At 44.6% G+C, this 72,089-nt stretch overlaps 1 non-coding gene across 1 annotated transcript; it reads right to left on the bottom strand.

Annotated features, from left to right (window-relative positions):
- Nucleotides 1-40,074: 40,074 nt before the first annotated feature.
- Nucleotides 40,075-40,149, bottom strand: Trnas-cga. Its single transcript has one exon. It is a non-coding gene; the product is annotated as a tRNA-Ser (tRNA).
- Between the last annotated feature and the right edge of the window lie 31,940 nt (nt 40,150-72,089).

The raw sequence follows: 72,089 nt of genomic DNA, 5'->3' as shown, positions 1-72,089 counted from the left end.
CCGGATCTGTCCCCCATTGAGCATGTTTGGGACTGGATGAAGCGTCGTCTCACGCGGTCTGCACGTCCAGCACGAACGCTTGTCCAACTGAGGCGCCAGGTGGAAATGGCATGGCAAGCCGTTCCACAGGACTACATCCAGCTTCTCTATGATCGTCTCCATGGGAGAATAGCAGCCTGCATTGCTGCGAAAGGTGGATATACACTGTACTAGTGCCGACATTGTGCATGCTCTGTTGCCTGTGTCTATGTGCCTGTGGTTCTGTCAGTGTGATCATGTGATGTATCTGACCCCAGGAATGTGTCAATAAAGTTTCCCCTTCCTGGGACAATGAATTCACGGTGTTCTTATTTCAATTTCCAGGAGTGTATTTGTATTGTATTGAGTGTAGCCATATATGGAAGTGAAACATGGATGATAAATGCTTTAGACAAGAAGAGAATAGAAGCTTTCGAAATGTGGTGCTTCAGGAGAATGCTGAAGGTTAGATGGGTAGATCCAATAAGTAATGAGGAGATACTGAATTGAATTGGGGAGAAGAGAAATTTGTGGAACAACTTGGCTAGAAGAAGGGATCGGTTGTTAGGACATGTTCTGAGGCATCGAGGGATCATCAAGTTAGTATTGGATGGCAGATGGAGAGTAAAAACCGTAGAGGCAGACCAAGAGATGAATACACTAAGGAGATTCAGACGGATGTAGGTTTTAGCAGGTACTTCGAGATGAAGAAGGATAGGGTAGCATGGAGGGCTGCAACCAACCAGTCTCTAGACTGAAGACCACAACAGCAACAACAACGCTGGTAGGAGGCTCGAAGGTGTGGGATATTCAGGGTCAGATGCGGACTCAAAACATACTATAACGTTTTTAAGCCAACATAGTACTCGTCACAGTCATACTGCAACACACTTTCATTCATGAAACATTGTTCGGCATTATTCGTAGTTTGAGATTTTCTATAGGTGATGAACATTAATAAAACCATCAAAATGCAGGGACGGATTCCTGACTAGAAATGGAAGAGAGGAAGTTCTTTTAACATGTGTCCGGAACTGGACGATGCGCGTGTAACAACAACAAATCATCCCGAAACATAGTTCAGAGCTGCATCGAATCCCCGTCTCAACAAATGTTCTAGGTAGCCTCCATGGGATGCAATGCATGCATTCATACGTCGCTTCACGGACTGCTGCGGCTCTTCCGCACGTTCCTGTCTCTCTCCGAATAGCGTCACAGGCGTCGTGAATAAACTGTTGAATAGTCGGCACACCAGTATCTGGTTCTGCATATACAAAGCTTTCCGGATGCTCCCGAAGGTAAAAATTGAGGGATTTATGTCCGGTGATCAAGGAGGTCATTCCACAGGGCCCCAGCATCCTATCAAGCTTCCAGGGAAGATGTTGAGGTGTCAGCGAACTGTAGAGGGGAAGTGGGCGGTGCTACATCATGCAGAAACCACATAACCTGTCGAATTGCCAAAGTCACATTTTCAAGGAGCCCAGGCAGAGTATTCCACAGGAAATCCAGGTACCTTCCTCCGTCGAGGCGCTGTGGAACAATAACCTATACAAGTATGTGGTCGCCAAGAATCCCTGCTCACACGTTGATGCTGAACCGATGCTGATGAGACGCCTCAACCCCTCCCCGACAATTGCCTGTAGCCCGCAGATGTCGATTATGCAAATTGATGATGCCAGTTCTGCTAAAGGTTACTTCGTCGGTAAAGAAGACTGATGACAGAAATCCCATAATTCTGATGGGCTTGTGTAAAAACAATCTACAAAGTCCTTCCCCTTAGGGGGAAATACGGACCTGATAATCCTTTCATTCGCTGCAGGTGACAGAGAGAGTAACGGTTGTCGTACTTTGGCTGACACCATATTGGCGGGCCACTTGCCTGGAGTTTGTACTAGGGTTCATCTCAATATCCCGTAAAACCTGGTCTACCCAATCCGGCGTACGCACAGTCCACCGCTACCCTGAAGGTTCGTCTGTCTGGAAGGACCCACGATTACACAAACGTCCGGGATGGGTTTGTAACGTTGTGTGATGCGATTGTTTTCTGTGAGGGTACTTGTTTGGCTGCATCCGTGCTGCCTCTCGACCGATTCCGTCTGCTTGACGATACACAAACACCATCTCGGCCCGTTCCCGACATGAATACCGAACCATTCTGCTGTTTACATTACGCTGCGTCAACCATACAGCCTGCAATACACAAGGAACACGCAGCATGTGGTCAGAGGAACTTTCATTCAACAGCGCCATCTAGTGTGGCAACGATGCATTTCCGGAGACATGTTCGCAGGACCTTTTTTCTTCCATTTCCGATCAGGAATCCGTCCCTGCAGATTGTCGGTTTAATTAATGTTCACTCTGTATATGAATGAGATTGTAATAAAAGTCTTTAATCGGTACTGTCATCACTGAGAATCATTTGGCTTAATACAACGCCAACGTCTATACGCGGTAGTACGATCAAATACGATATTTGCTGCGGGACTGATGAATTATTGGAAGGGAGGATGCAGAAGTGTTGTCTTGAATGGTGAGTCATCGATAGATGTAGACATGCCCTTAATAGTGTTCCAGGGGAATATATTGGAGCCATTCGTATTGATGTTGTACATTAAAGACTCACAAGGGAATGGTCAGACTTGTCATGTCGAAACCTGTGTTGCTTTTTTTACCACTGTGAGTTAACATTGCAAGAAGTCTGTATGCAGAATTTTAGCTGCTGACATGACCTGGAAGTCTGTAAACAATTTTATGAAGTAAGACATTATTGTCACATGGTTTCCACGCTTATAACTGCCTCTTGTACGACCCTGACCGCTCTCGCTACGTTATACCAACGCCATCTAGGGACAAGGTGGCGTTAGCTACGCGCCGCTCTCTTGCCACAGCAGTGAGAGAGCTGATTCCCCCAGTGAAAGCGATCGTATGATAATTAAACATTCGTTGACAAATATGGCTGATATGTTATCTACAACATTCTTTACAAACGGCTATGAAACAGACACAAATAAATATACGGTTTAGAACACGTCCAAATTTTATTTCTTGTAATTACCGCAAAAATGCGAAACATTGATACTGGGAGGTGGCATGAGCCCCCTCTCATATTTCTATCTTACGATTCTCCTCTCTAATTGCATGCGGTGAAAAGTTGCTATTCCTTCACATGCGGACTTCCCACGCAGCGTCTCTCGTCACCCAGGTGGTCCGGTGACTGGCGGGCAACACTGATCTCGAGAGGGTTAAGCCGACGGGTGTGAGGCAGTCGAGTGAATGCTTTCCAGACGCCGACATTGTCAAGAGACACGCCCGCCGGGGCCTGAAGTAGCGACTGGGCTAGAGGTTCCGTTACTTCGCAGAAACTTTGCGAAAACACTTTCTGGCGGGCTACCAGCGAGGCGTGGGAATGACTTGTGTACCCAGGCAGTTGTGGCGGGAAAATTCCCGCGCTTTCTGCAAAATAGTAACTGTGATTGGCTTGCTCAGGGCATAGCTCCGTGACGTAGCAAAATCAGCGCAGAAATTGGCGCCAAGAATCTCCATTGGTGGAATGGTAGTGCTCCGGCAATGGAGTGGAATTTTCCGCCGGTTTTAGAGTTGCTGATTGGAACGTTTAACCACGGCTACTGTCGTGGGGGCGGGAATGTTCTGTGTTCGGCCTGTACGGGTGCTCAGGGGTAGTCGGCTCTCGCCTTTCGGTCGAGGACGTCGAAGCAACCAGCCCTCGCCTCCGGTACACCAGATCGTGTTCTGGCAGTTAAGAAGACAGTTTGGTAATGTATGTCCGCAGCACCGGCAGATAGGGATTTTCCTAGGTGATAATCACAGCCCAGCAGAGTGCGCCTGTTCGTCTTTTTCTAACTTTGTTCTGTCTTAAGTAGCAGCAATTAATGTTGGGTTAGCTGTGTGTCTCTCTTAAGATTTGAGTGGCAAGGAATTGGCTCCACATACCACTTCGTCATAAACCTCACAATCTAGTTTAGGGACAACTTCACCTTCACAGCGTTTGTTTGTGTATCCAATTTGAGCCAATTTGATGTATTATAAATGTTTCATGTGTTTTTGTTTATTATTTTGTGTTTAGTCTTAATAAATCATATTGTTATTTTGGACAGAACTTTTATTCTGTTAATCGGTAGAGCAACCCATCATTTCTCACTACGTTAATGAAACCTTCCTTTATTTAACTTATTTATCAAATTAAATTATTGCAGGTGCCAAACTCTTTTCTACTCCACTTGCAGGGTTGATTACAGTCAGTTCGCGTATATTTTTTAATCCTTGTGCAACAGCAAAAGTCGGAGTTAGAATAGGGGGGGCTTAGAGCATCATTTACATGTGCAGATTCTAGAATTTAGTGTTAAATACACTGCTAACCCCGGCACCTCGCATAAAATGGCGACCCTTAGCCTCGGATCTTTCCTGTGAATCGCTGATAAGCAAGTATTATTAGTAGTAGGGACACTCAGAATTTTTTTTGCTTAATTTTTTATTGATTAATACCCAAGTTTTTTTTGGTAGTTCCGCGTTTAGTTTTAAGTAGTGGCGCATGATTACAGTTTTTGTGTTCAGTGTATATATTCTTTTGTTCATTTTCTTGTGTTCCTTTGATGTGTTGTCTGTACCTCATCACACTTTGTCGGGTTTGTGTGCAGTTTCTGTACCACAACAAATCGTGCTGGTAGTTACAGCGTTGGAACGGCGTTGTTGAAATTTTATGTCTATGTGGAAAAACATTGGGAGTAGATGATTTATATTGTGAATTTTAGATAAATTTGTTTTTTCATGAATGATCACGAGAAGTAAGGCACGACTATTATCGAGCGAAACTAAAACAAAAGAGAATAGCATAATGGATAAGAGGCAGGTTACCGACGAGGATAGGTTCGGAGATGAGATGGGCACATTTTTAGCAGCACAGGACGACAGGGTCATTGATGAGGAAGGTGATTTGGACGCGATCTTAGAGCAACGTCGCGACCGTGATTATGATAGTGAAGTGGAGGATGGAACAGAGACAGGCACACAGGTCGAGACGGTAGCAGAAGTTTATAGTCAAACGAACGAGTGCAGACAGAGGCCAGCTCGGTCACGTCAGAGCTGTAGCGCCCAGGTGTCCAGAGTTACATCGCCCATGTTTGAAGAGGATCAAAAAGATGACGTAAACCCAATACTGAGCTTCCTACGATCAATGAAAGAAGAAGCTGACGAACAGCGTAAGAAGGAGAAGGAAGAAGATGCGAAACAGCGTAAGAAGGAGAAAGAAGAAGCTGATAAACAACGTAAGAAGGAGAAGGAAGAAGCTGACGAACAGCGTAAGAAGGAGAAGGAAGAGGATGAGAAACAGCGTAAGAAGGACACAGAGGCAATAATTTCGCATATAGGGGAAATTCGTGGCGAATTATTAACAATAAAGAAAGAATGTGGAGAAGCAAAACAATTGTCAGTGGTAGCACTAAAAGTAGCAGGCCTAGCCAGAACGGCAGCAACAGGGGCAATTAAAATCACAAAAGTAACTTCTCAACTTGCAGGTCGCTTGCGACGTGCAACACAACCCACTCAAAATCCCTAGCGTTCTTAAAAACCCAAGGTAATATTGCGGTTACGATCATCACGAAACGAATGAAAGAAGTAGAGAGTCAGATAGCAAAACTAGAGCAAAACGGGCACACGACCACTGCGCGTTCGGATACCAACGATGGAATACACAGAATTGTGTCTCCGAGGAAAAGCCCGCCGTGCTCTAGCCCAATGACCGAGTGCGAAACTAACAATGCACAAGCAGAAACAGCGAGTAATAACTCCAATAATTATAGCCCAATTAGGAGAGTGAATTCTGATTGCCACTTCCACTGTGATACAGAGGTAGCACTTCACAGTTATCAGCAAGCTAGAACACGACACTCAGCAGACGTGCAAGTATTGGAAACGAGTGACAACACCAGTGCGAGGATCAGACAGGATTTTGATCACAATCACTTCCTGTCGATACTAAAATTCCAGAAGTTCAAACAAAATGGAGGGTCGATGCATCCCAAGAGCTGGGTGATGCAGTTTACAAATTCATTACCGTCATCATGGCCAACCCTGGCAAAATTAGAATTCTTGTGTGGACACATCGAAGGCCAAGCCGCGGGAAAGATGCGGGGTGTGGCAGCGACGTGTCAGACTTATCAGGAATTTGTTGATGCGTTCCTGGGGATCTACTGGTCAAAGGAAACGCAAGACAGGATTAAAGAGGAAATAATATTTTGTCCTGAACTGGAAGTGTCCGGGCAAAGGATCGCAACCAAATTTTTTGATGATTTACTCAAGAAGAATCAATTTTTAGATAGTCCATATAGCAAGGGAGAAACCATCAAATATTGTTTTTCCAAATTGCCTGTTAGGTATCAACAGACACTTGTCGGCAAGTGTGGATCTAATATAGAAGCATTCAAGAATCTATTGCGCGAATTCGAAGTAGTCTTCGATAAAGAAGACGCAAAGGACAGGAAGAAGGCGCAAAATAAGAAATACCACGGGCCAGCAAGGGCAGACGACAACAGATCGCGTAATCGCGCTCGTCAGTTAGGAAACCAGGGTTACGGAAATCAAGGTTACGCAATTCAAGATTATGGAAACCAGAGACACGGAAACCAGAACGTCAGGGAACAGGGTCATGCTAGACAAGGAATCTGGGAGAGGAGGAATAACGAACGGCAAAGCGACCGTAATTGGAGAGAGCGGAATCAAGGACAACAGGAGAACCAGGAGATTGAAATTAGACCTCAAATCCTAATGCACGTCAGAGGAGGGGGAGTCTAAGAAGGGATTGGCGCTAGTCCATAGGACTCCACCACTTCTCTCACACAAAGAAGTTCGTGGAATAATAGTAGTTTAAGTGGTGTACATAGTAGAATAGGCAAACATATGAACCTTTCTTCGTGGAACAATAATCGTTGCATTAATAGATTAAGATTGTTAAAGTATTAACACGCTGCGTTTTCTCGCATAAGAATTTACTGCTGTTAACTTTTTTTTTTGTCTATGTTCGGGATCTCCTCTGTCGTTGCGATAAGAGGCACTACCTTTCCATGAGCAATGCTTTTGTCCTTTCCTATCTTGTGTCCATGTTAAGGGATAAAGATGAGTGACGAGATGTCGCACAAACGGGCACATACAAGAACGTGCTCTTAGAAGCGTTCTGAGAAGTCGTGATACCCTCCATAGCGGCCACAACCAGTTCGTGAGACGTTCATACCAATACTTGCAGGCACGCGTCAGTGCACTGCAAGATTGTGGTATATTGCGTGATTTCGAGGATGAATATGGGCAGTATAGTTTTTTGCAGAGCTGCGCCAGCATCGTTGTCTTGCAAGTCGGGGTGAACCTGTGAGCGTTTGACTCCAATGGTGCCCTAGACGAGAGAAATGCGGGCATAAAGCCTACCATGCCAATGTGCTGGTTGGGGATTTAGCGTGCTGCTCGTGACTGTCACAGATGAATAACCAGGGACTTATACTTGGATAATCGTGACATACTGTGTAGCTGTCGTGTGTTGGGCGACTGAATCCTCAAGGGGAACCAGTCCTGGCTTGGTCATATTACATTACCTCTGGAAAGGTGTGCTTTGATCGCGAAAACAGCATCACATAGAGAAGGAAGTTGCAATATTGTCGTGTATAGCCATGGCTAACCCAGTCTCTGGAGTTTCAGTGAGGCGTAATGAAAACTCGGAGGTCATGTCGTACGGCGCGCACATCACTGTCGTCAATAGCGGCGAGCAGCGAGACATCTCATTGTAACAGGAATTATGTAAGAGTATCATATAAGGTAAACAAAAAGGTACGATATACTAGGATAAGTTAAACTGTAGGATTTAACAATAACTAGATTAATATTGTGGGGGTTTTCTACCACAAGTGTTTGGCGCGCGCCTGTTGGGATGTTATTTTTCAGGTCATCAAATCACAGACCCGAGATGGAGGGACGACCGGCGAGCGAACGTAGAATAGTTGCATGTTCTTTATAGCTCAGTAAAACTTCAGCCTGCATAATAACATAATTTATTCAGAAGACATAGAATGTTGATCGTTGGTATATGGTAGTTAATTCTTGAGCATGTCTACTGTCGATCTATATAAGTAATAGTAATATTGGTGCGGGCCTGCACATTTAGCTATTCATCCAGTGTAGCGTCACACACCATGTACAGTAGTGAGACCGGTCTCTACACAAATATCAAGATAAATTATTTCCATGTCTAAATTTGTTACACCAAGATTTTGTTATAATGATATCATCATCATCATCATCATAATGATAGCCATAGATTAATAACTATAAAAGTAAAATAAGAGTGTCTGAAATGACAGACCATCAATGTGTCATTATGTAAATTTATTATAACATAGAAGGTCGTGGGGAAAAGTTAGGCATAAGATTTTTGTAAGAATTGTGCAGATGACGGGGATCGTGGCAATGCAGAACAAGAGGTCATCGGCTACCTGCAAGAAGAGAGGGTCAGCGCGCCACCTGGCGTGAAGGGCGCGAGAGCATCCGGTCCTACAAGCTGACAGTCACTGGGCAGTATACCTGAGGGATTAGGCGGCAGACAGCCCTCGCCGGGCCACAAGCGAAAGTGAGGCTGGCCGTTGACACTGACACATGACCCACACGCGACAGCCTGCTAGCTCTCCGGACGCGGCAGCCGTTTGGAGGGATTCCCTGCGGCAGACCACATTGTTGTGAGTACACGAAGAAGATCACATATCATGTCAGAACCTGCGCCTCATGTGCCTCAGGACGGAAAGGGACGCTATATACTCACCTGTTTGGGTTTTTACAACTCACTAGCATTGGCCGATCTGCATACATAAAGCATTATCGTGCCACACTAACAAATGTATGGTCTCATTTCTAACTTCTCCTCTCTATTAGAGAGCAGTTTTAGCAATCGTCGCTCCTAGTTCGACCCTGTATGGATGACCTCACACACTTGTGGAGTCACTCTACGTGCCATCATCCCTCGTCGAACTGCAATATTGGGAAACGTAAAGTACTGTCCAGCGAGAGAAGAGACCTAGACTAGTGATGTATCCCAACAAGTAGACCTCAGAGACAATTAATCAACGTGAGGAGAACCTATCACTGTGTCTTCCTACCGTACTGCCGTGATCATATGCGTAGGTCTTGGTGCAATCTCAACAGAGTACTGCAGATGCTCCAGAACACCCTATTGCCGTTGCAATAACGTAGCAACAACACCCGACGTTTAGCCCTATGTGATGTCAGTACTGTGGAATTTGTGTAGTGCTTCGAATATTTCTAACAATGTGATTTAGTGCCTCATTCTCAGCACAGTCGTGAACTTTGTGCAATGTGCACGCACAACTTGATGTCCCATGAACCTTGTTTTTTTTCTTAAATTTCTTTCTCTAGTGTTGTTTTTGTAATGTATGTTATACCTTGTATGTGTTTGTGTTTTACACTGTAATTCTTATTACAAATTACTGTATTGTTCTCCACACCATGTTTTTTTTTTGTATTTTGTATTTATTGTTGTGTGTATGCAAACACTGTGCCTGAAGTCCCCATAAACTGAAGCAGATACCACCACTGTCATTGTGAATGGACCATCAGTTCAGGGAACATTTTGTAAAGGTTATTCTTGCTGCAGGGAGACAGAATGAATCGGAGGTTGTAACTAGATTCTGAAAGCTCACAAAGAGATTGTTAACTTAAATAGTATCATGTGTGAGTGAGTTCAGGTTAGTTTCATGATTCAAATTGTTGTAAAATCTTGGGCATTTAATTGCGGAGCACTCCAACTCTGATTGTAAAGAATAAACTGCTCCATATTTGGCTCACATGCCCGGGCCATATTTAGAGCGTGAATGTCTGTGTGAATCGGTGTTTGGAAGGGGCTCCCTGGGTATGGATGTGTGATGTGAGTGTTAGTGTTCCATATTACGAAGGTGAAGTTGGCTACATCATAAATAATCCTCCCTCTATGAGCTGCATTTTTCGGTTGCAGTGATTCTTTTATAGAGTGCGGCATGTGGAGTCAGTTTGTAAGATTGTTCTTGGGCGATAGACTCACTACCTTGCTCCTAAGTGAGCCAACCGCTCACCAATTACAATCTAAAATGGCGTAGGGGCAACGAGAGGTGGCATGAGCCCCCTCTCATATTTCTATCTTACGATTCTCCTCTCTAATTGCATGCGGTGAAAAGTTGCTATTCCTTCCTACGCGAACTTCCCACGCAGCGTCTCTCGTCACCCAGGTGGTCCGGTGACAGGCGGGCAACACTGATCTCGAGAGGGTTAAGCCGACGGGTGTGAGGCAGTCGAGTGAATGCTTTCCAGACGCCGACATTGTCAAGAGACACGCCCGCCGGGGCCTGAAGTAGCAGCTGGGCTAGAGGTTCCGTTACTTCGCAGAAACTTTGCGAAAACACTTTCTGGCGGGCTACCAGCGAGGCGTGGGAATGACTTGTGTACCCAGGCAGTTGTGGCGGGAAAATTCCCGCGCTTTCTGCAAAATAGTAACTGTGATTGGCTTGCTCAGGGCATAGCTCCGTGACGTAGCAAAATCAGCGCAGAAATTGGCGCCAAGAATCTCCATTGGTGGAATGGTAGTGCTCCGGCAATGGAGTGGAATTTTCCGCCGGTTTTAGAGTTGCTGATTGGAACGTTTAACCACGGCCACTGTCGTGGGGGCGGGAATGTTCTGTGTTCGGCCTGTACGGGTGCTCAGGGGTAGTCAGCTCTCGCCTTTCGGTCGAGGACGTCGAAGCAACCAGCCCTCGCGTCCAGTACGCCAGATCGTGTTCTGGCAGTTAAGAAGACAGTTTGGTAATGTATGTCCGCAGCACCGGCAGATAGGGATTTTCCTAGGTGATAATCACAGCCCAGCAGAGTGCGCCTGTTCGTCTTTTTCTAACTTTGTTCTGTCTTGAGTAGCAGCAATTAATGTTGGGTTAGCTGTGTGTCTCTCTTAAGATTTGAGTGGCAAGGAATTGGCTCCACATACCACTTCATCATAAACCTCACAATCTAGTTTAGGGATAACTTCACCTTCACAGCGTTTGTTTGTGTATCCAATTGGAGCCAATTTGATGTATTATAAATGTTTCACGTGTTTTTGTTCATTATTTTGTGTTTAGTCTTAATAAATCATATTTTTATTTTGGACAGAACTTTCATTCAGTTAATCGGTAGAGCAACCCATCATTTCTCACTACGTTAATGAAACCTTCCTTTATTTAACTTATTTATCAAATTAAATTATTGCAGGTGCCAAACTCTTTTCTACTCCACTTGCAGGGTTGATTACAGTCAGTTCGCGTATATTTTTTAATCCTTGTGCAACAGCAAAAGTCGGAGTTAGAATAGGGAGGGCTTAGAGCATCATTTACATGTGTAGATTCTAGAATTTAGTGTTAAATACACTGCTAGCCCCGGCACCTCGCAATACAATGTTCAAAACATAGGTTTTTTGTGCACCAAGAACATACAAGCAAAGACGACATATGACAGCCCTGCGAATCACAGACGTTGTTTGATGTCCGTAGACAAAACTGGGCTGGTGTTAGGAATGAATCAGGCCTAATATCAGCATATTTCGAGGAGTGCCACGCATATTTAATCAAATTCTGAAATGATAATGTACTACTGATTGCAGCTTGAGAATATTGTCACGGTGATAGACAGGAAATTGCAGTGATCAGCACACAATAATTTTCTCTGCTAGTTTTCTGTAAAATGCCTTCCACTGACGGAAAAATTCTCTGTCTAATGGTTGAATTACGTTGGTCGTGCCTGGTGGAACCTGAAGCATCTCTACTTCTTTGTCAGGGTGGGCTCGAAATACAGCTTTTAATGAATCAGACCTTTTATGACCTGACCACGAATCTAGAAGGAGAAGAGATTTGTTCCCGCAGAACGGAAGAAAAGCATGACGCATGAAAAGTGTAACGTTTTCGTTTCCCATTTTTGGAGACTTCGATGCGTCTACTACAAGACTGTTTGCGTAGAACATTGTTCTTTTGACACGTGGTCCAAAACGTCCAGTTGGTTCTTGAAGACACACATATATTTTAGGCAGCAATGAACCATCCAGACTAATTATGGGCATTATAGTATATGGATGGGTGAGTGCAGTCGTGGTCTGTGCAATCGCCTAAATATGTTTTTCCCATTTGAATGACAGTGTTCTTTTCGCACGCATTTCTTTTTGAAAACCTGACTGATCTGCATTGTACACGTATGATTCACTAAAACTAGCGATCTTATTTTTTGCATTCGTAAGAAAAGCTTCTATCATTTCGATTTGTGTCACTTCATTTTCCGACCTGTTTCTCGATACAAATTTTGTTATTTTTCTTGCCACAATTTTATGTGATCTTTTGAAGCGACTAATCCAACTTTGAGAAGCTGTAAATTCTTTAGAGCCTATCTCGTTGGCAATCTCTAACGCCCAATCACGCAAAGTTGTATTGCTCACACCAAATGACTGTTGTCTGGCATCGGTAAATAACTCAAAAAGTCGCGCGTTTATCTCCGTCGCAATTTCCAGTCGACTATTACGTCGTCGAGCGACTTGCTTTTGCCGGCCGGAGTGGCCGAGCGGTTAAAGGCGCTACAGTCGGGAACCGCACGACAGCTACGGTCGCAGGTTCGAATCCTGCCTCGGGCATGGATGTGTGTGATGTCCTTAGGTTAGTTAGGTTTAAGTAGTTCTAAGTTCTAGGGGACTTATGACCACAGCAGTTGAGTCCCATAGTGCTCAGAGCCATTTGAACCATTTTTTGAACTTGCTTTTTCCATCTATACAATTCACGTTCAGAACGGACAAAGCGATACTTATTTCGAACAGTACTGACACGTAGGCGTTTCTTACCACTTTCGTTCAACCAATACGTCACCGCTTTTTCTTTGTCTGATAAGGTAATTGTAGTTGCTGGTGTTACTTTCGGAGATAATTGATGATGGTACGTGGCACTATCACTCGAAGAGTCTTCATGAGTGCAACTTTCGTCGGTGTCTTCGCCGTCTGTAGAGTCACAGTCTGCAATATCGAGTGTTCCAGTTGTTTCTAGCCACATGTCTGCGCCATTTACATGCTCGTCTAGAAGTTTAACAACCATGTCGCACAACACACAGTCTTCACGCGTGTTTTCTGTTGATTGCTTCATTTGGCGTCTGTGGTATATCTCTATGGCAAGCAGCAAAACATTTACAGGGTTCGCCATCACCTGTGAGGGGAGATTGAATGTTCACCGTAAAGTGGCTTGCGGAGTATAGATGAACATGTACAGAACATCTTTCATATCTCTAACCAGTTTCAGGACGGTATGTTTCGAAATACGTACCAGAAATTAAAAGGATGTGCATGCCACAGAAACGAATATTCGTTTCCCCTTTCCACCAAAACCATGCAGCGATATTCCTCTTTAGTGAACGCCGCGATAAGACGGCCGCACTTCCAGACCATGCGCACAACGCTCGCGACTCGCCATTTCCAGGGGTGGCCAGCCGTCACTGCAAGCGCCAAGCAGGAAACACAGCTATGTTCATGATTTTTTTAAGGGACTTCCAGTTCATGTCAGCAGCTACAAGTCTGACCATTCCCTTGTCAGTTGACAATATAAACAAAGACCTCAGAGAAGGTCATCCTGTCCAGACTTGAAGATGATGCAGTTATCTACAGTTTGTTCCGAAAACTATTCGTTCAGATTAATACAGGAGGTAAAGTACACCAAAACAAACGTATTTCGACAAGGTACACAAGTCTTTGAAGTCAACTAGTAATATTAGGGAACATTTCGTTAGTGATGCTGTGTCGATGTCTCTAACTGGGAATGTGAACTGACATTTGCTCTGTGTACGGATACGGATGGTTGGCCCTGAGGTCTTCCTGGAAACATGTCGAGTCATTCACAAGCATCACCGCCTTGTGACAATAACGGTGACTTGCTCGTAAACGCACTGATTCAGTCACAGACATTACCAACTTGTGACAACAACAGTGAACGTGGAGCGGTTTACGTATGATGAAACTGCTGACAAGGATCTGGTATACGGGTCTGTGAATGGAAATGGACAAGCTGCAGTGGGAGAGTATCAACAGCGCTTTCCCAAGTGACGTGCTCGACAACACTAAACGTTCGGACCTCTGTGTCGTCTGCTACATGAAACAGGCACTTCTCGTGCAAGTAAGCATGATACCGGTCGGAATCGAACACTGTGAACTCTCGAAATGGAAGACGAGATTCTGCGACATGGTAAATACACTCGATCTAGAAGTACACGACGTACTGCACACATCCTTGGCGTCAGACATAGCATTTCGTGGAATGTGTTACGTGACCAGCTGCTTTATCCTTTCCATCTTCAGTGGCAGCGCTAGCAACTGAAAATATTCCCCAACACGTTCAGTTTTCACAACGGGTTTTGCAACATGCTACCCTGCACCGTTTATTTCCGGCCGAGGTCCCGTAGACTGTCGAGGCTTCGTTTAGTGTTGAGGCTACTTCAATAGTCACAATTCGTATGGTTGGGCACACGTGAATCTACAACGTACTCGACCTGGTGCTCATCAATAGCATTTCGTGGAATGTGTTACGTGACCAGCTGCTTTATCCTTTCCATCTTCAGTGGCAGCGCTAGCAACTGAAAATATTCCCCAACATCATCTTCAAGTCTGGACAGGATGACCTTCTCTGAGGTCTTTGTTTATATTGTCAACTGACAAGGGAATGGTCAGACTTGTAGCTGCTGACATGAACTGGAAGTCCCTTAAAAAAATCATGAACATAGCATCAATAGCGATTCGGTGCTAATGTGCGGGCTGGCATTCCCGGTCATAAGTTGATTGGACCATAGATTCCTGCCTCAAAACTCGCATCTTTGTGGAGTATGTGTTGCCAGAAATGCTGGAGAATGTACCTCTGAATGTTAGACTAAGAATGTACATCCAATACAGTAGGGCACTAGTCCATTTCAGCATTGCTGGGAGGAATCATTTGAGAGACACCTTCGGAAATCAATGGATCGCCCGAGGTGGCCCTGTGGCCTGACCACCCAGGTCACGTGACGACACGTATCTTGGTTTCTTCCTCTGGGGATATATGAAGCAGCTGGTGTATGGAATCGTTGTGGAAACAGAAGAAGAACTCGTCGCTAGAATTGTGGTCGCTGCTAGTACCATTGCGGGTATACCAGGAATCCTTGCACGGACACGCCAGTCAATGGAATGACGATGTCCTGGTTGTATAGAGGCCAATCGTCGCGCATTAGAGCAGTTTCTATGAACATCAGTGCTGTAATTAGCTTGCTAAATTACATTCTGCGTAAATCGCTCCTAGCTTTATAAATTGCCGTCGGGGACCACATATACCATAACTAAAAGTATTTGTTGTTATTTTTCTCTACCTCCTGTACTGATCTGAACGAAAAGTTTCGGAACACCCTGTATAATGAAGTACTATTTAAAAACAGCTGCACAAATATTCAATCAGATGTTGATAAAATTTCGAACTCGAGCAAAAACTGGCAACTTGATTTAACCTTTCAGAAATGCAAAATAAGCATTTCACAAAAAGCTATTATCCTGTGAATACAATGCCAGTGAGCCACGCCTGGATTTTGACAACTCATACAAATACTTAGGTGCTAGAATCTGAGCGGATATGAAATGCAATATCATATACACAGTCGCAGGTAAAGTAGATAACGGAATTCGTTTTATTGGTAGGATACTGGGATAACGCAACCCGTCTACAAACGAGACCATTTACGAAACATTCGTGCGATCCATCCTACAATACTATTCAAGTACGTGGGACCTATCCCATAAGCGTATACAACTTACAGGTGGTACTGAATGTATACAAAGAAGCGCACCACGAATGGTCACTGGTTTGTTTGACCAATGGGAGGGTGACAGGGAGATTCCGAGAAACGTCAACTGGCAGACGTGTGAAGATGGGAAAGAATTATCTCGGAAAAGTCTATATATAAAGTTTCAACAACCAGCTGTACTGTGAAGTGCCACATTTGTGACGGCAAGCGTCTTTGACTCTTGGCGGTGGCGCCATACTGGGCAGGAAACCGGAGCCAGAGAAGCAGAGTGGCAGTCAATGTAAGTTGGCACGAGGAGAATGAAGGTTCCTCGTGGGCACACTCAGTACGGGCTTTGTGCGAATTTTCTCCCTAAAGACACTCAGTGGACCTTGGAGCCATCTGTGTTTGTCTAGATATTAAGGTCGGGGTGGGAAATTGCCCCTAAAGGCGGTAGAATCAGCAATGATCAACGACATGAGGATGCAGAAGGCAATGGAAACCACTGCATTAAAGACACGTAACGTGTACCCACAGGACATGTGGCCTGTAATTGAAGAAGTGTCATGATGATCTCTCCATTGGCAAAAGATTCCGGAATAGTCCCCAATTCGGGTCACTGGGAGGGAACAGTCAAGGGGGAGGTTACCATGAGAAAAAGATTGAATAATCTACGAAAGGATAACGCTCTACGAGTAGGGGCGTGGAATGTCAGAAGCTTGAACGTTGTAGGGAAACTAGAAAATCTGAAAAGGGAAATGCAAAGGCTCCATCTAGATATAGTAGGGGTCAGTGAATTGAAGTGGAAGGAAGACAAGAATTTCTGATCAGATGAGTATCGGGTAATATCAACAGCAGCAGAAAATGGTATAACAGATGTAGGATTCGTTATGAATAGGAAGGTAGGGCAGAGGGTGTGTAACTGTGAACAGTTCAGTGACCGGGTTGTTCTAATCAGAATCGACAGCAGACCAACACCGATAACGATAGTTCAGGTATACATGCCGACGTCGCAAACTGAAGATGAACAGATAGAGAAAGTGTATGAGGATATTGAAAGGGTAATGCAGCATATAAAGGGGGACGAGAATCTAATAGTCATGGGCGACTGGAATGCAGTTGTAGGGGAAGGAGTAGAAGAAAAGGTTACAGGAGAATATGGGCTTGGGACAAGGAATGAAAGAGGAGAAAGACTACTTGAGTTCTGTAACAGGTTTCAGCTAGTAATAGCGAATACCCTGTTCAAGAATCACAAGAGGAGGAGGTATACTTGGAAAAGGCAGGGAGATACGGGAAGGTTTCAATTAGATTACATCATGGTCAGACAGAGATTCCGAAATCAGATACTGGATTGTAAGGCGTACCCAGGAGCAGATATAGACTCAGATCACAATATAGTAGTGATGAAGAGTAGGCTGAAGTTCAAGACATTAGTCAGGAAGAATCAATACGCAAAGAAGTGGGACACGAAAACACTAAGGAATGACGAGATACGTTTGAAGTTCTCTAACGCTATGGATACAGCAATAAGGAATAGCGCAGTAGGCAGTACAGTTTGAAGAGGAATGGACATCTCTAAAAAGGGCCATCACAGAAGTTGGGAAGGAAAACATAGGTGCATAGAAGGTAGCTGCGAAGAAACCATGGGTAACAGAAGAAATACTTCAGTTGATTGATGAAAGGAGGAAGTACAAACATGTTCCGGGAAAATCAGGAATACAGAAATACAAGTCGCTGAGGAATGAAATACACTCCTGGAAATGGAAAAAAGAACACATTGACACCGGTGTGTCAGACCCACCATACTTGCTCCGGACACTGCGAGAGGGCTGTACAAGCAATGATCACACGCACGGCACAGCGGACACACCAGGAACCGCGGTGTTGGCCGTCGAATGGCGCTAGCTGCGCAGCATTTTTGCACCGCCGCCGTCAGTGTCAGCCAGTTTGCCGTGGCATACGGAGCTCCATCGCAGTCTTTAACACTGGTAGCATGCCGCGACAGCGTGGACGTGAACCGTATGTGCAGTTGACGGACTTTGAGCGAGGGCGTATAGTGGGCATGCGGGAGGCCGGGTGGACGTACCGCCGAATTGCTCAACACATGGGGCGTGAGGTCTCCACAGTACATCGATGTTGTCGCCAGTGGTCGGCGGAAGGTGCACGTGCCCGTCGACCTGGGACCGGACCGCAGCGACGCACGGATGCACGCCAAGACCGTAGGATCCTACGCAGTGCCGTAGGGGACCGCACCGCCACTTCCCAGCAAATTAGGGACACTGTTGCACCTGGGGTATCGGCGAGGACCATTCGCAACCGTCTCCATGAAGCTGGGCTATGGTCCCGCACACCGTTAGGCCGTCTTCCGCTCACGCCCCAACATCGTGCAGCCCGCCTCCAGTGGTGTCGCGACAGGCGTGAACGGAGGGACGAATGGAGACGTGTCGTCTTCAGCGATGAGAGTCGCTTCTGCCTTGGTACCAATGATGGTCGTATGCGTGTTTGGCGCCGTGCAGGTGAGCGCCACAATCTGGACTGCATACGACCGAGGCACACAGGGCCTACACCCGGCATCATGGTGTGGGGAGCGATCTGCTACACTGGCCGTACACCACTGGTGATCGTCGAGGGGACACTGAATAGTGCACGGTACATCCAAACCGTCATCGAACCCATCGTTCTACCATTCCTAGACCGGCAAGGGAACTTGCTGTTCCAACAGGACAATGCACGTCCGCATGTATCCCGTGCCACCCAACGTGCTCTAGAAGGTGTAAGTCAACTGCCCTGGCCAGCAAGATCTCCGGATCTGTCCCTCATTGAGCATGTTTGGGACTGGATGAAGCGTCGTCTCACGCGGTCTGCACGTCCAGCACGAACGCTGGTCCAACTGAGGCACCAGGTGGAAATGGCATGGCAAGCCGTTCCACAGGACTACATCCAGCATCTCTACGATCGTCTCCATGGGAGAACAGCAGCCTGCATTGCTGCGAAAGGTGGATATACACTGTACTAGTGCCGACATTGTGCATGCTCTGTTGCCTGTGTCTATGTGCCTGTGGTTCTGTCAGTGTGATCATGTGATGTATCTGACCCCAGGAATGTGTCAATAAAGTTTCCCCTTCCTGGGACAATGAATTCACGGTGTTCTTATTTCAATTTCCAGGAGTGTAAATAGGAAGTGCAGGGAAGCTAAGACGAAATGGCTGCAGGAAAAATGTGAAGACATCGAAAAAGATATATTTGTCGGAAGGACAGACTCAGCATACAGGAAAGTCAAAACAACCTTTGGTGACATTAAAAGCAACGGTGGTAACATTAAGAATGCAACAGGAATTCCACTGTTAAATGCAGAGGAGAGAGCAGATACGTGGGAAGAATACATTGAAAGCCTCTATGAGGGTGAATATTTGTCTGATGTGATAGAAGAAGAAACAGGAGTCGATTTAGAAGAGATAGGGGATCCAGTATTAGAATCGGAATTTAAAAGAGCTTTGGAGGACTTACGGTCAAATAAGGTAGAAGGGATAGATAACATTCCATCAGAATTTCTAAAATCGTTGGGGGAAGTGGCAACAAAACGACTATTCACGTTGGTGTGTAGAATATATGAGTCTGGCGATATACCATCTTACTTTCGGAAAAGCATCATCCACACAATTCCGAAGACGGCAAGAGCGGACAAGTGCGAGAATTATCGCACAATCAGCTTAACAGCTCATGCATCGAAGCTGCTTACAAGAATAATATACAGAAGAATGGAAAAGAAAATTGAGAATGCGCTAGGTGACGATCAGTTTGGCTTTAGGAAAAGTAAAGGGACGAGTGAGGCAATTCGGACGTTACGGCTAGTAATGGAAGCAAGGCTAAAGAAAAATCAAGACACTTTCATAGGATTTGTCGACCTGGAAAAAGCGTTCGACAATATAAAATGGTGCAAGCTGTTCGAGATTCTGAAAAAAGTAGGGGTAAGCTATAGGGAGAGACGGGTCATATACAATATGTACAACAACCAAGAGGGAATAATAAGAGTGGACAATCAAGAACGAAGTGCTCGTATTAAGAAGGGTGTAAGACAAGGCTGTAGCTTTTCGCCCCTACTCTTCAATCTGTACATCGAGGAAGCAATGATGGAAATAAAAGAAAGGTTCAGGAGTGGAATTAAAATACAAGGTGAAAGGATATCAATGATACGATTCGCTGATGACATTGCTATCCTGAGTGAAAGTGAAGAAGAATTAAATGATCTGCTGAACGGAATGAACAGTCTAATGAGTTCACAGTATGGTTTGAGAGTAAATCGGAGAAAGACGAAGGTAATGAGAAGTAGTAGAAATGAGAACAGCGAGAAACTTAACATCAGGATTGATGGTCACGAAGTCAATGAAGTTAAGGAATTCTGCTACCTATCCAGTAAAATAACCAATGACGGACGGAGCAAGGAGGACATCAAAAGCAGACTCGCTATGGCAAAAAAGGCATTTCTGGCCAAGAGAAGTCTACTAGTATCAAATACCGGCCTTAATTTGAGGAAGAAATTTCTGAGGATGTACGTCTGGAGTACAGCATTGTATGGTAGTGAAACATGGACTGTGGGAAAACCGGAACAGAAGAGAATCGAAGCATTTGAGATGTGGTGCTATAGACGAATGTTGAAAATTAGGTGGACTGATAAGGTAAGGAATGAGGAGGTTCTACGCAGAATCGGAGAGGAAAGGAATATGTGGAAAACACTGATAAGGAGAAGGGACAGGATGATAGGACATCTGCTACGACATGAGGGAATGACTTCCATGGTACTAGAGGGAACTGTAGAGGGCAAAAACTGTAGAGGAAGACAGAGATTGGAATACGTCAAGCAAATAATTGAGGACGTAGGTTGCAAGTGCTACTCTGAGATGAAGAGGTTAGCACAGGAAAGGAATTCGTGGCTGGCCGCATCAAACCAGTCAGTAGACTGATGACCAGAAAACAAAAATGCAAATGGAGATGTGCAACTGTGGCCTGAGACAGAAATTGTTGAATTTTACGCAACACTATTATACTGGGTGACCTATCGACAGCACAGCATTAATGCGGCAAGTCTAGTCTAAGTTCTACGCCTTTATAGCTGCTGTATAACGGGTGTCTACATTTCTAGTTACGTTTTTGGATACAAGTGGTGACAAATCGGTAGTCTGTTATTATTTTGCTGCTAACGTTTGTGGTTACATCACACTATTGACTGTTTTAGGAGCAGTTGTAATTCGCATGTTAGATCGAGCCGTTTCTCGCATCGCCATAACCGTTATTCACTGAAGCGCCAATTCAAATGGTTCAAATGGCTCTGAGCACAATGGGACTCAACTGCTGAGGTCATTAGTCCCCTAGAACTTAGAACTAGTTAAACCTAACTAACCTAAGGACATCACAAACAGCCATGCCCGAGGCAGGATTCAAACCTGCGACCGTAGCGGTCTTGCGGTTCCAGAGTGCAGCGCCTTTAACCGCACGGCCACTTCGGCCGGCACTGAAGCGCCAAAGAAACTGGTATAATCACGCGTATTCAAATACAGGGATATGTAAACAGGCAGAATACGACGCTGCGGTCGGCAACGCCTATATAATACAAGTGTCTGACACAGTTGTTAGATCGGTTACTGCTGCAACAATGGCAGATTATCGATTTAAGTGACTCTGAACGTGTTGTTACAGTCGGCGCACGGCGCACGAGCGATGGAACACACCATCTCCGAGGTAGCGATGAAGTGGGGTTTTCCCCGTACGACCAATTCACGAGTGCATCGTGAATGTCAGGAATCCGGTGAAACATTTAATCTCCGACATTGCTGAAGCAGCAAAAAGATCCTGCAAGAACTGGACCAACGATTTAAGAGAATGGTTCAACGTGACAGAAGTGCAACCGTTCCGCAAATTGCTTCAGATTTCAGTGCTGGGCCATCAACAAGTGTGAGCGTGAGAACCATTCAACGAAACATAAACGACATGGGCTTTCGGAGCCGAAGGACCTCTCGTGCACCCTTGATTGCTGCATGACACAAAGCTTGACGCCTCGCCAGGGCCCGTCAACACTGACATTGGATTCTTGAGACTGGAAACACGTTGTCAGGTAGGACGAGTCTCATTTCAAATTGTATCGGATGGATGGACGTGTGGGTGTATGGAGGCAACCTCAAGAAAAAAATGGCTCTGAGCACTATGGGACTCAACTTCTCAGGTCATTAGTCCCCTAGAACTTAGAACTAGTTAAACCTAACTAACCTAAAGACATCAACACATCCATGCCCGAGGCAGGATTCGAAACTGCGACCGTAGCGGTCTCGCGGTTCCAGACTGCAGCGCCTAGAACCGCACGGCCACTTCGGCCAGCCAACCTCCTGAATTCGTGGACCCTGAATGTCTGTAAGGGACAGCTCAGGCTGGTGCAGGCTCTGTAATGTTGTGGGGCGTGTGCAGTTGGAGTGATTTGGAACCCCTGATACATCTAGATACGACTCTAACAGGTAACAATTACCTAAGATTCCTGTCTGATCACCTGCATCCATTCACGTCCACTGTGCATTCCGACCGACTTGGGCAATTCCAGCAGGACAATGCGACACCCCATACGGCCAGAGTTGCTAGAAAGTAGCTCCAGGAACACCCTTATGAGTTTAAACACTTCCGCTGACCACCAAATTCCCAAGACATGAATATTTTTGAGCATATCTGGGATTCCTGGCAGCCTGTTGTTCAGAAGAGATCTCCACCCCCTCGTACACTTACGGATTTATGGACAGCCCTGTACAATTCAAGGTGTCATTTCCCTTCAGCACTACTTCAGACACGTCGTGTCGAGGCACTTTTGCGTGCTCGCGGGGTCCCTACACGATATTAGGCAGGTGTGCCATTTCTTTTGCTTTTCAGTGTAATTATATGTATGACATATGTCAAGCCTGAGTAGGAGAATGAAGAATGAGGTATTTCTTTATGTTGTAAAGAGATTCATTTCAAGGTTCGCATTACAATGACAAACATTCAGATACAGGTGTATTGGAGCTCCAACGAATATAGTCAGTAGTGCTAGTCCGGTGCTAATTGGCTCTGTAGGCTGCGGGGCGGTTGTGTACGTGGGGGGTCTGAAGCTACTTGGTCAAAAGAAACTTGCTAATCCTTGTCAAGTGCTGGTGATTAATTTAACCTTAAGGGTTGCCAAACCCTACTTGGTTGTGACAATACGTGAGATGATTTTATAAATTTGTTTACAAAAATCGTTAATTACTGTTTCATGGTTAATAGAAAATCGTACATGTTATACCGAGACATAATGTGGTTCTAAGGTTTTTCTTTTCATTCTGTTTCAGGTAAATTATAATTCTGTAAATGGTCATTACGCTTTTACAGTTTTTTGGTTAAGTAATTTCCAGTAAATTAAAATTTTGAATGCAAGTAGGCCTACTTCTATTTAGTTGCGAATTTCAGTGGATTATTTAACTAAAAGCAACTTCCTAAATATCCCTTGGAACATATAACCCACAAAATGTGTTTCTAAAAAGGAAAATTGTGATTAACGATTTAATAATGTCTATTAATGTTCAGTTGTAACAAAAATTTGAATGAGTCAGTCCGCTTTTCTTATAAGCAGTACTCGCTTAGTGGTACCTCCTGGTACACAGCTTTAAGTGAGGAACCTAGTCTTTCCCTCAGGTGACGCAAAGACAAGATAAGACTAATTAGAGCGTGCACAGAAACGTTTAAGGGCAGAAGTTAGGGAACACAAGTGGAAATCTTAAAAAAAATTGTCAGTTTTTTTGAATAGTGTAGGTCTAAGAACAAGTGTTGTAAGCCCATGTAATGCTTACTATCTTTTGACAGATCTTTTGGAAACAACTTTGTTGAACGACAGCTTTTGGTCTCACATATTTTTCGAAATTATATTATGTGTTGCGAGTGAATTATTTAGGTCCGCCATATGGTACACATATCTCAAAATTAAAAGTAACGTAGAAGCTTGATTTTCTTCTGGGAGTTCTTTACACTATTATGTTTAAAGTAGACTTTTACAAAGATGTAGATATCATAAAGTATGGCTCAAAACTTTTTTAAATAATGACTATCAAAAACTTCAGTCATTAACTCATAATTTTTGTATAAAAAGGTCTTTAATTTTCAAATTTAAGTTATAAAAATAGTCTAATTTTCAATTAAGTTGGTTTTAAGACATTACAGAAAATTTCAGCCCTGTAAAACTTTCTAACTAGCTTGTAACAGAACGTCAAAAAAGTGAACTTCCGGGAAATTCATGTTAAAGTTAAAGCTGGTTTCTCACCTACCCTACCCAGGTCCACATTCGTCTTGTTTCTGGTGTTGTTTTCCATCCCTTTTCTTTTTAAGACTACTTTTTCTTGCTTCTTTGGTGGATTCCAACAGTGATGCCTTGGCTTCGAACAGTCTCCTGTGCTCAATGACAGTTTTTTGGTCTCCTTTTCCATATGCACTTGGGTTTTGAGTCCCACAGTGTCATTACTTCTCTAATAATCTTGCGCCATTAAGACATTAGACTAAAAGGTCATAAAAAACAAACAACTGAGAATAAAATTTTGTTTTTAACAGAGCTGTCTGCGTGAAGCTGATGGGTCGTCATGTGTGGAGTCGCTTTTAAAGCCCTCTAATTTTGGGGCTTGCTTCAGTACAATCTCCACGAAGTAACATTTTTCTTGTTCAGGAGACTACAGAGATTTTTTAAGACAAAAATTAAAAAATTGTTTTCTTGTTACTTATTCACGTAGTCCCCAAAAGCCATCATTCTTCCCGCAAATCGAACGAGAAGAAGCCCTAATAACAGGTACAATGGGAAACACCCGCCGCCACGTTCTTCTCCGTGGTTTGCAGAGTTCGTATGCAGATGTGGAACCCTTGTTACATTACAGTGATGTAAGAGGCCGCAGCAGAGGAAATACGGGGGGGAGCTGCCGCCACGTTTGAGTGGTTCGCGCCCGTTGAGTCAGCGGTTTGCGCGTGGTCCGGACGCCGGATGTACGGCACATGTGTCAGTCACGGGACCTCAACAGAGTCCTGCACTTGACACGAAATGAATCACACCTGGCCCAACTGCTCGATATCCTTACTACAGACATGAGAGGAAAGTTCCAGTTCACGCTGTTCCAGGCCACGCAACGCTAATAAAGTTGTTGACACCCATATTTATAACTTAACTTCTATTGACATAATACGAAGCGTAGAGCAGCCACCTAAGGTGTTGTTGCCCCTTACACTGAACTGAGAATTACATCTATTAACCTGCCTCTCCGAAAGGGCCTTACAGAAATATGGGTCACCAAGAAAAAGTAAATGCATTGACGGAAAAAAATAGCGACACCACGTTGGAGTTGTGCGACATAAATGAAAGTTGGTAGGCGTGTTTCTCCATCTAAAAGAAGATATCTATATAAATTTCACACCAGTATCGTAAGAGTGGGCCGGCCGTAGTGGCCGCGTGGTTCTGGCGCTGCAGTCGGGAACCGCGAGACCGCTACGGTCGCAGGTTCGAATCCTGCCTCGGGCATGGATGTGTGTGATGTCCTTAGGTTAATTAGGTTTAACTAGTTCTAAGTTCTAGGGGACTAATGACCTCAGCAGTGGAGTCCCATAGTGCTCAGAGCCATTTGAACCATAAGAGTGGCGCTAACACAGACACTCTGATGATGCAAACATAGTTGTTATAAATACACGCTATAACGGTCGTGAGCGTTCGTTACCTTTCAGATTGTAGGTGGTGAGTTTATGTTACTCAAGAATGCCTTTAAGGTGATAGAGATGCCATTATCAACACCTCACGGGGTTTGAACGATGTAGTGCAATAGGGCTACGAGAAGTTTGATGTTTCTTTTGCGATACTGCAGAAAGACTTGGCAGGAATGTAGCCACTGTGCATGGTTGCTGGCAGCGGTGTTCACGAGAATGTACCGTCGCAGGAAGACAGAGCTCCACAGGCACGTGGCACTGCAGAGAGGGAAGACCATGTTTGGCGTATGACTGTGGCGGTTCGCATTGATGTATCTGCAGCAGCAACTTGAGCAGCAGTTGACACCACAGAGACATAACGAAGCCTTACAAATCGATTACTTCAAGGACAGCTCTGAACCAAACAGATGGGCAGAATGGGCTGTTGAGATGCGGCCAATTATAAGGCTTCGAATCTTTTTAGACAAATACCATGTGGTAATAGTATAGAGGGGTTCCCAAATAGGAATTACTCAATGGGAAAGGGCTACCCCAGATCGGGACATTTGCCTTACAACCATGGGGAGCTTTCCAAAAACTGAAATTATGTTTTATGATACGATTGTAAGCTATGCATTACAATTTAGATGTACGGTTTTAAGTTTAGCGACAATTCGTTAAGTATATTCTTCTACGTACTTCAGATGGATTGGTACTGTGTGAGTGCATGTTATCTTTGAATGTCTCTTAGAGCACCTGTTCACTATAGAATAAATATCAGGAATTCTGTTACGAACATTTCATTGTCAGGAAAATATAGGAAAATTCCTACTCAAATGAGCTAAATCTTTAGTACCACTGTGTGGCGAAACAAGCGCTGTATCATTGTGAGAGATACAAGATAAACGATGTTCAGGAATACAAATAATATCAACAAGATTTGTAGCCTGTAGCTCAACTAAACAGATCTGAAATTCATTAATTTTGTTTTTTAAACCCCTAATATTTTGATGTAGTAAATTTACTTCACAAGTATTATGCTTAACATTTTCAGACACATCTTGTTTCAATACTGAATATGTAAATAATGAGCTTAACCTAATAATGAGCTTAACCTAATTATATTACAAAAAATTCCACAGCATAACTTTTGCACGAAAGAACAGTTAAAATTAGTTATAAAAGAATGCAATAAAAAGACTTCCTTCACTTCATGACATTATACACGCTACAACACTTGTGCATGGATAAGGCGTCCTTACGCTAAAGATGTTCAAATGGCTCTGAGCACTATGGGACTTAACTGCTGAGGTCATCAGTCCCCTAGAACTTAGAACTACTTAAACCTAACTAACATAAGGACATCACACACATCCATGCCCGAGGCAGGATTCGAACCTGCGACCGTAGCGGTCGCGCGGTTCCAGACTGTAGCGCCTAGAACCGCTCGGCCACCCGGCCGGTGCTAAAGACTTACCGCGACATATTTCGACTATGTCCAAGAAAGGAAAAACAATCCCTTTACAAAAGAAATAAAATCCGAAAGGAGAAAGAAACCGAAATGTGCCTATTGCATGCTGCCTATCACTGTTCGGCTTTAATAACACAGGCACAATTTGCTAGCGTATGTTTGACAACACTCGCACGCCCGACACTTCACTCCTTTTTATATTTGCCATCGCTGCCATACGCTTGTCGGTCTAACGCGTCCGTTGATCCCTGACGGACTCACTGGTCCCTGATGAAGGGCAAAGCCTGCCTTTGGCCTTGCGCTGACGCCTCGCTGTGTACCTTGGTGACAGCGTAAAAGGGAGCCACTGTCGCCTCTCCATGGCGGGCTCAGATCAGCCATGGTCTCTGTGATTCTCGCTCCATAGGCGCTTCATCCAGTGTGGGCAGATACAGATCCTTCTCCACTGGTCGCTCTCGAGGTCTCCTGGTCGTTGGCGTGACAGGAGACGTGCTGTGCTCCCAAACATCGCCATCCACGATATAGGTCGACTTCTTTTGGATGGGTACCACAACCTCAATAATTCTAAAGAAAGACGCCGTTCTACCAGACTGTATTTAAAAAAGCTATTTTGTTATGCACTACCATTTTCTGAGCGTTGCTCCCTCTTACGTGCATCTCTCGAAGTCTGTTATAGTTGCACTTGAAAATGTGAAATGCTCGAAACTGGGGTGGCTTAGCAAAGTACTATGAGTATTTTAAAATACAGTCCGGTGCGAAGATATCGTTCATCAAATGCCCATCTTTTTCTGAAAGGTGCACTAACATTGCCCACGTAGTGGTCTCTGGCTGAGTAGGTCTCAATTCGCCACCTGTGAGAACCTTAGTACTCGTTCAAACTAGCATCACTTTGTTCGGTGTGGACACCGTGCAGATTGTCTTGATCGCATTTGGAAGATATTGTAAGACATCGTGGTCTCCTGACCTTCATTGCTTACATATTCCGCCCTCAGAATCATATTCCGCACATCAAGACGCTTCATTCGAACCCAAACTCGATAAGATAGTCAATGTTGTATGAATTCATGTGCTGGCGTACACACACACACATTCCAGACACGACGGTCACAGGAGATTTTAGTTTGGAACAGCAACCACACACCAGACACACCAGGAGCCCAGTCCCAACCTATCTACGTCGGCCGGTGACCGCCCGTGGAGCGGACAGTGTGTGCCCGAGTGAAAGGGGGAACGACCCCGTGTTTGGCTTAAATGCAAATTCCGCTACATTGTGTGGGAGCGCCCAGCCTATGCATTCTTTACAAACAGAGCACGCAGTTTCAGAGATTTTCAGAGGGAGACAGCAAACGCCAAACGCCGATGCTACAGATTTCCGGATTGGTCGCCTCAAACGAAACGTCATTCTCCCGTTTTAGAAGAGCAATGCTGATTGGCAGACGATCTTTCTGACGCCTTGAGCTGAAGGAGTAATGGAAGAGACCGAAAGATATACCCCTTCACGTCTGGCGTGGAGAGGGGCCGTTCCGTTGTCGCTCTTGGAGCGAGAACACATAATGAGAGCGTGCGCGCTCGTATGTGTACTCAAAGAGCGAGGAACAAGTCTCTCCTTAGTACTTCACTGGGAAAGCATCTCTGTCGAGAGCGAAACGAAGTGCGACTCTATATTGAGTCCTTGCAATTAAGCATTGTTCACTGTGTTGGCCACCACACTTATTGTGCAGTGTGAACGGACAGCGTTATAGTTAATTGCGTGCGAGCGAATTTTTGAGTGGCATCGCGGTGGACTGGTTATCTGACCAGTGTACCACGCCAATAGTTAGACTAGGGGCGAATAGGAGTCCTTGACTTCATCAAGGCGTAGGGAGAGTTTGATTCGCAAAGGTCAATCCAGATAGAACGAGAGTTATCTTATTTGTCAGCAGCGAGCGGTGCAGACAGCAGTCATCACAGCTTACGGTACTGTGCGCTTCAGCTCTTGTGAGCCCCATATTTCCTCCACAACAGTACACTCCACTGCATTTCACATGCGACAACCTCGACTGTACCTAGCAACATTCTAACGGATAATTATTCAAGTTGAGTAGGCTCGCCTCTCAGTCTTTCCGCCAAGTCAATAACAATCTTAAACTTTGTATAGAAATTTCATTAGCGAATCCTATCCTTGAGAGGTAACTTTACATTCCGAACAGAACCAGGAAATAACGTGTTCAGTTCATAACTAAAAGTGCCATTCTGATTTCTCAGAATTTTTGCAAAATAAATAATAATTTTCGTTAGTTTCACGTTTTTCTTACACTAACTAGCACTACCCCAGTACCCAAGTATCCCACTAGTTACGTAAGAAATTTTGTGAATTTTTGTGTCTTTTCCTTACAGCGGACGACTCCAAAAGATATTTATGCTGAAAGTCTTTCAGGCATTTCTCTTTAGAACGTTAGGAGCGTCTGTCTGACTTCTGTAGTAGTGTGGGCGTGGAAATTGCATCTTGCAGGAGCCACAGGGTAAAGGGTACATCTCAGATTAATCCATTGCGCAGAATAACAGAATAGCAACCCCACGCTCACAATATATTACAGTTACCTACTTCGGCTCCAGCGACTCATCATCAGAATTAAAATCCGGTAGAGAAGTAACAAGTCAAAGGGGTGATCAAGTACTCAGTTTTCGCACATTATTATAAATGACGATGACGACTGCTTGATCACTCCTTGACATGATACTTGCGTAACAATATACCAGCCTTTTAGTTCTTCCATGAGTCACTAGAGTCGAAACCGGTCAGCTGTAGTATATCTTCCAACTGCGATCAAGGCATTTTCAGTTAAAGAATGTTTTTCAAGTAGATCGCAAGCTCCTGTATTGGCTACGTCCGAATTCACTGAATATGCAGATTGTTCTCTACCTGATTCGGTGGTATTGTGTTGTGGATTCGAAGTACAATCCCGCCCCGCGATACCGTCGGATCGCAGACGAAAGTGGGAATCAACGTGCGCTATTTACCACGTACGGAAGAATCGTCATGTGACGGTTACCGGCCCTTCGCGGCAGGCAGTCAGCGAGTGGTGCCACGTGCTTAAAGGCCGGTTCCCACTAGAGCGCGGCAGCGCGGCGTGCGGCAACGGCGGCGGCAAGCGTTTTCCGCTTTGACGCGGCGGCTCGCGGATTTGGCGTTCCCACCTGGAAGCGGCAGCCGCTAACGGTAGCCAATGACGGACATCCACTGAGGTACGGGGCAGGACCCACTGAAACGCGCGGTGCGTTTGATTAACTATATCTTACACCTACATGAAGGAAAGACGAAGTTGGATGAAGACATACCAATTTTTCATTTTCTGTACAATGTACTCTTTCACATATTTCATTATTCATGTTTTCTCATTTCACCATAAACAGATTTCATGACTACCGTTCACGATTGTTCACTATCTCCTAACACATTGAAACAATGTACAACAAGAGAGATTATTAAGATAGTTAAGCGAGACAAAAATTTAAAATGTGGTACGGTAGCAGGTACACGAAAACAGTAAGAACACAAAGGCTAGGTGGAAGGGATGAAAGTGGAAGCCACCTGATAGAATTTCCCACAGAGCATAATGTAATCATCGCCAGCACCTTGCTTAAGAATCATGAAAGAATAATATATATTTGGAACAGTTTTCGAAACCAGATTTTAAATTGTAAGGCATTTCCTGGTGCAGACGCAAACCTGACTGAAGACTGTCAATAGCAAGAAAAGCGTTCTGAAAAAGAAAATTTGTTCACACCGAATATAAATGCTAATGGTTGGATACTATTTTACAAAGGTATTTGTGTGGAGTGCAGCCTTGTATGTAAGTGAAACGTGGACGATGAACAGTTCTGTCAAGAAGACAATGGATGCTTTCAAAACGTGGTGATTCATAAGAATGCTGAACATTAGATGCGAGGATCGTGTGACTAAAGAAGAGGTACGGAATTAAATAGAGGAGGAAGAGGAAATTACGGCACAACTTTGACAATAATAGGGGTTAGTTGACAGGACGTATTATGGGGCGTCAAAGAGTGAGGACAAAGAGGTTGGGTGATAGTATTCTGATAATAATCATCTGTTGAAATACTATTCTACTATTTTATCTATTAATGTAAGCAGTGAATTTACTCTTCCATGCACTCCTTAAAACATTTAAACCAAAACTGAAATCAGCTGAACACCAAATCTTTCAACCACTGTCTGACAACTACTGGATTCACTTTCAACTTTCTATAACTATCACTGGCTAGCCACACACACATACAGATATAAGGAGAACAAAAATAAACAAGCATTAGTTTTCAGCATATAATTCTGCAGGTTGGCAACATGTACATAAACAAACCAGACAGGAAGGGACATGAGGTGAACACACTGTAGTTACGACTTTAAATCAGAGTTTTCGGTAAAACGTCTACTGCTAGTGACAGGGAAACGTATATGTCCGCCAAAAACTCAATTCACTGTAAGTAATCAGTCATTCACGTAAAAAAAGATGTGAACTGTTTTATAATCTGCAAGTATCACAGATCAAAACAAAACTGAGTCATTCTAGGTTCCACCGAAGATGCCTTAAAGTAAAAGGCGAAACGCGTCTTGAATCAGTAAAGTACACTGGATAAAGAAAAAAGAAAGGAAATAATCAATAGCTCTACATATTTAGTAAATTACATCTTATGACATACCAGCAAATTAGTTTCGGTTTAACTTCTCATTCGACATGCTATTAATGCCATTTAAAAAAATTCATCTATCCCTTCTGAAAAACTGTAGTTACTTTCATATCTCGGTATATAAACAGATTTAGGATATTTATCATGCGACGAAATACATGACTTTTCACAAGTTATCGTTTGCAAAAAAAACACATTTCGATTTCTTGAACCGTTTACGAAATTTGCGGTTGATACAACCACATGGTTTACGACGAGCAGGACGAAGTACCGGTCGCGTCGCGAGCAACCCGCGAGCGGTGACGGCACAGCCCGTCCGCCGACATATCAGTCAGTATCTCGAGAACGGTGATAGCTATCGATCTGCTCTCAGCTTTAAAAACAATTTCGATATGTTGACTAAATTTCATACGCAATAATGTATTACCTAAAATGAACTGTACGCAAAGTCCACGCAATACGTTTTTACCTCTGCACACTTATTAAAATTTCGTGTAAAGGTTTACGTAAATGCGATACAGCAAGTAACCACGACGAATAACGAAAAGAAATTCGATCCTTTATCGAGAGAAGATGTCAGGCTGTAACATGCCCAAGAATCAAATTTTTCTACCGAATAGTTTCCTTGGAATCGGATGATAAGTATTTCATAGCTGCCGCCGCGTCCGCGCCAGCGGTTCGGCGAAAGTTCGTGTGGCCCGGGAGTCCGTACCTGACGTCACGCTCAGCGCGTTCTGTGATTGGCGGCGCGCACCTGGAGCGCGGCACGCGGCAGCGGAAGCGGTTCGACATGGTCAAACCGCGACGCAGAGCCCGCCGCGCCTTGCCGCTGACGCCATTTCCATGGCAACCACGCCGCTGACGCGCCGTTTTGACGCGCGGCAGCCCTAGTGGGAACCGGCCTTAAGTGTCTGAAGACCGCTTTGAAGGTGTCACCTGGAACTAACGCAATTACCGGCTAAGTCGGTCGTACGGCTTGCGGAGGGGCCGGGCCGGTATTGTTCTCGACTAAGTGGTCGGCGGGTTCCCACAGAAAGTTAGAAGTTCCCTAACGATATCGGACGTCGGGTGCAATTTCCAAGCAGCGAGTAGTCCAGACACAGTGCTTTTAGCTATTAACTGCGTTCTTCTTGTTGTGATCTTCTGTTCGAAGACAGTGCAGCTCTCAACACCAATCTACCATGTGTAAGGCCGTCGTCACACAGGACGACTTAGCCGACGGTGCGTGGCACTCTAGGAGTTTTGTGAAGTCACTTCCTGCTATTACACGTAGCGAACCCATTTCGTCAAGTGAAACACAAACAATAAGATAAATATCTGACATTGTCGGCTGGAGACCGATCAGTAAATCGAATGAAAGGAAAGCTTCTAATATGAGGTTTTTTATCGCCTTGATTTCGTGTAGGTACACTGGATTACTATTTTTGACATCTTCTTCAGCCCCGCGGTGTACAGGTTCTGGGTCTGTGACTCTGAAGATTGCAGCTTAGTTCTATCGAAACTAGTAATCCAGTATACCTAAACGAAATAAAAACAAACAAAAACCTCATATCTCAAGCCTTCTATATAAAAAAAAAGTTCTGTGATATTTCAGCAACGTTCCACGTAAAGTAGAACCAAAAAGAAGCAAGGATGCTCCCTACGTCACTAGCAGGTCATGCGAGAGGTCATGTTTCTGTTTTGTCTCTAATTACCAAGATGAATGTCTTGAGAAAGCAAGTTATTTCTAAGATTCGTTGTAATAAAATGACGGGAAACGTCGTATTGGTGGGTAAAGTATTTTCGTATTTATTTTCGCTTTATAACTCACGTATTATTTAAATAAGTTACTTTAATGCAATGGTACACTGAAGACCTGTGAAAATCTTGTCGCTCTTGTCAGCATTTTCTATAATTAAATGTCAGTTAATAACACGTCGGGGATTAAAGCCTTTAGAAAACCGTTATACAAGATACAAAGTCGATTCCCGCAGAGCTTTATGGTTAATATGTGCACCCGATACATAATAGCAAGGTTCGAACCTAGAAGGTTCGCGTCCCGCTGTATACAGTAATTATTTTCCCGCCTTCGCGTTTTCGAAAAGTTTATGGGACTTTGGTATTAAACTGACAGAAATAACTTCTGTAATATTTAATGTTATTTAATATAAGTACGCCCACTATCAGAAGTGAGCCATTTTTCTGCTCGCCCCGTATAGGTGGGAGGGGGGGGGGGGAGGCTGTCACCGGTAAAATATTCCGCTCTTCAGCAAAGATAATTTTTAGAAAGATAACAGGGGTGAGAAAAAGAATATGAGCACTGATTTTCTACTTTAGATTAAAAGGTCAAGGACGAACATCTAAATACAGAAAATATGTACATTTTAAGAACACACCGCAGAATGGTGAAATTCTTCTAAAAAAAAAAGCACTAAAGCACTGCAGTTACACTTAAAATCTAGAGAACCTGCACTGGCAGAAAGTATTTCGCGAGGAGAGTATTTGTTTCATAGGGTTGAGGGGTAGAAAAAATATGGAGAGGGAGGCAGTAAAGGTGGGAAAGAGAGAGGGTGTGGAGGAGTTTGGTGTGAGTGGGACTGAGGTAACAAGAGGAAAGGGATAGGGGTGGATGGAGAGGGATATTGAGAGATGAGCCGTGATATGGAGTGGGATGAGTGGAGATCAGTTAAAGTAGCCAGAAGGGACAAATATCGGGACGGATCTCATGTTCAGGTAGAGGGAGTGAGATCGTTCGATTTTGTGAACCTCATGTTCTTACTGACTGGTACCCGCCAGGTTGGCCGAGAGTGCTAATGCGCTACTTCTGGACTCGGGCAGGTGCGCCGGCCCCAGATCGAATCCGCCCAGCGGATTAAAGACGTGGGCCGGTGTGCTGGCCAGCCTGGATGTGGTTTTTAGCCGGTTTTCCACATCCCACTAGATGAATACCGAACTGGTCCCCACATCCCTCCACAGTTACACGACCCGCAGACATTTGACACACATTCGCACTTTTTCGTGGTTAACACTAGATGCAGACAGTTGGGGTACACCGATTCTGTCCCAGGAGGGTTTGGGGTGGTGGCAGGATGAACATCCGGCCACCCCTTTAAATTAACCTTGCCAAATTCGATTGTAACAATGCCGATATTGCGGAAACTGCGGGACAAAGGTACAAGTAAAAGAAGAAAGATGTTCTTACTGACTGGAAATGTGTCTTTCCTTTTTATGTTATTACATTTTCACAGATAATGAAGCTTTTATACCACAGACAGAGCAACATCACTAGCATATGGATAAGGGAGGAAATGTGCGTTTTAACAGAGCTAACATAACAATTTTGTATGCGTACATTTTCATGAGCGGGCTGTATGGTTTATGAGACAAATAAAGTAGACAACTGCTGCTGGAGAGCACTGAGAGCGCAAAACCACGTTAACCAGTTCGTCCCCTGTGCTGACGTTGCTGTGTCTCATGAAGTTGACATTAGCTGCCTCGTCCCATGTGATGACAGCTTAAACCCCACCATAGTTACCGAGACGTACGTCTACTTCAATCTTCTTACTGGAGGTTAGCCTTGATCTACCTTCAATTACTTTTGCTTTCATCCCCCACCCCCTAATTATTCCCTATTCCCTCGTTACCAAACTGACCGTTCCTTGATGCCTCAGGATATAACCTGTCAGGTGTTGGTACAGTTGTGATATAAATTTCTTACCTCCCCGATTCGATTCACTACCTTTTATTAGCTATCTGATCTACGCATCTGATCTTCATCAGTCTTCTGTAACACCACATTTCAGACCTTTTTATTCCCTTTCTGTCCGAACTATTTATGGTCCATGTTTCACTTCCGTAGAAGACTACACTACATACAAATACCTTCAGAACTACCTTTCTAACACGTATATTTATTTCATGGAGGTGTATTTCGTCTTTACGTCTAAATGAAGGGAATTTTGTTTTTCGCTATACGTGTTTAGCTTCTTTTATTTGTAAAGCTTCTTTAGAGGTCTGTAGTGGTTTGTTTTATGTCTATAATAAATGTATTATGTAGTAGTAACAAATATGTTACTATATTGTGTCTTCTGATGTTATTCTTTTATTTTCAGGTTAGAAACAATTTTTGCAGCGCAAGTTTCGTGAGGTTAAATTATCACTTGGTGTAGCTTAGTATTTCTGATGTTGTTAATCCGTGTTTGTCGCCCTGGGAAAATGTTTTTTGTCGGTCTGCAACTAAGAAACGACTGAAAACGCGTTGAATGGTGAAATTGACGTAAATTTATATTAAACTGTAAAAATTTGTTTTCTTTACTCGAAAAAGTTTCTCTTACTATTGCCAGTCTGCATTTTATATCCCCTCTAATAATGGCAGCCTGATTACTGTAGAGTGGCAAATAAGCTATCGATTCTTGAATTTTTGCTGCTACTATCAGAATTTCAAAGAGAGGCTTATCAGCTATTATTGGGCTGTAACTACGATCTAGGTGTTGAAAATGAAAATTTTCAGTTATCCTTCATTTATTGCCGGACGACTGGTCAACTTCTTCAGCTCCGTATAGGATGAGACCTATTTCTGAACAGGTGTTTCCACTCCTGCACGGTTAAACGAACTGACGTTATTAATCACAGTTTCCTCAGTTTCGTGAGACGTGTATTTTGAGTCCAGGCATACCATACAAGCAGGCTCGAGAGACGCCAAATCTACAGGGTAAGAGTGGCCCATTTAGACAAGAAAAAAACTGTAACTGTAACTATAAATGAAATCCTAAATTAAGTATTTTGCCTTCCAATCCATATAATGGTCACCGGCTTGGAGCCCGACCGCCTTAGTGTAACGATCGCGTGTGACTTTACTTTCCGTCACCATTTCCGTAATGTTTACGACGACTTTTCAAATTTGGTCCAGTGTCGTTTACTCTTCTCTCGGGATTTCTTCAAAGTTCCGTATTATGCCAGTCGGCCCTTGCCTCATGAAGACCTAACAAGGCGCTCTGCCAGTGGTGGAATGAGGAAAGCTAAAGAGCGGCTCCTCAAAACTGTATATATTCGTGCCATGGGGTCATGTTGCACTTCGCCGTTTATTTTGAGGCTGTAGCACTTAGATATAAGAATCGTTTTCATTTTCAATACTCCATTAATTACACGCCATTCCTTCGCATACACTGTGGCACATTGCACTGACCATTTTCGCCAGCTTGCCTACGTGGGTAGTGCGGCACTATAAACGTTACGCGCGACTTTTCATCACAGACCTGCCTTAAGTTAACGCAACTGAGCGCAATGCAGCAGCACTTCCATGATCACAAACACGTAAGCGCACTCGTTGTTAAACCACGGAACCATCCCACACGCAGAGGACTACTAGGTATTTTATCCTTTTGGACACGTTTAACATGACTCAATGATCATACTTTGGATTACAGGTCCACATGTGCAAAACATGACACGCCATGTCATTGAAACATCCGATCTCCTTGAGAAACGAAGAAAGATAAGGTTCTGATGTCCCATAGACGATGTAGACAAGAATACGAGGTCGAACTGGAGAAGTACGGGAATCGAAATTGGCATTAGCCTTTCAGGCAAAGCACTCCAGCATTCACCATAAACGGTCTATAAAATTCCCAGAAAGTCTACATCTGGATGACTGGATGGGGAGTCATCCATCCCGAAAAGAGTCTAGTGTATGATTACTATGCAACCTTATTTGGTAACGTTCCTTCAGTTTCTTCTCGTAGTTCTTAGTACTGAAATGTACTAAAATGAGTGTGACTGAATATACCAGATCAGCTTAACACAATATACCACATAAGTTTAACATTGACTGCACCCAACTCGGCTCACTTTGAAGATGGCTGGACGGTATTCAGCCGAAATATTAGAAGGAGAAGTCAAATTTATGCGGCTGCACGCTCGAAATTTTATGGATCAGTATTTGCACTTCCGTCATCATTTTTACGCGACGGTCTTCCACGCCGCGTACGCTCCTTTCTCTCTGCCTATATGACATAAGATGGTTTAGATATACACTAAAGCGCCAAAGAAACTGGTATATGCATACGTATTCAAATGCAGAGATATGTAAACAGGCAGAATACGGTGCTGCTGTTGGCAACGCCTATACAAGATAGCAAGTGTCTGGCGTAGTTGTTAGATCTGCTAAAATGGCAGATTATCAAAATTTAAGTGAGTTGCTATAGGCGGCACACGAGTCATGGGACACAGCGTCTCGGAGATACCGATGAAGTGGAGATTTTCCCGTACGACCATTTCACGAGTGTACCGTAAGTATCAGGAATCCAGTAAAACATCAAATCTCCGACATCGCTGTGGCCGGAAAACGTTCCTCAAAGAGCGGGACCAACGACGGATGAAGAGAATCGTTCAGCGTCACAAAAGTGCAACCCTTCTACAAAATGGTGCAGATTTCAATGCTGGGTCATCAACAAGTGTCAGCGTGTGAACCGTTCAACGAAACATCATCAATATGAGCTTTCGGAGCCGAAGATTCAGTCGTGTACCCTTGATGACTGCACGACATAAAGCTTTACGCCTCGCCTGGGCCCGTCAATACCGACATTGGAGTGTTGATGACTGGAAACATTTTGACTGGTCGGAGGAGCCCGTTTCAAATTGTATCGAGCGGATGGACACGTACGGTTATGCAGACAACCTCATGAATCCATGGATCCTGCATGTCAGCAAGGGAATGTTCAAACTGGTGGTGGCAATATAATGGCGTGAGGTGTGTGCAGTTGGAGTGATTAGGGACCTCTGATACGTCTAGATACCTCTCTGACAGGTGACATGTACGTAAGCATCTTGCCTGATCACCTGCATCCATTCGTGTCCATTGTGCATTTCGACGGACTTGGGCTATTCCAGCAGGACAGTGCGACATCCCACACGTCCAGAGTTGCTACAGAGTGGCTCCAGGAACACTCTTTTGAGGCCAAATATTTCCGCTGCTCACCAAAATCCCCAGACACGAACATTTGAGCATATCTGGCATGCCTTACAACGTGCTGTTCCGAAGAGATCTCCATCCCCTCGTACTCTTACGGATTTATGGACAGCCCTGGAGGATTCATGGTGTCAGTTCCCTCCTGCACTACTTCAGACATTAGTTGAGTCCATGCCACGTCGTGTTGCGGCACTACTGCGTGCTCGCGGGGCCCCTACGCCATATTAGACAGGTGTACCAGTTTCTTTGGCTCCTCAGTGTATTTACCCACTGTTTACTAGCGGCTACTACCACATCTGACTTTGCTCCATAGTAGCCTCTATCAAATGTGTCACCGTGATTGTAACACACGTTCAATTGGGATACATTCCAAAATATTACGTTTCGGCACACTGTACCTCAGTGATTGCATCAAGTGCTGATTACAATCCGTACAGTGGAAATCAGCACAACTGCATGCATGCGACCAGACCAGCCCACAGCGACTTTGAAAAACAGCGACACAAGCAAATCCACACGTACTGTAATGCTACAGTGTCGTGTCAACACTTGGTGGAACTATACAGTCTAGAGGAATGCAGGCATATGACGGCCTTGCATGGTCTTTACTCGGTTGTGGTGACGAAACAAAGGGCGAATGAACTTTGCGTTGCTTGCAGGAAGCTACTGAAGGTAACCAGTACTGTACCTCACCTACTGAGGGAGCATGTGTACGGTACATATGAATACACGGTGCATACTCGGCTGTGTCCACCTGCGCGTAGGTTGCGAGGTCACAGAGTTTGCAGGAGCAATGCGCTTCCTTTACTCAACAGTGCAACTTCTGCTGCGCTGTGACGTACTCAGCCGCCCTGTTTACTTAGCCACGTGGGAGGCCGGGCGCCTCCTGGGTGGCACTCGGCGAGTGCCGCCCGTGTGTGGGCGTGTGATGGCTCTGTCGGCAGAATAAAGCAGAGCAGTGTGAAAGTCGAGAAGCAAAGAACGAGAGCAGCTCACGAGAACCACCTACACGGGTACGGTGGATTTTAATATTTTGTACTAACATTGATGCGACCAGAATGAGATTTTCACTCTGCAGCGGAGTGTGCGCTGATATGAAACTTCCTGGCAGATTAAAACTGTGTGCCCGACCGAGACTCGAACTCGGGACCTTTGCCTTTCGCGGGCAAGTGCTCTACCAACTGAGCTACCGAAGCACGACTCACGCCCGGTACTCACAGCTTTACTTCTGCCAGTACCTCGTCTCCTACCTTCCAAACTTTACAGAAGCTCTCCTGCGAACCATGCAGAACTAGCACTCCTGAAAGAAAGGATATTGCGGAGACATGGCTTAGCCACAGCCTGGGGGATGTTTCCAGAATGAGATTTTCACTCTGCAGCGGAGTGTGCGCTGATATGAAACTTCCTGGCAGATTAAAACTGTGTGCCCGACCGAGACTCGAACTCGGGACCTTTGCCTTTCGCGGGCAAGTGCTCTACCAACTGAGCCACCGAAGCACGACTCACGCCCGGTACTCACAGCTTTACTTCTGCCAGTACCTCGTCTCCTACCTTTCAAACTTTACAGAAGCTCTCCTGCGAACCATGCAGAACTAGCACTCCTGAAAGAAAGGATATTGCGGAGACATGGCTTAGCCACAGCCTGGGGGATGTTTCCAGAATGAGATTTTCACTCTGCAGCGGAGTGTGCGCTGATATGAAACTTCCTGGCAGATTAAAACTGTGTGCCCGACCGAGACTCAAACTCGGGACCTTTGCCTTTCGCGGGCAAGTGCTCTACCAACTGAGCTACCGAAGCACGACTCGCGCCCGGTACTCACAGCTTTACTTCTGCCAGTACCTCGTCTCCTACCTTTCAAACTTTACAGAAGCTCTCCTGCGAACCATGCAGAACTAGCACTCCTGAAAGAAAGGATATTGCGGAGACATGGCTTAGCCACAGCCTGGGGGATGTTTCCAGAATGAGATTTTCACTCTGCAGCGGAGTGTGCGCTGATATGAAACTTCCTGGCAGATTAAAACTGTGTGCCCGACCGAGACTCGAACTCGGGACCTTTGCCTTTCGCGGGCAAGTGCTCTACCAACTGAGCTACCGAAGCACGACTCACGCCCGGTACTCACAGCTTTACTTCTGCGGTTTATAGAGGAGGCGGTAATTAGTATTCCTGCTCTAATAAGTTGTGTCATGTAAACTTCTGACGTCAGTGACAAATATTTACAGGCAAATTTATGATGTTGCAAGAACTGCACCAATTTACCTCAAGAATGGTTTCAAAACGTATACATTACGAAGTGTTTTTTCTGTGGAAAAAATATGAGATGTGGAGATATTGTGGAAGCAAATTTGCACAATATTCTCAACTGTACTCCTTCTGAAAAGGATAGCTAAAATCATATATTTCGTTACCAAACAATTAACTGAAAGCCAGCCTTGCGTTAACGTGGTAATGTTTTTGGATTGAAACGGTAATAATTAATTCACATAAGTTTTACCTTCTTATTCACGCACATCCTATTACAACGCTTAAATTCTCTCTTAAAAATTATATTTGTTAAATAGTAAAGCAATTGCATTTAAAGCAATGTTTTTTTTTATGGTTAATATACGCTAGAGCGCGCAGATTCACAAATCAGGCAGAGTACATTGTAACAGTGTTTGCATAAATTAATTTGCTTAGTATCTTAAGACTAAAATGAATGTAGTCTAATGTTAATAACTAAGTTTCGTGAAATAGTAGTTAGCAAGGAAATCGTTAAAGATCTTGTGAGTTTCAATCTAATACTAAAAGCAAAAATAACGTTACTGAAATCTCAATTCATTAACTGTTCCAGTAATTATTATAATGTCGAAGCTCCTTTCTTGCCCAAATACTTGATAAGGAAATGTGCTTCTGCCCTGAACAATTACACGTTTTTTCTGTTTTGGTACCCAAATATTTTTCGGAAAATTTTCTACATCTTCAGTGGGTTCATTTATTGTCTGTTAAATAATATACAAAAAATTTATTGATCGTAATGCATAAGAGCTTTTTAAGTTATAGTATTTACATTAATAAAAGTACTGACACAAATTTTAACAGGAAAAATAAATCTATATCTGAAAATTACATGTTAGTGTTCATGTGGCTGTCTGATATTTGCATCACAGCTTCAGTTATTACCTTCAGTTATGTCATCTACTATTAATAAGAGTCTATCAATGTTTTGTTACATGATTTGCCAAATTTTAGTGCTAATGTGAAATAATCGACTTTTATTTTTTCTAATGTTTTCTCTTTTCTATTTCTTTCCCATAACACTACTGTAGTTACATTACGTTGCATTGTAAACAAATATACGCTAGTGTACTCTTTGCAGCATTCTTAGGTTAAAGTAACAGTTTTTCAAAAATGTGTTCATGTATACGTGTTTTGTGATTAGGCTTTGTGAAATAGTGAGTCGGTGGGGGTGGGGGCGGACCATGTATATAAATGAGTGTATTTACTTCTTGCAGACGTCGGGTTTTCATGCTTCCACGGGGTGGATGTTTGGAGTTTTCTAACACAGACTGTTTACCGTTTGTGTGATGTTCACTTGTTCCGCCATCTTTTTCTGGGTGTTCTGGTCGGGAATTTTATGATGTATCATGTAATAAGATTGCTATGCATTAAAGTCACAGTACCAGAGAGAGAGAGAGACAAAGATACTCTTTATTACCCTGTGGCGTTGTGCGCTTAGATAATTATGCATAGATAGTAAGCTTTTGTTCTTGTTAAGATTTAATTTCATGAGAGAGGAGTCTGTTCTTTATTGTGTAGTAAAAATCGACGCCGGTGTGGCGGAGTGGTTCTAGGCGCTTCAATCTGGAACCGCGCGACCGCTACGGTCGCAGTTTCGAATCCTACCTCCGACATGGATGTGTGTGAGGGATATCCTCAGGTTAGTTAGTTTTAAGTAGTTCTAAGTTCTAGGGGACTGATGACCTCAGATGTTAAGTCCCATAGTGCTCAGAGCTGTTTGAACCATTTTTTTAAATTCTTTTTTACATGTTTTCGCAGTCACCGTCGAATTTTGACGTGCAGCCATGGAAGATGTGAGAGGTTATAGTTACACTACTGATGAGCGCTTAGTGATATGTATGTGGCTGCAGGAACGACAACACACAGGACAGACAATGAGACAGATTATGAAAGCATTATAGGAAAAATTTAATCAGGCTCCGCCGCAAAAAGCAAAACTTCTTGATTGGAAAAGATGAGATTTTGTTTTTGGCAGTGTTGAAGACAGGCCGCACAGTGGAAGGAAGAAAATACGAGAGGAAACATGTGCCGGAGTCCCTGCTTTGACTGAACAATTTCCTATGATGTCGACAGGTAAACGCGCTTCGGAACTCGGTATACCCAGGACAACAACGCTAGGTCACATGAAAAAAGTCCTTGAAGTCAGACCTTCTCGACCGATGTTCGTAAACGAGTTAGCGTTCCGTGCTTTGTTAACTCAGTTTCCAAATGCAGTGAACCGTGCCAAGGTTGTGTTTTCAGGTGAATGTGCCATTTGTCGCTGCTCACATCTAGAAATATTTTCGTTACGACCAAAGAGAATCCTCATTACTCAGTCGTGTTAGAAAAGAACCTGCCTCACGTAACGATAAGGGTAGCGATGGCATCACAACATCTGCTTGGACTGTACTTTTTTGAAGGGACTATGAATGGCGTAAATTATTTACACGTAGTGCAAACCTGATTGATACCTCAGCCTGAGGAAAAGGGCCTCACAGAACGCATAGGGTTGCAGCAAGCCTGAGCGCATCCCAACTACGCTCTTGCACTGCACAAGTTACTAAAAGAATACTGTCCAGGACGGTGGATAGGTCGTGGTCCATCGACAACATCAGCTCTCTTGAAATGGCCACCATGAAGTGTGCACCTCACCACACCTGACAACTCGGAAAGGAGAGACTTTAAGGGGCATTTATCTTCACACCGATGTGCTACATACGAACTCCGCATTGGTGTTAGGGATGCATTTCGCATCATAACACGGGACATGCTCAAAAAAAATTTTGGAAATTTGTGATGAGGTCTTATGGAACGAAAGTGCTGAAGTCATCGGTCCCTAAGCTTACGCACTACTTAATCTAACTTAAACTAACTTACTTTAAGGACAACACACACCCATGCCCGATGGAGGACTCGAACCTCCGATGGGGGCGAGCCGCGCGGACCGTGACAGGGCGCCCTAAACCACGCGGGTACCCCGCGCGGCCACCATAAAGAACATGGAGGCGTAGGGAAACGTGTTTGCAGCATTATGGGTAACATATCGATATACAGGACATCGAATACATAAGTAACTACTTGTGCTAAAATAAAACAAACCCGTTAGCATTCCATACTAGGGGTACGGGAACTTCTCGCGCACCCTGTAGATTGTAGCGGTTAAGCAGAGATGAAGATAGACTAACTTATAGGGCTGCATCCAATTAGTATTCAGACTGAAGACCCCAACAACTACAACAACAACAACCAAAGAGACTTTATTTGGCGTAGACAGAAACGTTTCTGCTGATGTTATATACTCACCGCTGTCGTAAACGGAAAATCGAGGAGAAGAAGATCCTGCTCTCTGCTGGCCGTGTGATTAGCCAAGTAATTAAGGAGCGGCGCCGCAGACCGCCCAGCTACACGGCCGCAGCCGCCAACTCCGCCGCCGCCGTCGCAGGATTACAAATTGATCCCGGCGCTAATGGCCAGCCTGCGGCATTCAGCGCACGCGCGCCGCTGCGTTCTTTCCATTAGGAGCCAAATGAACAATGATTGATGCCTCAAGAAGAGCCGCAACTTTGTCGCCGAGCCTCGCCAGCACCGGCCGAAAGTTTTCGCGGCCATGGAGAGGTGCGACAAGTGGAAAGAACCGCCTGTGTCTACAAATCTGAGAACAAGAAGCGTGAAACTGTGGGAATGGAGAGGAGAAAACACCATCTATCGTACCTTGTACTTTGTTGAAGTAAAGATTATTGACTATTTGTGTTAGGCATATTCTTTCCTCATTGCCCTGCTCGGCTTTACATCAACGAAAATCATTAAAGACGATTCTACGCCATTCAATGAGATTCCAGGCCGAAGACTTGTGTGCGAGAAGCTCCGAGCAGCGTTGAGAAACCAACCTGATTGTAGCCCACCATAAGGCCCGATAACCAGAAGTGCCATTCTGGGGAGCCATTTCTTTTCATTGCAGTACCCCTCTGGTTGTTAACCGCGGCATCCTTACAGCACAGCAGCACGCAGCGATAATCTACACCCCGTTTTGTTGCCCTTCATAGCAAGCCATCCTGGGCTTACATTTCATCAAGATAAAGCATGCTCGCACACACACGGCGAGACTTTGTACTTGCTTGGCCAGCAAGGTCGCTGGATCTCCCCACGTTTTGAACATTATGGGCAGAGCCGTCCAACAAGCTTAGTATTTTGACGGTCTAACGCACCAATTGGACAGAATTTGGCAAAATATTCCTCAGGAGAACAGCTTACACTCTCTCTAAGATTTTATTTTCATTCTCGCAAACTCATCAACCTGTGGGATACTTCCCGTTGACGTAGAATCACGAAGTTTGGAAGAAACAAGGTTGCACAGCGCTAATAAAGGAAAAAATAAGACAATTCCAGAATGAAATTTTCACTATGCAGTGGAGTGTGCGCTGATACGAAACTTCCTGGCAGATTAAAAGTGAGTGCCGGGCCGAGACTGAAACTCGGGACCTTTGCCTTTCGCGGGCAAATGCTCTACCTCAGAGCTACCCATGCATGACTCAGAAGCCATCCTCGCAGCTTCAATTCTGCCAGTACCTCGTCCCCTACCTTTCAAATTGATAAAGACAATTGTTAATTTTATATCGCAACTAAAATACATTTCTTTTGTCATTTGATATACGACTTCGAACTTAAAATTAAGACGCTCTCGAAAGTCTTGGAATTTCGACGACCGAAATCATGTCAGTATCAATGTCGATAACAGGCCAAAATCGGCGAGACTCTTCGCAACGGAACAACACACTCACTTGAGAAGCAATCTTCCTCTTCCTAGCAACTACGTCCACGTGGTTCTACTGCGCTGTGAGATATCTGACACAGTGTGCAGAGTGCAGGAAATTATAAAGTTCAAACCCCAAAGGGGATATTTCGAGGGGAGGGAAACGGAGGTCATACTTGTATTCCTGAAACGGAAAGTGTAGTGCTCCGAATTTAATTTTTTACTATTTCACGGTAATATTCAACATCAATGTACGACTCCCTCTGCCCACTGACACAAAAAGGCTTAGCCTCTCTCGCAGTCTGCTACTAGCATCGCAGAGCGTATTACTCACGCTGGATAATTAAATAGGCAATGACTCATCCAAAAGAAAAAATACAGTTAAATATACTCTAGTGCAGAAACAGGCCTTTAAGAATTAGTGCAAGTGCGTATCAAACAATCACATTCAACCTCATCCCCACTTTTATGTCAGAATGAAGATAGAAAGCTCAAAAGATACAAAGACACAGGGCAGAACGACAAATTCTACCAAAAAGTAAGACAAAACCACGACCACGACTCATACTACCGGCCGCAACACACTGGACCTAAGTGCAGCCACATAGAATAGTAAAATAAAGGAAAATCACAGAACCACCAATAAGTCATAGTTTTCATATGACGCGGCTGGCAACGACGTGCCGAAAATCTGAATTCCAACGACTCGAAATACTTTCATTCGAACGTTGGTCCAAGTCGAGGAGAGGAGATCCAAGTAAAGACGTTCGATCATTAACGTAGAACACACGGTGTGACACAGTTTATCACCAAGATGTTGCTGTCGTGGTTTTCAGTTCGAAGACTCCATGCTGAAGACTTCAGTCTACATCCTTTTGAAACTGCTTTCTGTACGCGTCCATTGGCTTCCCTCTACAAATTTTACGCTCAAATTTCCCTCCATAACTACACAGATGATTTCTTCACGTCTCAGAATGTGTCGGGTTGTGCCACAAATTTGTTTTCTCTCTAATTCTATTCAGTACTTCCTCATTAGTTACGTGATCTACTCATTCAATATTCAGAATCCTTCTGTAGCATTCTGGGCGCTACAGTCTGGAACCGCGCGACCGCTATGGTCGCAGATTCGAATCCTGCCTCGGGCATGGATGTGTGCTATGTCCTTAGGTTAGTTAGGTTTAAGTAGTTCTAAAGTTAAGTCCCATAGTGCTCAGAGCCAGCCTTCTGTAGCACCACATTTCAAAAACATCTATTCCCGTCTTGTCTCAACGGCTTGTGGTTCGCTTTTCGCTACCATATAAGGCTAGACTCCAGACAAATACCTTCAGAAAAAACTTCCTAATACTTAAGTTTGTATTCCATGTTGACAAATTTTTCTTCTTTAGAAATGATTTTACTGCCGTAGCCAATCTGCGTGTTGTATCCTCTCTTCGGCTGTTATCATTTATTTTACTGTCCTAATACTACTCACACATTTAGTATCGCGTGTCCTAATCTAATTCCCTAGCATCGTCTGATTTAATTCGACTACATTCCGTTACCTTTCTTTTGCTTCTGTTGATGTTCGTCTTACACCCTCCTTTCAAGACACTGTCCATACCGTTCAGCTCCTCTTCCAACATTTTTGCTGTCTCCGACCGAATTACAATGTCATCGGCAAACCTCAAAGTTTTTTATTAATCTCTCTGAGCTTTAATTCCTTCTCTATCTTTTTTGTTTTTTTGTTTTTCTTTACTGCTTGCTCAACGTATAGATGGTGCAACATTTGGGGTTGGCTAAACTCTGTCTCAGTCCCTTCTCAATCACTGCTTCCCCTTCGTGCCCTACGACTCTTATAACTGCCGCCTGGTTTCTATACAAGTTGCAAATGACCTTTCACTCCCTGTATTTTACACCTGCTACTTTCAGGATTTCAAAGAGTGTATTGCAGTCAACATTTACAGAAGCTTTGGCTAAGTGTTCAAATGCTATAAAAGTAGGTTTGCCTTTCCTTTACCTATTCTCTAGGATAAGTCGTAGGCTCAGTACTGCTTCTTGTGTTTCCAAATTCCTACGGGACTCAGACTAATCTTGCCCGTGGTCGGTTTCTACCAATTCTTTTCCCCCATTCTTCTGTAAAAAATCATGTCAGCATTTTGCAGCCATGTCTCATTAAACCGATAGTTTGGTCATACTCGCACCTGTCAGCACCTGCTTTCATTTGGTTTGGGATTACAACATGATTCTTGTAGTCCTAGGGCGTTGCGCGTGTCTCCTACATCTCACATACCAGATGAAATAGTTTTGTAACGGCTGGCTCTCCCACGGATGTCAGCAGTTCCGAGGAAATATCGTCTACTCCAGGCGCCTTGTTTCGACATAGGCCTCCCAATGTTCAATCAAGATCTTCCCGCAGTATCATATTTTTTATCTCATCTTCATCTTCTTTCTCCTCCTTTTCTATAACAATGTCTTGTAAGTTCATTTCCCTTGCATAGGTCCTCTACGTACTTCTTTCCCATTTCAACTTTCTCTCCTTTGCTTAGTTCTACTTTTCCATTTGAGCGCTTGATATTCATAGAGCTGCTTCTCTATTCTGCAAAGGCCTATTTAATCTGTAAACAGGGTGAATAACCTAAAATTTGCACCTCAAATTTTGCGGAAGTGGGAAGCGCTATTGATGTACGAATTGCACAGAATAGATCGGTAGTCAGGGGCTCCTATTATTAGCCAATAAACAAACTGTAATAATACTCAGAAAGTGTATTGTTTGTGCAGCCATAGAGCTTTTACATGGAACAATTCGTAGTGACATTAATAAACTAAAAGTAGAGTAAATTAGTATGTCAGTGGTGTTTGCTGCAGGGTTCTAGTGAGGATAGTTTACGATATATAGTGATCTGGAGCACTTCTTTGTGGCATTCTACCTGGGTAGTTGCTAGGTACCATATTAATATGTCTAACCACGCGGAGTGGCCGCACGGTTTAGGGCGCCATGTCACGGACTGCGCGGTCACTCACGCCGGAGTGTGTGTGTGTGTGTGTGTGTGTGTGTGTGTGTGTGTGTTTTGTTCTTAGTATAAGTTAGTTTAAGTAGTGTGTAAGTCTAGGGACCGATGACCATGTCACGGACTGCGCGGTCACTCACGCCGGAGTGTGTGTGTGTGTGTGTGTGTGTGTGTGTGTGTGTGTGTGTGTGTGTTTTGTTCTTAGTATAAGTTAGTTTAAGTAGTGTGTAAGTCTAGGGACCGATGACCTCAGCAGTTTTGTCCCTTAGGAATTCACACACATCTGAACATGTTTTTTGAAATGTTTACTTATAGTGTGCTCGTGCGTTTCTTGGTTTACTTATAGTGTGCTCGTGCGTTTCTTTAGTACATTGCGACTTTCGAGTCAGTTAGTGTGTGACAATCCAAGCGGTAGGTGGTGAGTGCAGGAAGAATGCAGTTCGTTCTTGTACTGTGTATGAGGCTTGATGTACCGATAGACGTAAACCATCTCGGCAGGTATTTATCAATCTCTTCAACCAGTTACAAAAAAGCGGTGGTGTAACACCTAGCCAAGGTATCGGAGCGAAAGAAGTGACAACAGGAGAGGGAGAAGTCAATGTTCTTGTTGCTGCTGCAGTTGATCAGCACGTTAGCTACCGCACGAGGACGTGGTATGAATTCTCCATCGACGTACCATCCACCTCCATCACATCTCTCTCCTTCAAGAGCTGCGTGGAAATGATTATGAGAATCGTGTTAACTTTTGTATATGGGCATTGAGACAGGATACCCCAGGTCTGTCATGTATCTTGTTTAGTGATGAAGCCACAGTTACCAACCACAGCCAGGTAAACCATTGAAATATGCACTATTGGCCTGTTTACAATCCCCATTGGCCTCGTCAGGCAGAACATCAGCGTCCATGGAGAGCAAACGTGTGGTGTGGGATAGTGAACCATTACTTCATAGACCCGTTTTTCATGGACGGAACACTGCACGCACGCGGTTATCGCAGCATCCTAAATAGTCCGCCTTCCACGGATGCTAGAAGACTTTCTTCTGAAGACTAGGAGAAGACCAGGAGAAACCTGTGGTACCAACATGATGGCTGTCCACCCCATAGTGCACGAAGTACTGCAGCATGTCTTCACGAATTGTTTTCAAATCGTTGGATTGGACGCAGGGGACTTGCACGTTTTCCGGTCTCTTCCCCGGATTTGACGCCTGTTGATTTCTTGCTGAGAGGAAAACTGAAAGACGCTGTCTACCAAGACATACAAACTGCACCCGATGATATGCAACGACATATTACTTCAATCTACTCGGACCTCTCCGCTGAAATGTTAGCAAGCGTGCAGCAGTCGTTTCATTTCAGACTGGACGCGTGTGTTCCCGCTGCCTGTCGTCATTTTGAACACAACCTGTGACGGTCAGTTGTCTCGTTACTGCTCAGAACCCACATATCTATCGTTTATGCAGTTGTGTTGTTCTTTAGTGTGTGGTGCCATCGGTATTGTACAAGTGTAGCTGTGGACACTTTTCAAAATACGATATCTCGTAAACGACTCGCACTAGAATCCTGAAATAAACACCACTGACTTTCCAATTACCCTACTTTTAGTTTGTTAATATCAGTAGGCACTGCTCCATTTAAAAAGTGTGTTTTGCGCAAAAAATACACTTTGTAAGTGTTATTATGATCTGTTGATTGACTAACGTAAGTCCCTGACTACATATACATTCTGTGAAAACCGCACATCAGTAGCACTTTCCATTTCTGTACTTTCCCATTTCCAAATGCAACTCAAATTGCTTCTGCAGATGGAATATGCTGCGACAGAATCGTACGCATAACACGGTGGTCTTCACTCTCGGTAGTGCCACGTGGCTGTCGGGAGACCGGTCTTCTTCCCACGGTACATTCTCGTGAACACCGCTTCTAGCAATCGTGTACAGTGGCTACATTCCTGGCAAGTCTTCCTGCAGTATCGTAGAAGGAACATCCAGAGGCTTTTTTAACTAACATCAACTCACTACCGTCCAATCTCAAAACTAAATAGCGCTCACGAGCGTAAAAGTGTTTATTTAAAGCAGACCTGATTTGGATCTTCATACTGGCGTTATTAGCGCGACTCTTATGCGACTGGTGCGAAATCTAAACAGACATCATCTTTCAAAAATGGTTCAAATGTCTCTGAGCACTATGGGACTTAACATCTATGGTCATCAGTCCCCTAGAACTTAGAACTACTTAAACCTAACTAACCTAAGGACATCACACACATCCATGTCCGAGGCAGGATTCGAACCTCCGACCGTAGCAGTCACGCGGCTCCGGACTGAGCGCCTAGAACCGCTAGACCATCGCGGCCGGCATCATCTTTCAGATGTAGAAATACGGCTACTGACTTTCGTTTATCTTGCACAACTCCTTCTTGGTGTTGCATTTTTTCCTGTCAGTGTATTTCATTATGAAACCGTTTTTAAAACCAAGTCTCGGGAAACCTTTATTTTGCCTCTCTGTTAGAATTTAAAAAAATACATGTTTCATTATGTTTTGGAACTTCAGTCCCTAAGCGGCTGAAATAGGGGCTGAAAATTCTGATGCACGTATTTCGTTGCCGGTAAATCAAAACATTTTTAAAGCAAAATCTATGAAAATTGTTGTCCGACTTCCCAGGAAATACGAAGGTTGTCCAGTAAGTAAGTTCCGATTCGTCGCGAAATGGACACCACACTAAACACCCGATGAAGCTTTGCACAGACTTGTTGGGTAGTGTCTGTAGTATGACCGTCGATCGCATCACGACGCTCTTTTCAGTTGTGAGCGCACTGTGAGCGAGTAAAGCTGCCTAGAACAACTATGTCTCCCGCCAAGTTGGAGTGCCCGCTGAGAGGCTTCGCCTTATGAATGCAGCCCACCTAAGACACCTGCCACGCACTTCCTTCTTCATGGCAATTCTCAGCCACACTCTGCAGGGGCAGTAAAGACGCTCCTGCAATCTTTCCGATGGGAAGTGTTCGATCACCCATAACACAGCCCTAATTAGCTCGTCCTGAGTATCATCTCTGTTCACATGAAATGCTGGATACGAAGACAACACTTGCGGGCAGGCTACGCGCTATGACCAGCGTAGAGAATTATCGGAAAGCACAGGCGTCTGCCTTCTATAACGATGATGTTGGAAATTTGGTATAACGCTCCGACAAGTGTCTAAAAGTCGGAGCGGCGACTATGTAGAGCAGTATTTGGAAAGTGTAGCTAACTCTTGGAAATAAAATGTTTCAGATTTTCATTGTGGTTTCCATTTAGCGGCCGATCGGATCTTACTTTCTGGACGACCCTCGTATGTGTTACGGGAAGATAGTTTCTATCGAAATACCACCATATGAACTCAAAAGCCACGATTAACAGAGACCTCTTACTCCACCTACCAGAATCGCATATTGGTCACAAGTACATCTGGAAAAGACCATGTTTCTATGGTCTTCATTAGGTCGAAAAGTTTAGGAGGTGCTGCGATTTATGAACAACATGAAAATTCATTAAAGATAAACAGATGACACAGTACACGCGAGCGAAGCAACTAAGTTACTTTTCCCATATGTGGTAATTTTGCCAGGTCATTTTCTACGTTTTTATATTTTTTCCGTGGATCAATTAAATTCAAAAAAATGGCTCTGAGCACTATGGGACTCAACTGCTGAGGTCATTAGTCCCCTATAACTTAGAACTAGTTAAACCTAACTAACCTAAGGACATCACACACATCCATGCCTGAGGCAGGATTCGAACCTGCTACCGTAGCGGTCTCGCGGTTCCAGACTGCAGCGCCAGAACCGCGCGGCCACTTCGGCCGGCTATTAAATTCACTATCTCCTGTGATATCCAAGGATATCTATTAGATCTTTCTTTACCTGTTCGAGCCTCTGATGCACTCACTTTTTCATCTTTCCAAGCTACCCATTCGCTTTCTACAGTATTCCTTCCTCCTGTTTCAGTCAATCGCTGCCTAATTCTGCCTCTGAAGTTCTCAACAACCTCCGATTTCTTCAGTTCTAATCTTCAGTTCATAACCAATAAATTGTGGTCAGTGCCCGCATCTGCCCCTGGAAATGTCTTATAATTTGGATTCTGGTTACGAAATCTCTGTCTTAAATTACATGATCAGTCTGAAGTCTTCCAGTGTCTCCGTGTCTTTTTCACGTTTTCAGCCTTCTTTCATGGTTTTGAAGGCGTTAGCGATGATTTATTATACTGAGTACAAAGCTCTACCAGTCGGCTTCTTCTTGCATTCATACCAAAGAGTAGGTGCTTAAAACTGAAAATTCATGGTAGGCATATAGAAAAGTGAATATCAACAATGTCGGTAAATGATACATATAATGCCATATCTTGAAACGCCTACATCTCCATATATACTCTGCGAACCAATGTGAAGTGCATGACAGAGGGTGAGTCCCACTGTGCCAGTTATTCGAGCTTTTTCCCTTTCCATTCACTTACGAAGCGTGGGACGAATGATTGTTTAAATGTCTCTGTATGTGCTGTGATTAATCTAATCTTGTTCTCACGACCCATGTGGGAGCGACATGTAGGAGGTTGTAGTACATTCCTAGAGATCATCTACAGCCAATCCTTGAAACCTTGTCAGTAGACTTTCTCGGAAGACTTTCCACCTGTCTTCAAGAGTGTAGTTCAGTTCTTTCATCATCTCTGTAACACTGTCCCGTGGGTCAGACAAACCTGTGCTGACTTCTCTGTGTACGTTGAATGGCCGCTGCTAATCCTGTTTGGTACGGGTCCCACACACTTCAATAATATTCAAGGATGGGTCGCACGAGTGATTTTTCTTTTCCCACGTCTTATCCTACGTGATCGTTCCATTCCATGTCCCGACTAAGTGTTATGCCAGGTTTTTGTATGACTTGACTAAATATTTGTATAGCTTCGTTCAGATTGTACTTCGTTGTAGATAACAGCATAATCTGCGAAAAGTCTGAGATTACAATTAATAATGCCGCAAGATCGTTAATGTGTAACGCCCCACCCGTCACTTATCTGGTTTTGGTGTGTTCACCCCAGCTAATTGACTAACAGATCAACAGAGAGTGCAAAAGTGCCGCAATATCGGATAACGCAAAGAAAGTAACAAGGCCCTGTGACTCCTGATTGAACTGCGGTGGCAGTGTTGACATTAATTGATTCAGAATTGATCATTTTTAATTAAAAATGGGTGCAAATTGATGTTATATTCAGCTATTGAACACCAGATGCAAATGTTGAACATAAAATTAATTAAGAAAGTGACTTGGGATTTCGGATACTTGACTGAAAACAGGTGCTGTCGACTAGCACAAATTTATTTTAACTCACGACCTTCAATCATCATGTTACATTACTCTCCTAACAGGCAATGGGAATAAATTGCGTTTACATGGAGTAAAGCGCGATGAATCAAACTTAGTTCCTATCGACTACAATACACGGCCCATGAAACCCTCGTGGAAACTTTGCCGAGATGATGCAACAGATTAATCAGTGGCCTAACTCAAGCCGGAGTGGGCGCAATATCACCGAATTCAGCGTGGCGGGGCGGCGTCGTTGTGCGGACGTCGGCCGACCTCGTGGTGCTGCGAGGCTGCGCTCTTCTATTCACTCATAGCTATCTTGCTCAGTACATAGGTGAACGGAAACTTTCTATCTACAAGCTCAATCGTTCCGTTTGCTAAGTCCTAAACTGCAGAGATGCTCACTCTCTTTCAGGCAAGCTAAGTAAAGAACGCCACGTCCGCACTCTAGGTAAGCTGGGAAAGGAACACCTCTACGGAGACTTCTGCCAGTCTGCTCTTCGCCTCGGTTTCCCATCCAGCAAAATCACTTTCGCTAATTGCAGCGTAAGTCGCGTTAGTTATGAGTCGCTTCCCAGCGCCGACCAGTGCCTGCTCTGGGAGGTCAACAAATTCCCACGAAATTTCCCTTCCTCTCAACTTCTGCTATTTAGCTCTTCCCAGGCCACCCATCAAGGTTAGCATCTGCATAAAACACCAATTTTTCCGAAATTCTGACTCCCAGGGAGTTGCTTCAAATTCCTTGGTCCTACGTTCCCATCGGAGGCCGGCGTATTTCATTCTGCGCTCTTCACCTGATTTACTTCAGACTCTGTGGACCGAGAATTCAGCGTGAAGTTGCTATAGTTACGAACACGCATATTTTGGCCTTTGTTGACCGCTCTACCGTAGCTTTGCGCGGCTTTCTCGCATGTTTCACTGAAAACGGGACGATGGACATTTATCAACAGGTGTACAAGTTCTCCGTCTGCTTCCCGGTACACCAGCATGGGGTCAACCACCCACTCACTGTCACTCATCTTAAGGCAGCTGGAGGCCGCACCCCGTTACCGCTTTCTCAGAGCTTGAGCCGCCCTAAGCTGCCTACTGTCGCTTCCCTTCGCCGGTCCCCAGCCACGTGCCGCCACCCGGATGCTATCAACTCTGAATACTTCCCTGGGATAAACTAGCCTCCAGTAAATCGACGCGTTTCCACAATGTTTTCATGTCACGTGAATTACTTTAAAACCATCACCCAACATTAATTATTCCAGTACGTCCATACTATACCCTCTACAAGATGCATTGTGCCTTGTCAGTCATTTTTGTACAGCCCTACTGTTCGCTAAATGTGAGTTCGGTGATCTTTAATGACTTCATGTAAAGGGCACATTTCTTGCCATCTTACAAATGTACATCAAGAACAGCAAGGTTATTATTTTTTAAATAGGGTGTAGCCCCTCCACGCCCATACCGGCGTGATGGGCAACACAAAATGTCTATTGCCATCTTTGTATATTGATTAGTTTTCATTAAGTGAGATTTGAAGGATGTGGGTACTGCAATGTTTGTGATGTTGATTAACCATTAATGCGTGCTGACTTGAGGACAGATTGGGGCGAATGTCGAACGAAGGGTAGCGGTTTAAAGGGCGGAGGGAAAAAAATGCCAAGGCAAGAGCTAAGGGGAAAAAAATACCTCTGCGGTTGTTAGAGCAGTAGCGCTGCCTGCGACTGATCATACGAGGGTAGGTTTTCTTTGTAGTGGATATGAAGCAATCGGATACCTGCAGAATATGGCAAGGGACCCAACATGCTTCCATGGGGTTCACCGAAGTTATTTCTATATCTGTCTATGACTGTCCATCCGAGATAACATGTTGCGTCTTCCCTACCACGAAATCCTCAGTACAGTTACAAATTTCGTCTGATACGCCATACGATCATACTTTTGATAATAAGCATAGGTGTGGTACTGAGTCACAGATGGGTGGTACCTCAAGAAGAATTCACTGCTGACCAAACAGAAGAATGGATTACCTGGAAACCACTCAGCTTACTCTGTTCTGGTGTCACAAGGAGCAATACTAATCTTCAAAAATGAAGTTTCGTTATGTAGTTTATACTTTGCGATACTTTCTTGTTACACTGAAGCTTGTTCTCAGCTTCTTGAACCATTGAAGACTTAGCAAAATATATCATCAGTTCTCTTGGGCTTGTCTAATCCTGTCCTGAAATTGTATAACATTTGTCGTGTTTCTTATCTTCTTGTAGAAACTATGTATACTCGTGTTGCCGTTGTTTTGACACTGATGCGATGTAGAGATACATATTCTGGTCCAATAATTAGCAGTGAGTTATTAGTAAGATACAGGAATAATGCATGTGAGAACGATAAATTTCCTTGGCCAGTTATTGTAATGATGATTGTTTCTGGTTTAACGAAATAAGCGTTTATGAACTACCATATTGGAATTTTGCGCTCAGTTCCTGTGCCTGCACAAAATAACAATGAATAAAAGATGTGCCTGCCTTTTCGAAAGTATACAATTACTGTTTTTCTTTCATGCCCAAAATGTTTCACCACAATTGTGACATTCTCAGTGGGCTTATTTCCTTCATTTTCCTTTTCTTTTACTTCGTGAGAGTTCTGAGGCTGCCAACCGAAACAAACCACAGATCTAAATTAAAACACTATATTACTTTTGTATTTCTCTGGTCCTGGTTTGTTTTTGTGTGCCAAACGTTCTTTTGTTGTTGTTGTGTAGTTGGAATGACGTTTTCTCGCGGTCATTTTTTAATACTGTGGCTTGTTACGTTACTGTGGCTCGGACAAACGTTTCACTGCACAATTTACGTTTCGATGCCCTTTTGACAATCAAATGCAGGAGAGAACGTTGTTCCAACCACCCAAAAGCAGCAAAAAACAATTTGGCACACAAATAAAAACCACCAGCACTTCAGGACGGGTGAAACACAGCAGTGATATGGTGTGCTAGTTTAGACCTGTGGCTCATTTCAGTTGGCAGCCACAGGACGCTCACAAGGTAAAAGGAAAGAACAATAAAAGAAATCAGCCCAATGAGACTGCCACAACTGTGGAGAAACGTGCTCGGCATGAAAGAAAAAAATAAATATGTAGTTGCAAAAAGGACGACGCATCTTTAATTCATTATTATACACTCCTGGAAATGGAAAAAAGAACACATTGACACCGGTGTGTCAGACCCACCATACTTGCTCCGGACACTGCGAGAGGGCTGTACAAGCAATGATCACACGCACGGCACAGCGGACACACCAGGAACCGCGGTGTTGGCCGTCGAATGGCGCTAGCTGCGCAGCATTTGTGCACCGCCGCCGTCAGTGTCAGCCAGTTGGCCGTGGCATACGGAGCTCCATCGCAGTCTTTAACACTGGTAGCACGCCGCGACAGCGTGGACGTGAACCGTATGTGCAGTTGACGGACTTTGAGCGAGGGCGTATAGTGGGCATGCGGGAGGCCGGGTGGACGTACCGCCGAATTGCTCAACACGTGGGGCGTGAGGTCTCCACAGTACATCGATGTTGTCGCCAGTGGTCGGCGGAAGGTGCACGTGCCCGTCGACCTGGGACCGGAGCGCAGCGACGCACGGATGCACGCCAAGACCGTAGGATCCTACGCAGTGCCGTAGGGGACCGCACCGCTACTTCCCAGCAAATTAGGGACACTGTTGCTCCTGGGGTATCGGCGAGGACCATTCGCAACCGTCTCCATGAAGCTGGGCTACGGTCCCGCACACCGTTAGGCCGTCTTCCGCTCACGCCCCAACATCGTGCAGCCCGCCTCCAGTGGTGTCGCGACAGGCGTGAATGGAGGGACGAATGGAGACGTGTCGTCTTCAGCGATGAGAGTCGCTTCTGCCTTGGTGCCAATGATGGTCGTATGCGTGTTTGGCGCCGTGCAGGTGAGCGCCACAATCAGGACTGCATACGACCAAGGCACACAGGGCCAACACCCGGCATCTTGGTGTGGGGAGCGATCTCCTACACTGGCCGTACACCACTGGTGATCGTCGAGGGGACACTGAATAGTGCACGGTACATCCAAACCGTCATCGAACCCATCGTTCTACCATTCCTAGACCGGCAAGGGAACTTGCTGTTCCAACAGGACAATGCACGTCCGCATGTATCCCGTGCCACCCAACGTGCTCTAGAAGGTGTAAGTCAACTACCCTGGCCAGCAAGATCTCCGGATCTGTCCCCCATTGAGCATGTTTGGGACTGGATGAAGCGTCGTCTCACGCGGTCTGCACGTCCAGCACGAACGCTGGTCCAACTGAGGCGCCAGGTGGAAATGGCATGGCAAGCCGTTCCACAGGACTACATCCAGCATCTCTACGATCGTCTCCATGGGAGAATAGCAGCCTGCATTGCTGCGAAAGGTGGATATACACTGTACTAGTGCCGACATTGTGCATGCTCTGTTGCCTGTGTCTATGTGCCTGTGGTTCTGTCAGTGTGATCATGTGATGTATCTGACCCCAGGAATGTGTCAAAAAAATTTCCCCTTCCTGGGACAATGAATTCACGGTGTTCTTATTTCAATTTCCAGGAGTGTATATTACTTAATTTGCTACTCCGGTTCTCTTTGTTTATTGATCTTTAAAAGCAAATCACTAAACAGGACTACCGTTTCCACCTGGTCGCACAAGACAATGTTCCGTCCCTTTGTAGAAACATACTCATTGAGCAGAGTGGACGAGGAGGGATTAGACTAACTACAGCGTGCGCAGAGGGGTCGTACACTAGTGGAAGGGTAAGAAACATCAATACGTGGTGGAATCACAAGTACCCTCGTACATACTCTCCACAGCGCTTTAGAGAAAGGATGTCGCGTTAGTAGGCAAGTGTTTGTCGGAATAATTCCGTCGCTCACTACTCCCATCTATTCAGCGGCAGCCACTGTACTTCTCTTTTAGATCCTCGTGTGGGAGTTTCATGGTGACTATACGGGTAAAAGTAAAGGTAAAACGTACGGCGCGAGCCAGTAACAGGGCTATTGGCCTGACTGCAGGTGGAGCACAAATTTTCGTCTCGCCGCCATTAGGAGGGGGAGGGTGGCGGGCTCAACACTCCAGATGCGTCTTACTCCTCCCCCCCTCCCCCCCCCCCCCCACGGAATAATTCCGGGCTTCATTTCACAACAAGCAGAGTGGATGATGGGCCCTCCTGGAGGGAAGAGAATCTAATAACTTTTTTGATAATGTGGGGCCACAGTCATAATATATTTCTTTTAAGTCAGTACCGCAATTAGACTGTTTTTTTATTTGCAATGTTACATTTACACGATCATGATTTCGGCTTCAAAGTGCCATTATAAAGGGTTTTAAGTGTTACACAGAGCGACAGTTTGCCATCGTAGGCACTGTATAACATTTAAAACACTTGATAATGGCACTTTGAAGCCGAAATCATGATCGTGTAAATGTAAACTGCAAATGAAAAACAGTCTAATAGCGGTACTGACATTAAAGGGAAGAGAATTGTTCAATGTGGCAGAAATGCACTCCTTCCGCAAATTGTTGCAGATTTAAATGCAGGGCCATGTACAAGTGTCAGAGTGCGAACCATTCAGGAAAAATCCCGACACCTGTTTATAATAATCTCCATGCCCGCAGTCTAATGCTCTACCCAGTTGACCACCACACAATCACAATGATCAGATGGAACAGTCTTAAACGAGACCTTAATCTGAACTTCACACCAGACTAAAGATCGGTTTCCTTTCCAGTACGACGAGCCTCTGGTTTGTTGCCACAGATGTATCTCATAATACAAATCAAAGAGGAAATGAATTGTTTCTCAAACGATTGTTCCATGTAAGTTATTACTTTCATTAAGAATGAAAGACTTCCAATAATTTTTTCCTCCTGTAGCTCGCTTTGGGGTGCCTCAGCTGTTATATTGCATTCATTGACGTATCAAAATGGTTCAAATGGCTCTGAGCACTATGCGACTTAACTTGTGAGGTCATCAGTCGCCTAGAACTTAGAACTAATTAAACGTAACTAACCCAAGGACATCACACACATCCATGCCCGAGGCAGGATTCGAACCTCCGACGGTAGCGGTCGCCCGGTTCCAGACTGTAGCGCCCAGAACCGCACGGCCACTCCGACCGGCCATTCACGTACAATTCAAACAATGCAGTCACCTTTCTTACTGTCATCAATTAAGGAGTAAAAAAAAAAATTATGCGTCCCTCATCTTCAGTAAGTGTTGTAGCTATTTTCGTTGTTAGGAATTCGTCACCTAAATCGGTAAAAATGGAAACCTACTAGTCTCGCTTTCTTGACCGTCTATCTGTCTATCCAACCCTTAAAACCCGTTTACCTCGAGTACAGGTAGACGTAATAAACGGAAATGTATCGCAGTTCCTGCGGTATACGGTCCCTTGGTGGTGTAAAAAATTCATTTTTATTAGTACAGTTCATGCTAATTAGCGTTTCTTCTTTCATTTACATCTTATATTTAAATGTTGTTTAACACACTAATCAGCATTAATTTGGAAGGTAGGAGATGAGGTACTGGCAGAAGTAAAGCTGTGAGTACCGGGCGTGAGTCGTGCTTCGGTAGCTCAGATGGTAGAGCACTTGCCCGCGAAAGGCAAAGGTCCCGAGTTCGAGTCTCGGTCGGGCACACAGTTTTAATCTGCCAGGAAGTTTCATATCAGCGCAAACTCCGCTGCAGAGTGAAAATCTCATTCTGGAAACATCCCCTAGGCTGTGGCTAAGCCATGTCTCCGCAATATCCTTTCTTTCAAGAGTGCTAGTTCTGCAAGGTTCGCAGGAGAGCTTCTGTAAAGTTTGGAAGGTAGGAGACGAGGTACTGGCAGAAGTAAAGCTGTGAGTACCGGGCATGAGTCGTGCTTCGGTAGCTGAGATGGTAGAGCACTTGCCCGCGAAAGGCAAAGGTCCCGAGTTCGAGTCTCGGTCGGGCACACAGTTTTAATCTGCCAGGAAGTTTCATATCAGCGCACACTCCGCTGCAGAGTGAAAATCTCATTCTGGGAGCATTAATATAGTCTTACACGTGATTGAAGACAGTTCAAAATGGTTCAAATGGCTCTGAGCACTATGGGACTTAACAGCTGTGGTCATCAGTCCCCTAGAACTTAGAACTACTTAAACCTAACTAACCTAAGGACATCACACACATCCATGCCCGAAGTAGGATTCGAACCTGCGACCGTAGCAGTCGCACGGTTCCGGACTGCGCGCCTAGAACCGCGAGACCACCGCGGCCGGCTTGAAAACAGTCTGACAAAGTTCGGATAGTTTTTCAATTTCACCCTTGTGCATAGCATGTTGGTAGCAGTTCGTCGCCTTGCCTTGTATGATGTGTAGCAGACATTAAAGCTGTGCGGATCAGCATAACGAAAAGGCGAGGGGTGTCGCTCGTTTTATCCACGACTGTACATGGCCCTGCAATGAAATCTGCAGCAATTTGCGGAAGGATTGCACTTGTGTCACGCTGAACGATTCTCTTCAGTCGTCGTTGGTCTCGTACTTGCAGGATCTTTTTCCGGCCGTAGCGATGTCGGACATACGCTGTTTTACCGGATTCCCTATATTCATTGTTCATTCGTGAAATGATCGTATGGGAAAATCCCCAATTCATCGCTACCTCGGAGATGCTGTGTCCCATCGCTCTTGCGCGACCGTAACGCCATGTTGAAGTTCACTTAAACCTTCATAACGTGCCATTGTAGCAGCAGTAACCGATCTAACAAATGCGCCATACACTGGCTGTTTTACATAGACGTTGCCGACCGCAGGGCCGTTATCTGCCCTTTTTACATATCTCTGTATTTGAATACACTTGCCTATACCAGTTTCTTTGTTGCTTCAATGTAGAAGCAGTTACCGTTCCGTTTAACTTGTGATGATTTCTCTTAAATGGAATCACTCTACCCGTTAGCTGCTGTTGAGAATGAGACCTCTGTTGCTCGTAACTAATCTCCTATAACTTGTTACCAGCTGCTTGTTGTTAGATGTATGCACCAAGATGACAAAAGTCTTAGGGTACTAATATGCACATATACAAATGGCGGTGGTATCACATACACAAGGTGTAAAATGGCAGAGTATTTTCGGGGCTGCCATTTGTACGCATGTGATTCATGTGAAAACGTATCCGACGTGATTACGGCCGCACGACGGAAATCAACAGACTTTTAATGCGGAATTGTAGTTGGAGGTGGACGCATGGCACATTCCATTTCGGAAATTGTTATGGAATTCAATATCCCGGGATCCACAGCGTCAAGAGTGTGCCAGAATACCAAATTTCAGGCATCACCTTATACCACGGGCAACGCAGTGGCCGACGGCCTTCACTCGACGACCGAAACCAGCGACGTTTGCGTAGAGCTTTCATTGCTAACGGACAAATAATAAGCATGAAATAAGCACAAAACCAATGTGGGACGTACGACGATCGTATCCGTTTGGACAGAGCGGCGAAATTTGGCTTTAATGGGCTATGGCAGCAAACGACCGATGAGAGTGCCTGTGCTAACAGCACGACATCGCCTGCATCGCCTCTTCTGGGCTCGTGACAATGTCGGTTGGACCCTAGACGCACAGAAAACCGTGGCCTGGTCGGATGAATACCGATTCCAGTTGGTAAGAGCTGATTATAGTTTTCGAGTGTGGCGCAGCCCCCACGAAGTCATGGACGCAGGTTGTCAACAAGACACTGTTTGAACTGATAATGACTCCATAACAGTGTGGGCTCTATTTCCATGGAATGGACTGGGTCCTCCGGTCCAGCTGAACCGATCATTAGTAGAAAATGGTTATTTTCGGCTACTAGACCATTTACAGCCCTTCATTGACTTCATGTTCCCAAATATGTCACCAGGCCACAACCGTTCGCGTTTAGTTTGAAGAATATTCTGGACATTTCGAACTAATGATTTGGTCATCCAGATCACCGGACATGGATCCCATTGAACATTTACGGAACATAATTGAGAGGTCAATTCTTGCACAAAATCCTGGACCCGCAATACTTTTGTAATCACGGACAGTTATAGAGGCAGCGAAGTTCAGTATATCTGCAGGGGACTTCCAACATTTCTTGAATCCATATCACGTCGAGTTACTGCACTACGCCGGGTAAAAGGAGGTCCGATATGTTATTAGGAGGCATCCCATGACTGTTGTCGCCTCAATATGTTAAGCCATCGTGTAGGTCCGCTCTGTATTATGTTTCCTTTTACATACTTTGAGATGATTTTAGGTGTTAGCATTTAGGTTGGGCTTGTTTAGATTTTTTTTTAGCTGGAATTTGTGTTTTGAAGGAACCGTAAATATGAAAACATGTATGCTAATAATTGTATTGGAGGGCAGCGTGGGGGGTAAAAATCGTAGAGGGAGACCAAGAAATGAATACACTAAAAATATTCAGAAGAATGTAGGTTGTAGTAGGTACTGGGAGATCAAGAAGCTTGCACAGGATAGAGTAGCACGGAGAGCTGCTTGACTGAAGACCACAACAACAACAAATGGCTCAAATGGCTCTGAGCACTATGGTACTTAACTTCTGAGGTCATCAGTCCCCAAGAACGTAGAACTACTTAAACCTAACTAACCTCAGGACATCACACACATCCATGCCCGAAGCAGGATTCGAACCCGCGACCGTAGCGGTCTAAGGCGGTGCAGTGATGGACTGTGCGGCTGGTCCTGGCGATGGTTCGAGTCCTCCCTCGGAAATGGGTGTGTGTGTTTGTCCTTAGGATAATTTAGGTTAAATAGTGTGTAAGCTTAGGGACTGATGACCTTAGCAGTTAAGTCCCATAAGATTTTTTTTTTTTTTTTAGAAAAGAACTCTTTCCTATATCTATCTGGCTGCCGCAGCGTCTCAGTCATCCTGGATGTTATAAACCTTTTTACACAATTAGGTTTCTGATACCATCTACACTCCTGGAAATGGAAAAAAGAACACATTGACACCGGTGTGTCAGACCCACCATACTTGCTCCGGACACTGCGAGAGGGCTGTACAAGCAATGATCACATGCACGGCACAGCGGACACACCAGGAACCGCGGTGTTGGCCGTCGAATGGCGCTAGCTGCGCAGCATTTGTGCACCGCCGCCGTCAGTGTCAGCCAGTTTGCCGTGGCATACGGAGCTCCATCGCAGTCTTTAACACTGGTAGCATGCCGCGACAGCGTGGACGTGAACCGTATGTGCAGTTGACGGACTTTGAGTGAGGGCGTATAGTGGGCATGCGGGAGGCCGGGTGGACGTACCGCCGAATTGCTCAACACGTGGGGCGTGAGGTCTCCACAGTACATCGATGTTGTCGCCAGTGGTCAGCGGAAGGTGCACGTGCCCGTCGACCTGGGACCGGAGCGCAGCGACGCACGGATGCACGCCAAGACCGTAGGATCCTACGCAGTGCCGTAGGGGACCGCACCGCCACTTCCCAGCAAATTAGGGACACTGTTGCTCCTGGGGTATCGGCGAGGACCATTCGCAACCGTCTCCATGAAGCTGGGCTACGGTCCCGCACACCGTTAGGCCGTCTTCCGCTCACGCCCCAACATCGTGCAGCCCGCCTCCAGTGGTGTCGCGACAGGCGTGAATGGAGGGACGAATGGAGACGTGTCGTCTTCAGCGATGAGAGTCGCTTCTGCCTTGGTGCCAATGATGGTCGTGTGCGTGTTTGGCGCCGTGCAGGTGAGCGCCACAATCAGGACTGCATATGACCGAGGCACACACGGCCAACACCCGGCATCATGGTGTGGGGAGCGATCTCCTACACTGGCCGTACACCACTGGTGATCGTCGAGGGGAAACTGAATAGTGCACGGTACATCCAAACCGTCGTCGAACCCATCGTTCTACCATTCCTAGACCGGCAAGGGAACTTGCTGTTCCAACAGGACAATGCATGTCCGCATGTATCCCGTGCCATCCAACGTGCTCTAGAAGGTGTAAGTCAACTACCCTGGCCAGCAAGATCTCCGGATCTGTCCCCCATTGAGCATGTTTGGGACTGGATGAAGCGTCGTCTCACGCGGTCTGCACGTCCAGCACGAACGCTTGTCCAACTGAGGTGCCAGGTGGAAATGGCATGGCAAGCCGTTCCACAGGACTACATCCAGCATCTCTACGATCGTCTCCATGGGAGAATAGCAGCCTGCATTGCTGCAAATGGTGGATATACACTGTACTAGTGCCGACATTGTGCATGCTCTGTTGCCTGTGTCTATGTGCCTGTGGTTCTGTCAGTGTGTTCATGTGATGTATCTGACCCCAGGAATGTGTCAAAAAAATTTCCCCTTCCTGGGACAATGAATTCATGGTGTTCTTATTTCAATTTCCAAGAGTGTACATTGCGCCACATTCAGAGCTGGTGTTTACTGCATATAAATTGTATTCCTTAGCGTTTACCTGTTTCTTACGTATTCAAGATCGTTCTTTCTTACCTCTTTCTCTTTTACGGCGTAGCGTGAAATTTGAAACTAAATTCCGGGCAGCTGAATTTATGACTCGCGACGTTTCAAACTTCATACACTGTCACCGTTGCATTGTGATCAGGGTATTGGGAACTTAGAGCGATCCAATACCAGCCACGCAATTCCTCGAAATTACACATCGGTGAGAAATCCGTTTTGTGAAAAAAATTGTTCTCAAATAGTACATTAGCCTTTGGAAACAGAATCTTAGTGCGATCGAGAAACATCGCAAGTGCAACTCGTAGGATCATTTCGAAACAATGGTTCCCGCTGCGCAATACACGCATTCGGAATTTCTTAGCGGACATTGACTTTCGCCACGTTGGCCCACCCAAGGATAAACTGTGTGTGCCGAAGGACGGGCCTCTTTGTGAGAGACAAAGGATAGGTCTTACCGCCTAAAGACGTCAAATGTGAATTGCATTTGTGAGGAGGTAGCTATGTCATTTTGTCCAAAATAAGTATTCAAAGAGAAACCTGTGTTCATTACTAACTGATACTAGCATATGATGTCAATACAGCCTTCTGTGGGCAAGGAAAATGTAAAAATTGCTTGCGATTTGTTCATTTCGTCTTACTGCATCTTTATTTTACGCCCTTTATGGACGTTTTATAACTTACTGGTACTCCTTTTTAATTCTTCCAATGACATGATACGTAGTATTAAATGTAGATATACTCTTCACCTAAGTATGAGGGCGTGTGAAAAGTAGTGCCTCCGAATTTTTTATTCTGTCCTCAATATCGGTTCATTCCTCGTTCCATTTTTCCGCTTCACTGGCGCATGTAACAACCCCTTGCCGCTAGAGGGGTCCGAACTGCAGCATGTGACATGGCAGTGTGTAACGTAACTGTGTAGATGCGTGAGAAACAGCGTGCTCTAATCTAATTTCTAACCACATAAAACATGCCTGCAAATGAAATCCATGGAAGAATGAAAGCTGTGTACATGATGATTGTATCGACACCAGAAATGTGCGACGTTCGGTTGTTCGTGCTTACTATTGTGATCCTGAAACGAGAGAGCATCAATGTAGTTCCTCCACAAAGGATCACTAACGCCAAAAAAAATTCAAGATCATGCTATCAGCAGGCCAAGTCATGCTCACAGTGTTCTAAGATGTTCAAGGTGTGGCGCTTTGAAAGCTCACGCCTAAAGGCACCACCATAAACTCTGCAAGGTAGTGCGAGAGCCTCAGAAAACTGAAATCAGGAACTTGAAGAGTTCGTCTGCACATGGTGCACCATATTCCTCAAGTTGTCAATGCTCGTCCAGGCAAAAGCACTGTAACATCTGCAACCATGCAACCCCTTCGGTTCAGCGTGACGGATTGCCGTCCTATGGGCCCGGGTTCGATTCCCGACTGGATCGGGGATTTTCTCCGCTCAGGGACTGGGTTTTGTGTTATCTTCATCATCATTTCATCCCCATCCGGTGCGCAGTTCGCCCAATGTGACGTCAAATGTAATAAGACCTGCACCAACGCGGCCGGACCTGCCCCGCAAGGGGCCTCCCGGCCAATGACGTCAAACGCTCATTTCCATTTCCACTGTTATCGATCATTCGTCGTACAGTCCTGACTTGGCCTAAGCTGATTTTCATGTGTTTGCGATACTTAAAGAACACCTTCGAAGGCTTCACTTTGATAGTGATGAAGTTCGAAGACTTCACTTTGATGCTGATGAAGCTGTGCAAGCAGATTCTGGCTCGGTCCATAAAGTCAAACATTCAACGGCGACAGTATCTGCAAACTGCTCTCTTGTTGGGAGAAATGTGTTCATCGCCAGAGTGTGTATGTTGAGAAATATATTTGTAGACATGAAGAACAAGGATGTAGAATGTTAATAAAGTTTGTTTTATTTAACAAGCTTTAAAAATTTAGCTTGAAAAATTCTGAGGCACTACTTTTCAGCTTGCCCTCGCAGGTTCATTCTCGAAAACTATTTCTTTGAAATTCAGTTGATTTTATGTCGATTTATGTCAGTGAGCAACTTTCACAGCCAGCGACACGAGTTATACTTTCCTACTGAGGAATGTATGCTGATCTTTCAGAGTTCAGCCCTTTCAAGCGTCCATAAAAATTCTTTCTTTTTCTGGTTGCAATAGCGATCTTTCCGATTAACTTATATATTTATTTTTCGAGCCTCATTTGAAAGGCAAACCCTCCAGCTTTTCTTTGGGTTAAGCCTTTTCCCCTCATAATTCTTTTTTCTCATTCGAGAGTTTTCCTTCCAGAATGGAAACATCACAGCTTCCATATTATAAATCTGGGGTTAAAAAATCCTCAATATTCTATTCGCTGATTTTCTCGTACTGATTCGGATGACCATTTCATATTGCAGAAAGCCAGGCTCTCATCTAGTTGACGTACAGCGTGCTTCAACACTACTGTTAGCATTACTGTCATCTGATTCGGTCTGAAACTGAGACGCCTGAATAACTTCAATATTTCTTCAAATCTCGTGTTATCAGCACCAAGTATGGTGACTCCATATGCAAGGCGCCACTGGGGTAAGGCTCTAGTCAATCTGTTTTGCACTGACATGCACTGGGTATCCCCGCTCGTAGCACAAGTCCCCACTACGGTCCAGAATTATGTAAAGGAATACTGTGCACGGAAACAGAAGAAAAGAGTTGGCCCTAACACGCCGACTGTAGTCGTGTGCCCTGATTAAACATTAATAATTACTAACGTTTGATGGAAACTGTCAGCTGCTGTAATGAAACAAGGTTTACAAATCACGTTCATGTATTGTCACCACTTAAATGATTGCTAAGAACAAGCAAGGATCAAGTACTCATTGTGGTAGAATGAGTGCATATATGAGGGTGTGATAATTATGCATCTTCAGAGGGAAAGAATTGGAAAAGTTCTCATAAAATAGACGAATAAACAAGAAATCGTGTTAAATGACTGTTAATCACGAAACTGAAGGAGATGACTGCTTGAAAGGTTAGTGAGCAAAGAGTTATAGAATCAAAGAATAAAATCATGGCCGAAAGGTCACCACACAGTGACTGACTGATCAATTTGAACCTACGCACGTATCATGCTGTGCGAACTTCCTACGCCGTTGCTGTGACACATAATGTGCACGAGGTGACGCACGGTGAGGTTGCGGGCGAAGTCGGACGCTAGCTTGGAGCGGATCATCTGTTCGCGAATTTCCTTCACCTCTCACGGTGAAGGATACCGTTCTCTGCGCCTGTCAATGACCAAGACCGTCTGCTCGGGCTCACGGTAAAGAAGGTTTTTCTGTGGCTCCCAGCAAGGAACTGTTTACTATGGCTTCCATGAAGTATCACACTTTTCTCCAGCTCTTTCTTAGTATCAGCCCTCCAGAACTGTCATTTTGATCAGTTTGATACCGCGCACTTCATTTCACCAATCCTAAACCTCCTAACAGTTTTTTTGTGGAAAATTCTAAACGCTATCTGAACTCTTTACAGCAATTTTCGAGTGCCGCTCAATGACACATGGCCGTTCCCAAAGATTTAAAGTTCCGACCTCTCAAATGGCACACCGCCAAAAATTTTCTGTAATTTTGTCTTCCCAGTGTTTAAGCTCAAGGCATCAGTGGTCCATCGGGACCAAACAAAAGACTCGCCTCCAATGGCGCCCCGTGGCTACCGGACAAAGCGATACTATCGCAGGGGACACGCCATTTGAGTGTCAACACTACTGTTAGCATTACTGTCATCTGATTCGGTCTGAAACTGAGACGCCTGAATAACTTCAATATGGACAAGCCTCTGTTTTCATTTTCGCCCTCTGGCGAGGACAGGGCGAGTTCGCTGAACAAAAGTGTATTCTTTCCTGTGTGTGACTAATTTTGTCAAAGACGCATGGCGCCCTCTGACGTGGTGAATGCGACAGCGGGTGGCCACCCTCCCCCCTACCCTGGCCATCATCCCCTTCTACAGCTCGCGTCAGGTCAGCTGCCTCGTCCGCTGAAGACAGGCCAAGCCGAGAGGACACTCTAAAGCCGTCGGCACACGGACCGTGCTGTCGATCGTCAACGTTGAGCGTGCTAAGTTCAACGTGCTGCTGAACGCTCAGAAACGATTCGACTTTTGCATACGGTACGTGAGCCCCAACGTGATACACGCGATCGCAACGCACCTCGGCGGCAGTTGCGGGAAGTTTCTAGTTCGAAGATCACACTGTTTACTCAACAGGGGTGCGTAAAATTCCCACGTTAGCTCTATTAAAACGCACATTTCCTCCATTGTCCACGAAAAGGAAAGTACCATATCCAATCAATAAGTTCCATTATAAACAGTGCGATACAAATTTACAATACTTTTTCACATAAGATAAACATTATTTCATCATTCCCACATTTTAGTAAAACTCTGAGTCTTACTTGATCACTGTTCCCACCCACATTTTAGTAAAACTCTAAGGTCAGTCTTACTTGATCACTGTTCCTACCCACCAGCAGAATCTTTGCACACGTGAATTACGAAGCGTAAAAGAAAAAAGAGCAAAATAGCTTTACACTAGTAGCGCAAGGTGTCCTGTAGATCAAGCCAATCGAACACTCAAAGAAAGGTGAACTTATATTTACATAACATCAAAAATTATAGTATATACTTATATTAAACTAATAATTAAGTAACAGAACCTAATAAAACGCATATGATAGGGAAAAATTTACGTACTGGCGAGTCGCGAGCCGCCGCCCAAACATAAAAAATCCACAAATTAGTGACGATACTCACCACGCTAAACGAACATTTTGAAGTTAATCGCCATTCCTAGGATCTTACCAATCTTGGCACATGCTGAAAGCTTTAATCGTAACTATGTTACTTACTGAAATTTAATTGTAACAAACTGTACCAAGAACAAAGCGTTCTGCGTGCATCCTCAGTGTATTTCTGTCTTCAAATAGCATACTCTCATAATACGCAAGTTACACTAATTCTTTTGCCACGAATATGATGTTACTTATAATTTTATTGCGATGGATCACACAGTTAACAACGGGTTTTCCATTGATTCTCAATTTTCTGGTGCTCAGAAACGGTATATATACGTGTAGGCTTGAAATGAATGCCAATATGGCGCCTAACAACTTTATGCTCAAGGGAGATGGCGTACATGTGACTTAGGTGGCGTTGTGCCATCTCATTGGTCAACGCTCAGACGCACGCTCTGCATATCTGACATTCCAGATATTTCTCTGTACGTTCGGAAAGACTCCCGAACGTGCTATTCCACGCTATGACGTCAGAAACGCGGCATACTCAACGCTCAACGTTCGGATGCACGGTCCGTGTGCCGACGGCTTAAGGGCCACGTTTCCACTTCCACCTAACTATCAGAATGCCAGGATGAAATCGTCATGCACTTTAGAATTAAGAGACGTTAGAGGAAATTCTCCACAAGCAACACTCTCTCTCTCACGGATAATACTGCCTTTTTGCAGATGCATAATTATTCATTGATTAATTAGACCTATCTCATCGAGGGATTAAGGGTGCTGAGTAAAAAGGGGAAACAAACACGATGCTGGCTACAGCCTGATGTGTTACACACAGTAGCACCAGCAAAAAATGGTTCAAATGGCTCTGAGCACTATGCGACTTAACTTCTGAAGTCATTAGTCGCCTAGAACTTAGAACTACTTAAACCTAACTAACCTAAGGACATCACACACATCCATGCCCGAGGCAGGATTCGAACCTGCGACCATAGCGGTCGCTCGGTTCCAGAGTGTAGCGCCTAGAACCGCTCGGCCACTCCGGCCGGCGTAGCACCAGCAGCTCAGTTTTGTGCATTGCTCTTGTTTTAGTCTTTACGTAAGCACAATCTACTTTTGAAAATTCCTCACCTTCTTTTTGTCCTTGCAAAAGACAAGTTCGCATCACGATGTGCCTAGGAATTGTGGCCGTCGCTGCATCATCAAGAATTTGGCTGCTGTTTGCGAATAGCTATAAGCTTCGTTGGCCACCGTCGAACGATTTTCAAAACTAGGTATATATATATATACAGAACCTGGCGGTGATCCGGAGCAGAGTCCAGGGGCAACATTCAATCGAAAGACAATTGGTTTGTCAGCAAGCAAAATCCGTAAGACAATACGAGACAGAGTCCGAAGCACAGCAACCAGTTGTTAGTCCGATGGTCAATCCGCAAGCAACGTCTAGGTCAACAATATCAACTACAGTGTACGAAACTTGAGGCAGACGGCCACGACGAAAAACAAACACGAAATGCCTTTAGCTGCTTCTGGCTGGCTTCATATACAGTCCGGACCAGAGAAACAGCCCATCTCACTCGGTGCAGCCACTTCCGTAATCGAAATTAGAATTATATTAATACCTTCATCTGCTGACAGGCGTTGATGTACAGGGCGTTACACTAAACGTGTTTGCCTCTGTAAGTTAGGAAGTAATAGGCGACGGAAATATATATTGCGGAAGGTCACCATAAGAAACGTTACACCGTCTGCGGAGCCATGAACATAGTTTGTTGTGTTATTATCCAAAGGGCTACAGCAAAAAGATACAATTTTTTTAATGGAACAATAGTTGTTTCTATCATGCACTGGCATCAGTAACACCTGCTGTGTATACATCAATTTAAATTACATTCCAATC

Source organism: Schistocerca piceifrons, chromosome 3 (assembly GCF_021461385.2).
Source record: "Schistocerca piceifrons isolate TAMUIC-IGC-003096 chromosome 3, iqSchPice1.1, whole genome shotgun sequence".
NCBI lineage: Eukaryota > Metazoa > Arthropoda > Insecta > Orthoptera > Acrididae > Schistocerca > Schistocerca piceifrons.
This window is presented reverse-complemented; position numbering and strand designations above follow the sequence as displayed.